At 44.2% G+C, this 71,510-nt stretch overlaps 2 protein-coding genes across 2 annotated transcripts in view; one reads left to right on the forward strand and one right to left on the reverse strand.

Annotated features, from left to right (window-relative positions):
* The first annotated feature begins 28,036 nt into the window (after positions 1-28,036).
* Rnf103 (ring finger protein 103) lies at positions 28,037-57,815 on the forward strand. The gene is made up of 4 exons (XM_004660510.2): positions 28,037-28,770; positions 31,918-32,057; positions 49,260-49,375; positions 55,796-57,815. Exons 1-4 carry the CDS (start codon positions 28,545-28,547, stop codon positions 57,372-57,374), a joined length of 2,061 nt encoding a protein of 686 aa, XP_004660567.1. The 5' UTR covers positions 28,037-28,544; the 3' UTR covers positions 57,375-57,815.
* Positions 57,816-70,494: 12,679 nt separating this feature from the next.
* The window catches only part of LOC101615842 (RNA-binding motif protein, X chromosome-like), a 1,861-nt gene continuing 845 nt past the window's right edge, over positions 70,495-71,510 (reverse strand). The window contains exon 1 of the mRNA XM_004660514.2: positions 70,495-71,510. This exon is cut by the window's right edge and continues 845 nt beyond it. Coding sequence (XP_004660571.1) covers positions 70,978-71,510 — 533 coding nt within the window. The 3' untranslated portion in view covers positions 70,495-70,977.

The following is a 71,510-nucleotide window of genomic DNA, read 5'->3' on the forward strand; positions in this document are numbered from 1 at the left end:
TAAATAAATCAAAAATGAACAAAAAATATTAAAAAAAAAAAAGACCTGAAACTAGGACAGTAGGAAAGGTGCCTTGAGAGTGAGACTCCACCCACTGAAGATTCAGAATGGAAAATGCGAAGAAGACTTTCATTTGAAAAGAGTAGGTCTGGCTCGAATAAGGTCTCCTAGGGAGCATTTCCCCCAACAGCCCCAGGGACATGCCAAAGCCATTGTAGCTATAGTCCAAGGGAGCTAGTTACTTTTCAAGCTGCCAGTAGAACTTGGTGTCATCCATGTATGTGATGTGGGCTGTGTGGACATGAAGACAGCAAGAGCTATGAGTTCATGGAGGAGTGCATCCAGCTTTTTTTTTTTTTTTTTTTTTTTTTCTGGTGTTTCAAGGTAGGGTCTCACTGTAGCTCAGGCTGACCTGGAATTCACTATGGAGTCTCATAGGGCTGCCTTGATCCTCCTACCTCTGCTTCCCAAGTGCTGGGATTAAAGGCGCGTGCCACCACACCCAACTCTGTTCTTCCCCTTTGGAAAGGGAGTGTTTACTGGATGTCATTGCTTTAAAAGTGGGTACTTTTCTGCTTGATATTACAGGAGCTCACTGTTAAGAGTTTGTCTTGATATCAAAATAAAAGAGACTGATTGAGAGGGGGAGGGGATATGATGGAGAATGGAGTTTCAAAGGGGAAAGTGGGGGGGAGGAAGGGTATTACCATGGGATATTTTTTATAATCATGGAAGTTGTTAATAAAAATTTGAAGAAAAAAAAGTTTGTCTTGAGCCTTAGAAGTTTTTTTGTTTGGTTGGTTTGGTTTTTAAAGGTAAGATCTCACTCTAGCTCACTCTGACCTGGATTTCACTCTGTAGTCTCACGGTGGCCTTAAACTTACAGTGATCCTCCTGCCTCTGCCTCCCAAGTGCTTGGACTAAAGGCATGCGCCACCACACCCGGCAGAAGTGGGTCACTTTGGAGAGTAGGCGTTTGAAGATTATAATCCAGCCTTTATCCTGATCCCACTCACTGCTTCCTGGTCTGCCATGATGTGAACAGCTGACCCACGGCACTTGTTCCCACTGCCGTAATACCCTGCTTAAACACATGGGCAAGCAATGCTAGACTGAAATTTCTGAACCCCTGAGTCAAAATAAAGTCTTCCTCTCTTTCATTGTTTATGTCAGATATTGTGGTCTCAAAAATGCAAAAGTAGGGCTGGAGAGATGGCTTAGTGGTTAAGGCACTTGCCTATGAAGTCTAAGGACCCAGGTTTGATTCCCCAGGATGCACATAAGACAGGTGCACAAGATGGTGCATGTGTCTAGAGGTCATTTGCAGCAGCTGGAGGCCCTGGCATGCCCATTCTCATTCTCTCTCTCTCAAATAAATAAATAAAAATAATTTGAAAAAAAAATAAAAATTTCAAAAATGCAAAAGTAATAATACATAGCCAGTCATGGTGGTGCACACTATTATCCCAGCACTCAGGAGGCAGAAGTAGTCTGATGGCCATGAGTTCCAGGTCAGCCTGAGCTAGAGTGAGAGCCTACTTCAAAAACCCAAACAAACAGCCAGGCATGGAGGTACGCGTCTTTAATCCCAGCACTCAGGAGACAGAGATAGGAGGATCACTGTGAGTTCAAGGCCAGACTATACAGGGAACTCCAGGTCAGCTTGGGCTAGAGTGAGACCCTACCTCACAAAGCCAAAATCAAACAAACAAAGGTCTACCAAGGGCCGGAGAGATGGCTTAGTGGTTAAGGCGCTTGCCTGAAAAGCCAAAGGACCTTGGTTCGATTCCCCAGGACCCACGTAAGCCATATGCACAAGGTGGCACATGCATCTGGAGTTCATTTGCAGTAGCTGGAGGCTCTGGTGCATCTGTTCTCTCTCTCCTCCTCTCTCTCTCAAATAAATGAAAATAAAAACTTTTTTTAAAAAGCAACCAAAAAATAAAAAAATGATACATGTGCCTGGTAACAAAGCTGAAAAATACATGAAATAATAAATGATAAGGTTATATAGGCAAATCCACAGTTGGGTCTGAGGGTTCAATGCTTTTTGCAGAAACCCATCAAGGACAATGCGGTTATGATGAATCTAGTACCCTTTCCTATCTAAAACTTCACTTTTTTTTTTTTTTTTTGAGGTAGGGTCTTGCTGTAGCCCAGGCAGACCTGGAACTCACCCTGTAGTCCCAAGCTGGCCTCAAAGTCATAGTAGTATTCCTATTTCTACCTCCCAAGTGCTGGGATTGAAGTTATATGCCACCATGCACAGCTTAAAATTTCACTTTCTATAGTTTCTGTTATACTTACTCGACTGTGTCCAAAGATGGCAGTTGGAAACTTCCAGATATAAATAATTTATATGTTTTAAATTGCACACTTTTCTGAGTAGACGTATAACAACACGTCACACCATCCTGTTCTATCCCACCTAAGACATGAATCACCCCTTGGTCCACAGTATCCACACTCTGTGCTACTCTGTTAATCATTTTGTAGTAGCCTTTTTGGTCATCACACTAACAGCACATATCAGACTAATCAGATGAATAATATGTATTATATATATAGTCAAAAGAGGCAATAGGGACTGGAGAGTTGGCTCAGCAGTTAAAGGTGCTTGCTTGTCAAACTTGATGGCCTTGCTTCCCCATCAAGCCAGATTCACAAAGTGGTACATGCATTTGGAGTTTGTTGCAGTGGAAGGAGGCCCTATCATACCCATATATTCTCTCTCTCTCTTAATCTCTCTCTCTCTCTCTCTCTCTCTCTCTCTAACTCTCCCTGAGAGAAAGGAATGGAGAAAAGAAGAAACAAAGAAAGAAATGAAAGAAAGAAAGAAAGAAAGAAAGTAAAAGAGAAGGAGGGAAGGAGAAAGGGAGGGAGGAAAGAAAGAACAAAGAAAGAAAAGGAAAGAAAGAGAAAGAAAACAAACCTGGGGCTGGGGAGATGGCACAGCCATTGAAGACACTTGCTTACGAAACCTATCAGCCTGGGTTCGATTCCCCAGTACCCATGTAAAGCCAGATGCACAAAGTTATGCATGCATCTGGAGTTCATTTATAGCAGAAAGAGGCCCTGCCACACCCATACTTAATCTCTCTCTCTGCCCCCTCTCAAATAATTTTTTTTCAAGGGCTGGAGACATGGCTTAGCGGTTGAGCGCTTGCCTGTGAAGCCTAAGGACCCCAGTTCGAGGCTCGGTTCCCCAGGTCCCACGTTAGCCAGATGCACAAGGGGGCGCACGCGTCTGGAGTTCGTTTGCAGAGGCTGGAAGCCCTGGCGTGCCCATTCTCTCTCTCTCCCTATATCTGTCTTTCTCTCTGTGTCTGTCGCTCTCAAATAAATAAATAAAAATTTAAAAAAAAAAAATTTTTTTTCAAGTTAGGGTGTCACCCTAGCCTAGGCTGGCCTGGAACTCACTTTGTAGTCCCAGGCTGGCCTCAAACTCACAGGGATCCTCCTACCTCTGCTTCCCAAGTGCTACAATTAAAAGTGTATGTATGTACCCATGGGCTGCAAGCCCACTGAGAAACCCTGCTGGAGCTGAGCTAATAACCTCCTCCATGTAGACCAGTTGACAGAAAGCTGGAAAAAGCCGTTCTGCATGCAGTTCAATTGGAGAGAGAGAAATCATCAGTAAAGATACTCAACAGTGGACACTGCAAGTCTTAAATTTTGCCAACCAGTCCAAATGAGCCAACAGGTGCAATAGTGGCACATCTGTCATGGTGGAAACCAATTGCCCTCTAATTGGACTGGAGGCCCGCTCCATGGGAGGGAATACATCCCTGATACTGAAAACTAAACAAGGGTAGTCATGAGCCCTAGGAGTGTAATGTCTGCTGCTGTCTGGGTAAATGTATATACTAGCTCATCAAACTGCCCATTAAGCACTTCTCTTAATGTTCATACCCATATATTAATGCTACTCTCACTTTTGGTAGAGAACCTTCTTTTTTCAGATGGCAATGACCTTGGGATGACTCAGAAGGCATCATGGTGCTGGGAAGAAGTGACATAGGAGTGCTCAGCACTGCAATATCTCTATCACACCTTCCAAGGCTCAGGGTCCATTCATTGTAGAAGAGATGGCTGAAAGAATGTAAGAGCCAAAGGAAGGGTAGGACTCCTTACAATGTGCTCCTGTGGACACAAAGTGGCCTGGATATCCATGACCTCACAGTGCCTGACACTACCTACGCAAGACCATCATAATAGGAGGAAAAGATGATGACATCAAAGTAAAAGAGACTGACTGAGAGGGAGAGGGGATATGATGGAGAATGGAGTTCCAAAGGGGAAAGTGGGGGAAGGAAGGTCATTACCATGGGATATTGTTTACAATCATGAAAGTTGTTAATAAAAATAAATAAATAATGTTAGTAAAATAAAAGTATATGTACCATGCCCAGGTATAGATAAAATATCTTTAAAAAGAAAGAGAAAATTATCCAGGCATGGTGGCACATGCCTTTAATCTCAGCACTCAGGAGGCAGAGGTAGGAGGATTGTCATAAATTCAAGGCCACCCTGAGAATACATAGTGAATTCCAGGTCAGTCTGGGCTAGAGAGAGACCCTTCCTCAAAAAACCAAAAGAGAGAGAGAGAGAGAGAGAGAGAGAGAGAGAGAGAGAGAATCAAAAGAAACAAGAGTAAAAGCATAATTCACAAACAGCATACAGAAAAATAACAGAAGATCAATGAAATCCAAAGCTAGTTAAAGAATAATGAATCACATGTTTGTTTATTTGCATGCACACATGAATACATGTGTGATGTGTCTCTCACTACTGCAAATGAACATCAGATATATGTGCCTATTTTTGTGTCCAGCTTATGTGGGTAGCTTGGGAATTGAACCCTCTGCCAGCAGACTTTGCAAGTAAGTACCTTTAGCCACTGAGCCATCTTGCTAGCCCCAATGAAGAACATTTTGGTGAAGCTATTGCCAAGCATGGCAGAAAGAAAAAAGATGCCGGACATCAGCGATAGAAGAGGTGGTGTCAGAAGATATTGCTCAACAGTTAGGCGCTTGCCTGCAAATCCTAAGGACCCTGATTTGAATCCCCAGAACCCACAAAAGCCAGATGCACAAGGTGGCACATGTGTTTGGAGTTCATTTACAGTGGCTAGAGGCCCTGGTGTGCTCATTCTCTCTCTGTGTATCCTTTTCTCTCTCTCAAATAAATAGATAAATATATAAAATGTTTTGAGAAAACACTTTAAAAAGTTGGTATCACTTCAGATGCCACAGGTATTAAAAGCATAATAAAAGAATATTATGAACAATTTTATGCCAATAATTTCAACAATTTAGATTAAACCATTTCCTTTAACTATACAAACTACCAAAACTTACTCAGGAAAAAGATAAAAGCTGAGTACACTTATATTTTCTGAGAATAAAATATTGTTCAGGGGTAGAGAGGTGGCTTAGCAGTTAAGGCACTTGCCCGAGAAACCTAAGGACTCAGGTTCAATTTCCCAGTACCCATGTAAGCCAGATGCACAAAGTGGCACTTGTGTCTGGAGCTCGATTTGCAGTGGCTAGGGGCTCTGACTTGCCCATTCTCTCTCTCTCTCTCTCTCTCTCTCATTAATAAATAAACTTTTTTAAAAAATCATTGTTCAGAGACTTCTTACAAATAAAACTCCAGGCCCAGATGGCTATGATAGGTGAATTCTACTAAATGTTTAAGGAAAAAACAAGTTTACACAAATTCTTCTAATAATATTAAAAAGAAAGGAATTTCTAATTACATCTCTAAGGCCAATATGACCCTCCAAGCAAAGTAAGACCACGAAGATTATGAGAAAAGAACACACAGGGCCTGGAGAGATGGCTCAGCAGTTAAGACACTTGCTTGCAAAGCCTGACAGCCTGGGTTGGATTTCTCAATAACTATAAAAAGCTAGATGCACAAAGTGACACATGTGTCTAGAGTTTGTTTGCAGTGGCAGGAGGCCCTGGAGTGTCTATTCTCTCTCTCTGTCTTTCTTTCTCTCATAAATAAATAATTTTTAAAAAAAAGAAAAGAAAAGAAAAAAGGGCTGGAGAGATTGCTTAGTGGTTAAGGCACTTGCCTGCAAAGCCAAAGGACCCAAGTTCGATTCCCCAGGACCCATATAAGCCAGATGCACAAGGTGACACATGTGTCTGGTGTTCATTTGCAGTGGCTGAGGGCCCTGGCATACCCATTCTCTCTCTATATATATATATAATAAATAAAATAAAATTGAAAAAAGAAAAGAACCTATAAACCAATATCATGGGGCTTGAGAGGTAGTCCAATGTAGTGCTTGCCTAGCACATGCAAGGTTTTGGGGTTCTATTTCCATCACTGCAAAATAATCACCTCCATAACTAATTCCAAATTTAACTCCATGATACATTAAAAGGAAAAGTTACTCATAAAATTCAGAGTTGGCTTGTCATTTGAAATCAAATCAATGTTGATCAACATATTAACAACTCAAACCAATACGATTTTCTCAATAGATGTTAAGAAAGCACACCACAAGGTCCATCACCTACTCATGAACATTCCCAGTCCACTGCAAGTAAAAGAAAACTTACCCAGTCCAATAAACAGCAAGTAAGAGACTTAGCGGTGACAGCCTAGATCTTGGGATCAAGAACAAGGCCAAGGTGGCTCCTCTTACTACTTCAACTCCATGCTGTACTGAGGGACCCCGCCACTATAATCAGGCACAAAAAAGAAATACAGAGATCTAGATAGAAGAAAGAAGTAAAACTGTTTACATTTACAGATGACATGAACATCTACATAGGAAATATGAATTCTAAAAGGGAAGCTGTTAGAAAAAATAATATTTTTGTTCATTTCTCAAAACAGGGTTTTGTTTTTTGTTTTTGTTTGTTCTGTTAGGTAACCCTGGCTGGTCTGGAACTCACTGTATAAACCAGGCTGTCTTCAAATTTGCAGAAATCCTCCCACTTCTGCCTTCCAAGTGCTGACTGCAGGCAGCTTAGAATTAATAAGTTAGGTTAGTAAAAATCCAGGTCTTCTTGGAAGACATCAATTTATAAAACTTCTGGAATGGCCAGACGTGGTGGTGCACGCCTTTAATCCCAGCACTCGGGAGGCAGAGGTAGGAGGATTGCTGTGAGTTCAAGGCCACTCTGAGACTCCATAGTGAATTCCAGGTCAGCCTGAGCTACAGTGAGACCCTACCTCGAAAAACCAAAAAAAAAAAAAAAAAAAGACTTCTGGAAGGAGAAAATCTGTGTTACCTTAGAATTAAGCAAATATTTTGTAAATGCCACAAAAAGTATAATCTTTAGAAGAATGAACTGGTTGATATTTTTAATATTTTATCTTTATTTATTTATTAGAGTGAAAGAGAGAATGGGTGCACCAGGGCCTCTAGCCACTGTAAATGAACTCCAGATATATGTGCCACCCTGTGTATCTGGCTTACATGGGTACTGGGGAGTCGAACCTAGGTCCTTAGGCTTCACAGGCAAGCGCCTTAACCGCTAAGCTTCTCTCCAACACAAACTGGTTAATTTTTAATTTAATCAGTATTAAAAATTCTCATTGAGGGCTGGAGAGATGGCTTAGCGGTTAAGCGCTTGCCTGTGAAGCCTAAGGACCCTGGTTCGAGGCTCGATTCCCCAGGACCCACGTTAGCCAGATGCACAAGGGGGTGCACGCATCTGGAGTTCGTCTGCAGTGGCTGGATCCCTGGCGTGCCCATTCTCTCTCTCTTTCTATCTGCCTCTTTCTCTCTCTATCACTCTCAAATAAATAAATAAAAATAATAAACAAAAAAATTTTTTTAAAAATTCTCATTGAAAGCTGGGCATAGTGGCACACGCCTTTAATCCCAGCACTCCGGAGGCAGAAGTAGGATTGCCATGAGTTCAAGGCTACCCTGAGACTCCATAGTGAATTCCAGGTAAGCCTGGACTAGAGTGAGACCCTACCTCAAAAAAAAAAAAAAAAATTCTCATTGGAAGACACTCTTAAGGTCATAAAATGACACAGAATGGAAGAAAATATCATATATATGTGTGTGTGTGTGTGTGTCCAGACTCTACACCCTTAAAATTCAACACTCAGCTAACAAACAAAGCAATAAAAATTTTTTTTAATTTTTTAAAAATTTACTTATTTGAGAGCAACAGACAGCGAGAGAAAGAGGCAGAGAGAGAGAGAGGGAGAGAGAATGGGCGCGCCAGGGCCTCCAGCCACTGCAAACGAACTCCAGACGCGTGCGCCCCCTTGTGCATCTGGCTAACGTGGGTCCTGGGGAATCGAGCCTCAAACCAGGGTCCTTAGGCTTCACAGGCAAGCGCTTAACCGCTAAGCCATCTCTCCAGCCCTAAAAATTATTTTTGTTTTAAATCACATACTAGTGGCTGGAGTGATGGCTTAGAGGTTAAGGCACTTGCCTACAAAGCCTAAGGACCCAGGTTCAGTTCCCCAGAACCCACGTGTGGCACATGCACAAGGTGATACATGGTCTGGAGTTTGTTTGCAGCCACTGACCCTGGCGTGCCCATTCTCTCTCTCTCTCTCTCTCTCTCTCTCTCTCTCTGCCTCTCCATCTCTCTCAAACAAATAACTAAAAATAAAATACACAAAATAATTTTTTTTAAAACATTAAAAGAAAATCACATACTAGGGACTGGAGAGACAGCTCAGGGCAAGAGTACTTTCTGCTCACACCAGAATACCCAAGTCTGAGCCCCAGATTCCATGTAAAAAGCTAGAATGCTGACACGGTGAGGCAAAAGGCGGAGGCAGGAGAATTTCCCCAAAGCTCGTTACAAGAGTAGCAAAGAATAACAGCAAAGCAAGAATGGAGAGAAAGAGAGAGAGAGAGACAGGGAGGGAGAACTCCTCCCTCAAACAAGGCAGAAGGGAGTGACCCAAAAGTTGTTCTCTGACCTTCAACTCAAGCACGCGCACGTGCACACAGACACACCCCTAAATTGAAAGGTGTAAACAATTTAAAATATATGAATGACAAATAAACATACCATAACTGCTTAACATCATGAATCATTAGGAAAATATAAGTTTAACCCACAATGAGATGACATATCTATTAACATGACTAAAATTAAAGAATTGACCATATCAGTTGTTGGCAAGGATAGGGAAGAACTAGAATGCTTTTGAACCTCTGTGACAATATGAATGTTATAACCAACTTGGAAAACAGTTTGGCAGTTAAAACATACCTATCCTTACCATTTCTACATGTTTACTCAAAATAAAAATAAATTTATAGCCATATGAAAACTGTGTACATGAAAGCTTTATTTGTAATAGCCAAAAAGTGGAAACAGTTCGATTGCCCATCAACAAGTGAATGGATAAACCATGCATATTCATTAATAGAAAACTACTTAGCAATAAAAAAGAATGGACTATTGATACATCAAACTAGTGTCAAGCCGGGCGTGGTGATGCACACCTTTAATCCCAGCACTCAGGCGGCAGAGGTAGGAGGATCACCATGAGTTCAAGGCCACCCTGAGACTACAGAGTGAATTCCAGGTCAGCCTGGGCTAGAGTGAGACCCTACCTTGAAAAAAAAATAAAAGAAAAACAATGTCAATGGGCTGGAGATATAGCTCAGAGGTTAAGGCGCTTGCCTGCAAAGCCTAATGATCTAGGTTCAATTCGTATGCAAAGTACCTATGCAAAGCCAGTTGCACAAAGTGGCACATGCAACAGGAGTTCGTTTGCAGTGGCTAGACGCCCTAGCATGCCTATTTTCTCCCTCTCTCTCTCTGCTTGAAAATAAATAAAAATGTTTTCAAAAATTAATGAATCTTAAAAAAAAAATTAATGAATCTTGAAATCATGATGCTGAGTGAAAGAAGCCAGCCAATAAAAGAGTATATAACTGGTCTGGTCTAGAGTGAGACCCTACCTCGAAAAACCAAAAAAAAAGTAAATAACTGACTGGGCGTGGTGGCGCACACCTTTAATCCCAGCACTTGGGAGGCAGAGGTAGGAGGATCACTGTGAGTTTGAGGCCACCCTGAGACTCCATAGTGAATTCCAGGTCAGCCTGGACTAGAGTGAGACCCTACCTCCAGAAACAAACAAAAGAGTAAGAGAAAACATTTGGTGGTGGTAGATATTTCAGTATCTCGAGAACAGTACTGATTTCATAGGCACATGTGTGTAAACTTGCCTATTCTAAAATGTGTAGTATTGGGCTGGAGAGATGGCTTAGCGGTTAAGCACTTGCCTGTGAAGCCTAAGGACCCCGGTTCGAGGTTCAGCTCCCCAGGTCCCACGTTAGCCAGATGCACAAGGGGGCGCACGCGTCTGGAGTTCGTTTGCAGAGGCTGGAAGCCCTGGCGCGCCCATTCTCTCTCTCTCCCTCTATCTGTCTTTCTCTCTATGTCTGTCGCTCTCAAATAAATAAATAAAAAATTAAAAAAAAAAAAGATGTGTGCCACCATGCCTGGTTCCTTTAAAAAAATAAAATAAAATGTGTAGTATTGTTATGTTTACATAAATATAAAGCTTATGTACACATAAACTTTACACTCTATATATACATGGATATGACTTTACTGAAATATAATCAATATATCATAAACTGGCTATGTTTATACACAGGATTTATATTCATTAACAAAATAGCAACTTATACTCAACAGGACTTCAAAGATTCAGCTGTTTTCTTATGATATGAAGGAATACAAACTAAATCACATTATCCAAGTTACCCCAAACCTTTTCCTACTAATTTTAGAAGTTAGTGCTTAAACCCTATGAAAATGGCTAGGAGAAAACTCCAAACGCATGTGTCACCTTTTGCATTTGGCTTACATGGGTCCTTTGGCTTTGCAGGAAAGCACCTTAACTACTAAGCCATCCCTCCAGCCCTGCGCCATTAAGTTTAATGTAATTCATAGAGGCTAACATTATTATTATTAAAGTCACAGAAGAAATATGTGAGTCATAGACTGGCTCCACAATGATACATTCCTTTTTGGAGATTGATTCTCTGCATAATCAAGAAATTACTTGTAATATCCTACTATATATATGTGTGTGTCTGTATACATACATACATACACACACACATACATACACACATATGTTGGTGTTTTGAGGTAGTTTTTCTTGCTCTAGCCCAGGCTGACCTGGAATTCACTCTGTAGTCTCAGGCTGGCCTCAAACTCACAGCAATCCTCCTACCTCTGCCTCCCAAGTGCTGGGATTAAAGGCTACCTTGCCTGGTTTTAAAATTTGTACGAACCAATTATCTTGGTGTTTGTGTGTATGGTATGTGTGTGTGTGTTTGGGGATGGTTGCAGGTGCATTTATGCCACAAACCCTCATGTGGAGGTCAGAGAACAGCCCCAAATGTCAGTCTTTGCCTTCCATTTATTTGAGGCAGAGTCTCTCTCTCTTTTTTTTTTTTTTACTCCTTTTTTTTTTTTTTTTTTTTTTTGAGGTAGGGTCTCACTCTAGCCCAGGCTGCCCTGGAATTCACTATGTAGTCTCAGGGTGGCCTCGAACTCACGGCGATCCTCCTACCTCTGCCTCGCAAGTGCTGGGATTAAAGGTGTGTGCCACCACGCCCGGCAGAGTCTCTCTCTCTCTTTTTTTTTTTTAAAAAAAGCATTTATTTTTATTTATTTATTAGAGACAGAGAAAGGGAGAGAGAGAGAGAATGGGCACGCCATGGCCCCCAGCTGCTACAAATGAACTCCAGACGCATGTTCCACCTTGTGCATCTGGCGTACGTGGGACCTGGAGAATGGAACCTGGGTCCTTGGGCTTCGCAGGCAAGCGCCTTAACAGCTAAGCCATCTTTCCAGTCCTGAGCCAGAGTCTCTTGTTCACTGCTACAAATGCCTGGCTGGCTGGCCTGCAAGCTGCAAGCATCCTCTGGCTCTGCCTTCCATCTCATTATAGGAGGGCTGGGATTACAGATGTTCACTACTGCATCTGGCTTTACATAAATTCTGGGAATCCACAAGGTCGTCATGCCTATGTAGCAAGCCCTTTACCCACTGAACCATCTTTCTAGCCCTAATGATTTCTTTTGTTTTGTTTTGTTTTTCAAGATAGAGTCAGTCAGTCTCACTCTAGCCCTGGTTTACCTGGAATTCACTATGTAGTCTCAGGGTGGCCTCAAACTCGTGGCAATCCTCCTACCTCTGCCTCCCGAGTGCCGGAACTAAAGGCATGCACCACCATGTCCGGTGCCCTAATGATTTTTAAAACTTGAATCAATTTTCTTTTATTCTGTTCTTAGCAGTCATTTTGTATAGCATACGAAAGAGGTATTGTTGGGCATGCTGGAGCACGCCTTTAACCCCAGCACTCGGGAGGCAGAGGTAGGAGGATCATTATGAGTTCGAGGCCACCCTGAGACTACATAGTGATAGTGAATTCCAGATCAGCCTGGGTTAGAGCAAGATCCTACCTTGGAAAAAGTAAATAAGTAAAAAAGAAAGAAAGAGGGCTGGGGGGATGGCTTAGCCGTTAAGGCATTTGCCTGCAAAGCCAAAGGACCCAGGTTCCATTCCCCAGGACCCATGTTAGCCAGATGCACCAGGGGGCGTATGCGTCTGGAGTTTGTCTGCATTGCTGGTGGCCCTGGAGTGCCCATTCTCTCTCTCTCCCCCCCCCCCTTTTTCTCTGTCAAATAAATAAATAAGCAAAAGGAAGGAAGGAAGGAAGGAGGTAATCATCTTTAATGTCCAAAACAAAGCTTGCATATTAGTATAGAACCAGGCTGGAGAGATGGCTTAGCATTTAAGGCACTTGACTGTAAGGCCTAAGGACCCAGGTTCAATTCTCCGGGTCCCATGTAAGCCAGACGCCCAAGGTGGCTCATGCATGTGGAATTTATTTGCACTGGCTAGAGGCCCTGGAGCACCCATTCTCTCTCTCTCTCTCAAGTAAAAATAAAATTTTAAAAATTAAGAAATTAGTATAGAACAAAAACTTCTTTTTCTAGCCATAGACAAATTGTGTTAGTATATGTCCTGGCCCATCCTAGCATGTACTACCTTGTACATCTGGCTTATGTGGACGCTGAGGATCAAACCTGGCTCCTTCGGCTTTGCAAACTAGTAACTCATCACTATCACTCTAGCCCCATTCTCTCTCTTTCTATCTGCCTCTCTCTCTGTGTTAAATAAACAAATAATAATATTTTTAAAAATATGCTTTAATGAACTTTTTTTTTTTTTTTTTTTGGTTTTTCGAGGTAGGGTCTCACTCTAGCTCAGGCTGACCTGGAACTCACTATGTAGTCTCAGGGTGGCCTCGAACTCACAGCAATCCTCCTACCTCTGCCTCCCAAGTGCTGGGATTAAAGGTGTGCGCCACCTCACCTGGCCTTGTTTTAACCAACCTTTTAATTGAAAGAAATATTGCTGTTTTAAGGGAAGGGAAATACAGCCTGAAAGGTGAATAAATATTGCTATTTTAAAAGTCTCTCTCTTTTCCATGCCAACAACTCTAATTTCTTTCATCTTGCCTTAAAAGATTTAATTTTCTCTCTGAAATTATATTCATCAGGTTTTTTGAGTCTTTCTAATTTTTTGTTGCCATGTGCTTGATTAAATTTAGCTTATTTTCTAAATTTATAGCAGCATAACAGGTTTGGAGTTTTGAAGAGGCTTTTCTGTTTTCTCTTTCAACGATACATTGAGCATTACAGCTTACTGAAAACATCCATTAGCCAGATTGACATTTAATAAAGTATGTTCCCTCTGTGTTGTCTTGTCTGAAAAATGGACTTTGCATACTCAATTTTTTTTTAAATTTTTTATTTATTCATTTGAGAGCGACAGACACAGAGAGAAAGACAGAGAGGGAGAGAGAGAGAGAAGCGCCAGGGCTTCCAGCCTCTGCAAACGAAGTCCAGATGCGTGCGCCCCTTGTGCATCTGGCTAACGTGGGACCTGGGGAACCGAGCCTCGAACCGGGGTCCTTAGGCTTCACAGGCAATTGCTTAACCGCTAAGCCATCTCTCCAGCCCTCAATTTTTTCCGTGTCATCACAGGGGCCGCTGAGCACCAGTTTGTGTGGGATGCAAATTAAGAGGCAGGCACCACTGGGTCCTTGGCTAGAGAGAGGGGCCCTGAACCTGAGAAGACGCTGGTTTGCACCGTCAGGAGCTGCCCTAGGAACAGCTCCATTAAGTAGTCCAAACCACAACATGACATGTCAAAAAGAGACCGCAAGGTAAGGAAAGGCTTTACTGTTTAGTGTTTCTTTTCTTAAAGATAATATTTTATTTAGTTATAAGATAGAGAGGCAGACAGAGAGAGTGGGTGAGTATGGGAACAGTGGGGCCACCAACCTCTGCAAATGAACTCCACCTTGTTCACCTGGCTTTATGTGGGCACTGGGGAATCTAAGCAGGTCATCAGGCTTTGCAAGCAAACACCTTTAACCACTGAGCCATCTCTCCCTAGCCCCCGTTTAGTGTTTCTAAAGGCAGTTCCCCACCACCTTTGAACAAAGGCCTGCATTTTCATTCTGTGGCCAGTGGACAGACCATGTGTCTTTACAGCCTCTGGCAATCAGAAGAGGGAAGTTTACTTCAGGAAGAGAAGTGGCTTATTTGCTTATTCCACCCTTGTTTACCTTTGCCTTAAAGTAGGAGCACCCCCCCCCACCCCGCCCTTTCTGTTCCTGGTGTTGGAAGAAGCCAGTCCTGGTGGCTTAAGTGCAGAGAAGCTGCCAACCCTGATGTGATTTCTTCACTAAGCATAGGACAGAGTGGTGGAAGAATGGGGTCAAAATTCGTGATTACTAAACACTGCAATTAACTGTTGCCTCCTATGACTGTTGTGGCTGTGTAATTTTCTGTTCTTGTAGTTTATTTTAATTTGTCCTTCATCTTCAGGGAAGACACAGAAAAAGTTAGGTGGCTGGCTGGCCAGAGAAAGGTTGTTGATGGACGACAATGCAAAGACTTAAATTTTAGGTTTTTTTTTTTTTTCTTTTTTCTTTTTTTGGTTTTTCGAGGTAGGGTCTCTCTCTGGTCCAGGCTGACCTGGAATTAACTGTGTAGTCTCAGGGTGGCCTGGAACTCAGGGAGATCCATCTACCTCTGCCTCCCGAGTGCTGGGACTAAAGGCATGTGCCACCACGCCCGGCCAAATTATAGTTTTCAAAAAGCCACTTTTGGGGCTTGAGAGATCGCTTAGTGGTTAAGGGGCTTGCTAGCAAAGCCTAAAGGCCCAGGTTCAATTTCCCAGGACCCAAGTAAAGCCAGATGCATAGACTGGTGCATGCATCTGGAATTTGTTTGCAGCAGCAGGAGGCCCTGGCACACCCCTTCACCCCAACCCCTCTCTCCTTACAAATAAATAAATAATATAAAACAAAAGAGCAGCTGGGCATGGGTGCACACACCTTTAATCCCAGCACTCAGCAGGCAGAGGTAGGAGGATTACTTTAAGTTCAAGGTCACCCTGAGACTATGTAGTTAATTCCAGGTTAGCCTGGGCTAAAATGAGACCCTACCTCAAAAAATCAAAAACAACAGCAAAGAGCAATAGCATTTAAGCAGGAGAGATGGCTCAATAGTTAGGATGCTTGCCTACAAAGCCTTAAGGACATGGGTGTGATTCCCCAGGACCCACATAAGCCAGTTGCACAGGTGACCCATGCATCTGGAATTCATTCCTTACAGTGGCTGGAAGACCTGGTATACCCATTCTCTGTCTCTCTCCTCTCAAGCTCTCTCTCTCGCTCTCTCTCTCTGTGTGTGTGTGTGTGTGTGTGTGTGTGTTTCGCTCTCTCAAATAAATAAAACATTTTAATATTTTTATTTTGTTTATTTATTTGACAGAGAAAGAGGTAGAGAGAAAGAATGGGTGCACCAGGGCCTCTAGCCACTGTAAAGAATGAACTTCAGATGCATGTACCATTGTGCATCTGGCTTACGTGGGTCCTGGGGAATTGAACCTGGATCCTTTGACTTTACTGGCAAGTGCCTTAACAGCTAAGCCATCTGTCCAGCCCAATAACATATGCTAAGAACTTTTTTTATTTACAGCTTCCATAATTACAGAAAATAAACCATGCTAATTACCTCCCCTCCCTGACTTTCCCCTTCACAAATCCAGTCTCTACCATGTTGAAAATGTTTTTAAGTCATTTTTTTGCAGGTACTTATCTGGTGAATGGCAGGCTTCCTTTTGTAAGCACTGGCTTGAGTGTCAAGTAGTCTTTGAATACTACCTTGAGGCATTGTTTGTTCCTTCAGTTAATGCCTTCAATATACTGGAAAAGGCAACTTGGTACTAGTCCTATGGCACTGCTCAGTCAGCAGGGTCATCAGCACATAGTAGGACCAGAGAGACAGTTCTCACGGTCACAGCAGGACGTGTGCCCAGGGGACTCATTCTGCACAGTTGGATTTTCTCACAGCAACAATAAACAGGACTAGGTAGCTACATGACAAATGGCTCAAGCTAAACTCTTCTTTTTTTTTTGGTTTTTCGAGGTAGGGTCTCACTCTGGTCCAGCCTGACCTGGAATTAACTCTGTCATCTAAGGGTGGCCTTGAACTCACAGCAATCCTCCTACCTCTGCCTCCCGAGTACTGGGATTAAAGGCGTGCACCACCATGCCCAGCTTAAACTCTTTTTTTTTTAATGACTACAAAAGTTATATTCAAATCAACTATAAATTATATAATTATACGCTGTCCAATAGTAAGCCTTCAAATGCACCTCAGCCAGACATGGTGACACATGCCTACGATTCCAGCACTTGGGAGGTGGAGGCAGGAGGATTGTAAATTGGAGGCTAGTCTGGGCTATGTATAATGAAAGGCTGTATAAAAGCAATTTATTATGGGCTGCAGAGATGGCTTCTAGAGGTTAGGCACTTACCTGCAAAGCCAAAGGACTCAGGTTCAATTCCCCAGGATCCAAGTAAGCCTGATGCACAAGGCGGTACACGTGTCTGGAGCTTGTTTGCATCAGCTGGAGGCTCTGTCATACCCATTCTCTCTGTCTCTCTCCCTCGTTCTCTCTCTCAAATAAATAAATAAAATATGTTTAATTATTTTTTTGAGGCAAGCCCAATAGACTGGCTTTTTTATGTGGGAGAGAGAAAGAGAGAGGGAGAGGATTGGTGCACCAGGGCCTCTAGCCACTGTAATTGAACTACAGATGCATATGCCATCTTGTGCACCTGGCTCATGTGGGACCTGGAGAGTTAAACATGGGTCCTTAGCCTTTGTAGGCAAGCACCTTAACCACTAAGCCATCTCTCCAGTCCCCAAATTAATGTATTTATTAAATGCTTCCTCCAGGGCTGGAAAGATGGCTTAGCAGTTATGGCATTTGCCTGCAACGCCTAAGGACCCTGGTTCTATTCCCCAGTGCCCATGTAAGCCAGATGCCCAAGGTGGCACATGTGTCTGGAGTTTGTTTGCAGTGGCTAGAAGCCCTGACACATCTATTCTCTCTCTTTCTATCTGTCTGTCTGTCTGTCTGTCTCTCAAATAAATAAATAAAAATAAAATAGATGAGCTGGGTGTGATGGCGCACGCCTTTAATCCCACCACTTGGGAGGCAGAGGTAGGAAGATCATCATGAGTTCAAGGCTACCCTGAGACTACATAGTGAATTCCAGGTCAGCCTGGACTAGAGTGAGACCCTGCCTTGAAAAACCAAAAAATAAAATTAAAACATTAAAATAAAATATATTTTTTAAAAACTTTCCACAGGAAATGGGAGGAAAATACAGGGTTGAATAGGTTCCAGGATTTAGTAGGTATATCCTTTGCCTGGAACCACCTTATAACAGGATATAGTTGGCAAAGGCCTTCAGGGTAGCCTGTTAGAGGGGGAGTTTCCTCTGTTCAAGGCTTCCCCATGTCTTTCCTTTTAGTATTAGTTACTAATTAAATTAACATTTATGACCTCTTACCTCTACCTCCAGAGTGCTGGGATTAAAGGCATGTGCCACCAACAGAAAAAACTTATTGAAGAACTTCCTAGAACTGAAGGTCGTAAGTGAGCACTTTATATTTTTGAGAGGGGTCTCACTATGTAGCCCAGGATGGTTTCAAACTCTTTTTTTTTTTCATGATTTTTAAAATTTCTATTCATTTACGAGAGAGAGAGACAGAGACAGATAGGTAGAGAGAGACAGACAGACAGACAGAATGGGCACGCCAGGGCCTCCAGCCACTGCGAACAAACTCCAGAGACATGTACCTCTTTGTGCATCTGGCTTACGTGGGTCCTGGGGAATCGAACCTGGGTTCTTTAGCTTTGCAGGCAAGTGCCTTAAGCACTAAGCCAGCTCTCCAGCCCTAGTTCTGAACTCGTCATGCCTTTGCCTCAACCTTCCTGAGTGCTAGGATTGCCTACAAATTGCCATATTGAGAGGTTCTCAACACAGTGAGGGGAAGGAATCTTACACTAAGCCACTTCATCAAAGTTCAGAACATCAAGGCTGAAGAGAAGGCATAAAGGGCTTACAGGCAGAACACACGCAGCCCTTTCAAAGGGCAGGCATCAGAAGGGCGCCAGCCTTTCAACAGCAACAACAGAGCCAGAAGATAGTGCATCAATGCTTTCAAACTTCTGAGGGGAAATGATTGCCAATTTAGAATTCTATACTTAGCTAAACTCATTCAAACATGAGAGGAACTGCAGCTAACACTCAAATGATTCAAGAAGAAAAGTATGCATATATAATCTAATCTAAATTCAAGATGCATTTCCTTTCAGCTGTTGGCTATGATGAAGCATACAAGAAAGACGTGAGTGTGAAAACAGACCAAAATGTTAGCAATGGCTGATGGGCATGAAGGAGGTTTCTGTTTTTTTAATAGTTTTGCAAGTCATTATCTCCTTTCTTTTTGTTTATTTTTATTTATTTGAGGGGTGGGGCAGATAGAGAAAGAGAGAGAGTGGCCAAGCCAGGGCTTCCAGCTGCTGCAAATGAGCTCCAAATAGGCGTGCCTCCTTGTGCATCTGCCTTACATGGGTTCTGGGGAATTGAACCTGGGTCCCTTGGCTTTGCAGGCAAGTGCTTTTTTAAAAGATAATTTTATTCACTTATTTGCAAGCAAAGAGAGAGACAGAGACATGCCAGCACCTCCAGCTGCTGCAAACGGACTGCAGATGCACATGCCACTTTGTGCATCTGGCTTTATGTGGATGCTGGGGAATCAAACTTGGGCCTTTAGGTTTTGCAGGCAAGCGTCTTAACTGCTGAGCCATCTCCCAGCCCAAATGTTTCTTAACTATGAAAAACTGAGGAAAGGGATGTTTTTGGACATGTATGATCACCCAAGTTTTCTTACGAAGTTTCTGTAGAACGGGATGTGTTTTCTGCACACAAGAAGTGAAAGAACAAAGTAGTATAGCCATGGAGTTGAGGAAACAAAGGACGCTTCAACAAGAGGGTGGGGACAAAGAATCCAGCATAGCAGTTGCCCTAAATCCTGGAATGACAGATGGAGAATGAGTCTGAGGAGTTATCAGGCCAACCTGGTAGAGCAGGAAAACCAAGGGGGAAAAAAAGTTTATTTGCAGTTAAATATGGAACCTATAGATCAGCTACTTAAAAGTTTTATAGCATAGAGAGTTTGGAAGTGAATAAGAGGCTGGCCATAGAAAATCAAACAAACCAAAGTTTGAATAAATTATTAACCCCAAGGGAAATGAATACTTAGACCAGAAAGGAAATATAAATTGTGTGGTTCAGCCATGAACAAGATTTATAAGAATATAAAAATTAACATATAGAATAATGGTGGAAATGGAGAGAGAAAAATGAGGTGAGAATGGAATATATAAAAAATATAATTCCTCATCTTCTATAGCAAGAAATTAATAGATAATTGGTAAATTGGATAAATCAAGAAAAGCAATAGAACACTATTCTTTGGAAATACAAAAGTAAACATGAAAAACAAATGCTAAAATAATTGTAGGCTGTAGTCTCAGGAATGGGAACCCAGGTTAGTGGAGACACGTGAGGGATGTGGTTTTCACAAGTAGGATTTTTCTAGAACAGTTCCAGCTTACCTTTGTCAGTTTTATTACCGTTGCCCCATTTACTCTCAAAATTGTGACAGTTTGGTTGTCCCTTGCCTTTGTAAACGATGTCTGTGTAATACATTGATAAAGATAAAATAAAAACAGAGGGAATCTTTGGACTACAAATAATGCTACCCTGTTTCATCGAGCTCAGGCCAAGGTCTCACTATGTAGCCCAGGTGGCTTCACATTTAAGCTCTTCTTGCCTCAACTTCTTAAGTTCTGACCCAGCAGGCCCATAGCATCACACTAGGCTTTCCTTGATTTTCCTGTTCCCTAAGCTAATTCCGCACTTCAACTGAAATATAACCAGTATGTCTGTCGTGAACATTGTTCCACTTAATACGTCATTGTTCCACTTAATATGTCAATCTTCGTGACAACTTAGAAGGGTAGACATCCTATCCCATTGTGCCTGCCTAACAAAGTGACACTAATCCTCACTGGACAGGTCCTCTAATTGTGGGTCTCATGCTCTTGTCCCGGTGACAATAAGCCATCCAACAAAGGAGCAGAATCTGAGATATAAAACCAAGAACTCAGATTAACAGCCTAGCTACTAGGAAAGCAGAGTATGGGGCTGGAGAGATTTCTCGGTGGTTAAGGCACTTGCCTGCAAAAGACTAATGACCTGATTCCATTCCCCAGTTCCCATGTAAATCCAGATGCACAGAATGGTGCATGCATCTGGAGTTCATTTGCAGTGGCTGGAGGCCCTGGTGCACCCATTCTCTCTACGTGTCTCTCTTGTACCTCTCTCTGTTTGCAAAAAATACATAAAAATATTTCTTATAAAAGAAAAGAAGGGCTGGAGAGATGGCTTAGCGGTTAAGCGCTTGCCTGTGAAGCCTAAGGACCCCAGTTCGAGGCTCGGTTCCCCAGGTCCCACGTTCGCCAGATGCACAAGGGGGCGCACACGTCTGGAGTTCATTTGCAGAGGTTGGAAGCCCTGGCGCGCCCATTCTCTCTCTCTCCCTCTGTCTTTCTCTCTGTGTCTGTCACTCTCAAATTAAATAAATAAAAAATTAAAAAAAAAAAAAGAAAAGAAGCTGGGTGTAGTAGCATACTCCTTTAAGCCCAGCTCTCAGGAGCCAAAGGTAGGAGGATCACTGTGAGTTCGAGGCCACCCTGAAACTACACAGTGAGTTCCAGGTTAGTCTGAGCTACAGTGAGACCCCTACCTCAAAAACAAAAAAAAAAAAAAAAGTAAAGCATAGTATGGAAAACTAACTAATTCCAGCATCATTTCTGGATTGAATGTGTCCCCTAAAGATCATGTGTTGAAAACGTTACTCCCAATGCAGCTGTGTTCAGAAGCGGGACTTTTTCACTGTTTGGTTTTGTGGTAGAGTATCTCCGTAGGTCAGGAATTCATGATGTAGCCTAGGACTAGCCTAGAACTCACTATGTACTTGCAGAACAGCCTAATGCTGGGATCACAGACAACACCATCACCATAGCTGGCTGAGAAATAAAAACTTTTTTCCAATTTATTTATTTATTTTTTAAAAAATATTTCTATTTATTTATTTGAGAGTGACAGACACAGAGAGAAAAACAGATAGAGGGAGAGAGAGAGAATGGGCGTGCCAGGGCTTCCAGAACTCCAGACGCGTGCGCCCCCTTGTGCATCTGGCTAACGTGGGACCTGGGGAACCGAGCCTCGAACCGGGGTCCTTAGGCTTCACAGGCAAGCGCTTAACCACTAAGCCATCTCTCCAGCCCTATTTATTTATTTATTTGTTAGCAAAGAGAGAGAGAGAGAGAGAGAGATGAGGGGGAGAGAGAATGGGTGTGCCAGGGCCTCTGGCCACTGCAAATGAACTCCAGACACATGTTCCACTTTATGCATCTGGCTTTACATAGGTACTAGGGAATTGAACCTGGGTTGTTCCTGCAGGTAAATGCCTTAACCACTCTCTACAGCCCCTAGAAACTTTTGTTTTGTTTAGTTTTTTCAAAGTTGGGTGTCTCTCTAGCCTAGGCTGACCTGGAACTCACTCTCAGGGTGGCCTTGGACTCATTGTGATCCTCTTGCCTCAGCTGCCCAAGTGCTGGGATTAAAGATATGTGCCACCATGCCAAACCCCCTAGCAACTTTTTCTTTTTGATCTTTTTGTGATTTTTTTTTTTCCAGTGCTAAGGACCAAACCCAGGGCCTTGTGCTTGCTAGGCAAGCACTCATCCACTGAGCTAAATCCCCAACCCACCAACGCACCCCCCAAAACTTTTAATAGAGTTTGTTATTTCTGAGTGAGTTTGTTATGAAATAGAGTCTCTCTCTCTCTCCCTCTTTCTCTCCTCCCTCTTTCATCAAGGGATGACACAGCAAGAAGTCTCTCTCACAATACTAGACTTCCCAGCCTCCAGAATTGTGAGCCAAATCAAATTCATTACAAATCACTTTGTTTGGGCTGGAGAGATGGATCAGCCATTAAAGCACCTGCAAAGCCTAATGACCTAGAGTTCAGTTCTCCAGTACCCACATAAGGCCAGGTACACAAAGTGGCACATGCATCTAGAGTTTGCAGTGGCTGGAGGCCCTGGAGTGCACATTCTCTCTCTCTCTCTTCTATGTCTCTATGCTTGCAAATAAATAAATAAAAATATTTTAGGGACTGGAGAGCTGGCTTAGCAGTTAAGGTGCTTGCCTGCAAAGCCAAAGAACCCAGGTTCAATTCCCCAGGACCCACGTAAACCAAATGCACAAGGTGGCGCATGCATCTGGAGTTTGCAGTGTCTGGAGGCCCTGGTGCACCCATGCTTGCTCGCTCTCTCTCTCTCCCTCTCTCTCTCTCTCTCTCTCTCTCTCTTTCTCTCTCTCTCTCTCTTTCTCTTTGTCCTCTCTCTCCCTCTCCCATAAATCAATAATAAAAATGTTTAAAAACATGTTAAGAAATCAGGGCTGGAGAGTTGGTTTAGTGGTTAAAGCACTTGCCTGCAAAGCCTAAAGACCCAAGTTCAATTTCCCAGTACCCATGTAAAGCCAGATGCACAAAGTGGTACATGCATCTGAAGTTCATTTGCAGCAGCTAGAGAGGCCTGGCACATCCCTATTCTCTCTCTTTCTGTTTATAAATAAATATTTTTTTAATCTTTAAAATTAAAAAAATCATTTTGTGGCATTCTGTTATGCCAGTACAACATGGGTTAAGTAAAACAGGTGCCCAGCTAGGCTTGGGGCAAACAAAAATCACCTTTATGGGAGGACAGCCTACCTTTCCCACTTCTATCACCCTTGGTATCTAGAGAATAAACAGACCCTGCTAAATCTTCAGACCTAAGAAGTTACCGTGGCTGTTTTCCAAAACACATCTTAAGATTACATAAGTAGTACAAAATTTGTAAAATATAGTTTTTATTTATTTGAGAGAAAGAAATAGGCAAGGAAAGAGAGAGAATGGACATGCCAGGGTCACCAGCCCCTGCAAATGAACTCCCAACGCATGCACTTCCCTGTGCATCTGGCTTACGTGGGTCCTAGGGAATCGAATCTGGGTTCTTTGACCTTTCAGGCAAGCTCCTTAACTGCTAAACCATCTCTCCAGGCCCAAAATTATTTTTTTTCTAAATTTGTTTTATTCATATACTCTGTGGGGGACAGGCACATGTGTCATGGCATGCATGTGGAGGTCAGAGCACAACTTCGATGTGTCTGTGTTCTGCCTTCTTTGAGACAGGGGCTCTTTCTGCAAAAGAGCATCAGAGTCGCTGGCCCGGGCACTTCGTATTCGAGCTCCTCCTCCTGTGGTTGTGGGCGCACTGGGATGGATCACAGATGCACGTGCTGCTGTGCGTCTAGCTTTACAGCGGGTGCTGAGGAACTAAACACAGGCTTTGCACACAAGAGTGTTTATCTGCTGAGCAGTCTCCAAAGGCCCCGAAACACAACTATTGAAGAAAAAGTAATAAAACCAGAGATAAAGAACAAATCATCTGAATCCCAGCACTATAAATATAAATCCAGTGGACAGTTGTAGGAATATATATATACAAAAATAAGAGCACATCAAACTTCTCAGTAATCTGCTTTTTCACTAAATTAACTAATTTTGCTCATGAGCCATGTCTATAACCACATGTCCATATTTTTCTTTTCAATAACTATAATAGTGTATCATTTGGCTTTTATTTGGGCAAGGGAGGGTTTCAAGGTAGGGTCTCACTCTAGCCCAGGCTGACCTGGAACTCAATTTGTAGTCCCAGGCTGATCTCAAGCTCACAGGAATCTTCCCATCTCTGCCTCCCAAGTGCTAGATTAAAGCTGTGTTCCACCATGCCCAGTCTAGTGTATCATTTGAATTATTATTATTATTATTTATTTGCAAACACAGAAAGAGCTAGAAGAGAGACAGAGAGAATGGGTGCACCAGGGCCTCCAGCCACTGTAAACAAACTCCAGATGCTTGCACCATTTTGTGCATCTGGCTTTACATGGGTACTGGGGAATTGAGCCCAGGTCATTAGACTTTGTAGGCAAGCACCTTAAACGCTGAGCTGTTTCTCCAGTTCCCAGGATTGCTATATCTTACATTAGCTCATTGTTGCTGAATATGATAGTTTTCTCGTTATGTTAACAAAATATCTGATGAAAACAACTAAAAGGCATAAACACTTATTTTGGCTCCTGGTTTGAGGAGATCCAGCCCACTGTGGTGGGGCAGGCACAGAGGTGAGAGCATGAGGTGGCGCCAGAAAGCAGAGGGAGACATGAAAGCTGGTGCTTAGCTGATTTCTCTGTTTTCCTCTTTTTTAAAAAAAACAATTTAGGGCTGGAGAGATGGCTTAGCAGTTAAGCGCTTGCCTGTGAAGCCTAAGGACCCCGGTTCGAGGCTCAGTTCCCCAGGTCCCACATTAGCCAGATGCACAAGGGGGTGCACGCGTCTGGAGTTCGTTTGCAGTGGCTGGAAGCCCTGGCGCGCCCATTCTCTCTCTCTCCCTCTATCTGTCTTTCTCTCTGTGTCTGTCGCTCTCAAATTAAAAAAAAAAAATTAACTTTTATTTATTTATTTCAGAGTGAGTGACAGAGAAAGAGGCAGAGAGAGAGAGAATGGGCACACGAGGGCCTTCAGCCACTCCAAACGAGCCAGCTGCGTGCACCAACTTGTGTATCTGGCTTATGTGTGTCCTGGGGAACTGAGCCTCAAACCAGGGTCCTTAGGCTTCACAGGCAAGAACTTAACTGCTAAGCCATCTCTCCAGCCCCTGCTTTCCTTTTTTATCCTGTCCAGGCCCTAACCCAACCCATGGGATAGTGCCACCCACATTCGGGTGGGTCTTCTTTCCTTAGTTAAGTCTCTCTGGGAAATGCTCTCCCAGTCATGCCCAGAGGAGCATCTCCTCAGTGATTCCAAACCCAGTCAAGTTAACACTGAACATTAACTATCACACGTGGGTTTTCTTTCTTTGTATTAACTCCACAGTTACAATAAAACTTTGCACACACATCTTTATATCCACGTCCAATGATTTCCTCAAGATACATTCCCTGAAGAGAGATGACTGTACCAAAGAGCATGTGTTTTAGGGAAGCTTCTATGCTTCGTTACAAATGGCCCTCTTGGGGCTGGAGTGATGGCTTAGCAATAAGATAGCAGAAACAAACAAGAAATGTAAGAGTTCTGTAATCTCTTTTTTGAGGTCCTTCCCACACTCTAGTTTTTTGTGTTTTTTTTTTTTCTCTCTTTTTTCCTAATCTGAACTCTGGCCAGGCTGGCTGCATCCTCATCAAAGTTCCCTGGTGTTAGTTTGGATGTATGTCCTCCAATAGACTCGGGTGTTTTATTAAAGCTTGAAAGTTGGACTTCCAACCCTCTGGCTGGAAGAGGTGTCACTGTGAGTGGATCCTGGGGTCTGGTCCTGAGGCGTGTTTGCAGGTGATCTGACTCCCCAGCCCAAAGGTATGCAGAGCAGTCTGTGCTCTGCCTGGGTCTCTGCTGTTCAGCTGCTTGCACGTGGTGCCAGCATGGTAGTTTCCCTCTGGTTGGGTCTGTGAAAAGGGGCCATCTTCTTCCTCCATAATGGCACTCCTCCTGTATCTGTAAGCTTGAAATAAATCCCTTCATCCCCTAACCTGTGACTTTCATCCCAGCAACATAAAATACAGCTGTGTACAACATCCTTTTACATTACTTGACTGTGGGTCAATCTCCTCTCAGACCAGCCTGCGACTACATAGTGAACTGAAGGCCAGCCTAGGCTAGAGCGAGACCCTACCTCAATTAAAAGAGAGAGAAAGAGAGACAGAGAATGGACACGCCAGGGCTTCTAGCCCCTGCAAATGAACTCCAGACACATGCACCACCTTGTATATCTGGCTTATGAGTGTACTGAGGAACTGAACTTGGGTCCTTTAGCTTCGCAGGCAAGTGCTTTAACTATTAAGCCATCTCTCCAGCACAAAGAAGCACTATTCTGAGGATAGATGCCGTCCATTTTTTATTCTCCAGGATTAAGTATCATGCTCTCTTCCTAAAACTTGCATCCCTAGTTTAGAGTAGATAAATACACTTGACATTTTCAGGAATCTATGCTTTTATACTGCAAAGACAAAAACAGGAGCGTATCATTCAAACAATGGCTAACATTCCCTTTGTAATTTCTGGGTTCTTTTGCCCTAATCAAGAGGATGGGCTGGTGGAAGCCAACCTCCCTCAGTTCATGAATCCATTTGTCCTTAGTACTGGCACAGAGATTGACCTACAGAGTATGTGCCAGTGGAGTCAAATAAATGCAGAACAAGGAATTATATGATTGACCTGCTGGAAGCGTCGTGGGCCACGTAGACCTTTGCACCTGGAGCTGTCAGCATGCAACAACCTTTGTCCAGAGAACTCAGGGCTTCCATGTCTGCATTTTTAAAAAATAACCCTGACTGAAGGGGTGGAAAGACTGTTAACAGTACAACTGGGCCTAGGTCTAATTCTGGTTTTGGTCAAATCTCTCCCAACACACGTGTGTACAAACCACGTTCTCATGTAAAGGTGGGGGATAAAAAGTTTCACGCCGGGCATGGGCATGGTGGCGCTCGCCTTTAATCCCAGCTCTCGGGAGGCGGAGGTAGGAGGATCGCCGTGAGCACCAGGCCACCCTGAGACCACAGAGTGAATTCCAGGTCAGTCTGGGCAACAGCGAGACCCTGCCTCGAAAAACAAAACAAAAAATAGAGAGAAAAAGAAAAAGTTTCACCTTCTACTGCTTCAAGCCAAACTGTGCTAGAGGTTTCCCAATTCATCAGGCCTCTTCTTAAACTAAACACGTGTTCCTATTTTTACTGATTTTTTTTAAAAAAGATAACTAGCTGCCCATATTTCCACACGTAAAAATGCACAAAGTGACAGTCCAAAATCCAATCCTCAGACCCAAACAAAAAATCACTTATTAAACATCTGCAGGGCAAGAGGGCAGGGAGGGGGTACGGGCGCAGCAACTCCCAAGGCGGCGCGGGCGAGGCGGGCGCAGGACACCGGCGGCTCCGGGAGGCCCAGCGCACCTCTGAGCCCCGCCCCCGCCCCTGCGGCCGCCCGCGAGGCCCCGCCCCCGGCCCCGCCCCACGCCGACGTCAGTTGTTATGTCTCGACTGGGGCCGTGGCTGCGGCGGATCCAGTGCTCCGGGGGCGACGGCCGCGGCCTGGGGAGGCGGCGGGGGCGTCTGGGACGGCGGCTCGGACTTGCGCCGCCCATCCGCCGGGGCCGGGCGCCGCGCGGTCAGGAGACGGGCTGACCACCCCCGCGGGGAGCCGTGTCGGGGCCTAATTTTTTGCTTTTATCTTTTTGTTTTTCCTCCAAGATTGTCACCGCGCGTTCCGGATTTCCCTCCGCGGAGACCGCGACGCCCCCTCCTGGGCCGTCCGCTCGCCCGAGAGACTCCGCCCGCGCGCCCGCCCGCGCGAGCCTGGAGCCGCCGCGCTGCTCGCCGTGCCTGCGCGGCCGGCGGGGCCTGGGCCCCGGGCTCCGGACACTGCGCTGCGGCGGCCGCCGGGCGCGCTGGGCCCCGGGCCTGGCTGCTCCGAGCGCCGCGCCCTCCTGACCCGCCGCCGTCGCCCCGAGCCCCGCTTCCTTTGTGGAGCTGAAGTATTGAGACCGGAGGGTCTCCTCCCTCCCCGGGAGCTGACGGTGCTGGAAGACCGACCCCGCCGCGCGCCTCGCCACATCCCCCCCGTGGGTTTGCCCCGCGCGCCCCATCCGTTCTCGGCCCCACGGATGGGGTTGTTTTTTTGAGCGTCTCCCCGGGACTGTGCTCATCTCTCGACGGAAAGGCCCTGCGCGAGGCTCTGCGCCCCGGGTCGCCCCGATCCACCTGCCTCGCCGCCCTGCTCCCCGCGGGGATGGCCCGCCGGTGACCGAGGCGCGCGGAAGCTGCCCTCGCAGGCTCACCCTGGACCGACCCTGCCCGGACCCCCGGCTGCCTGCGCTGCGCCCACCCGCTCCCCCCCGCTCGACCCTGTTCTCTTCCGTGTTCCGATCTCTCTGGCAGGAGAGGGAAGAAGTCAGGACGAGATGTGGCTGAAGCTCTTTTTCTTGCTCCTCTATTTCTTGGTCCTGTTCGTCCTGGCCAGGTTTTTCGAGGCCATTGTGTGGTATGAGACTGGCATCTTTGCTACCCAGCTCGTGGACCCGGTAGCACTGAGCTTCAAGAAGCTGAAGACCATCCTGGAGTGCCGCGGGCTGGGCTACTCCGGGCTGCCCGAGAAGAAGGATGTTCGCGAGCTGGTGGAAAAGTCAGGCGAGTGTCTGTCGCGCTCCCCTGGGGTCGTAGGGTCTTTTACCTGTTTGTCGTCCCCCGCCCCCAGAATGGGGCAGCCCCTCCTGGAACGGTTAAGCAGCCCACCTGGGAGAACTTGCCCAGGTCTTTGCCTAGATTTTTCTACAATAAAATGCAAGAATCCCAGTTTTGAGAAGGGCTGGGATTATTTGGAAGTGTATTGGCATGTTTTTAAGGTTGTTTTGAAATGGCAGTTTAAAGTGTAGCCTTTTAGCATCGTTTACTAAATTGAGTGATCCCCTCCTCTCAGAATTCGGGAACATCAACTGGGAAAGCATTACTTGCCAGTTTAATAAACAGAGGAAAAGGAAAAACTCTAAAACGTAGGCTGTAAATAGCAACGTTTGCCACTACCAGGAGGGTAAAACATCATTAGAATAATCAATATCAAGAAGACACGTGGACCTAATATTTAAATGTTAAATCATGAGTTTTTAAACATGGATAAGGTATATACACTGTGCAGCACTTGATGTTTATACTTTAAATACACTGAAATTTTTGTGTCATCTGCCTTGAATTCTTTCGTTTTTTGGAATCGTGAATGTGAACAACTTGGTACAGACATCGTTGTATCACTCTGGATGAGGAACAGAATTGAAACAGTTTAGAGAAGTGTTTGATGTCAATATTTTCAGTAACTGTTAATTTGGGTTAGGATTGAGTAAAGAATATGTTTTATTTTTTCCACTACTTGATAAAGTATAATTCTAGTTTAGATATACTTCCTGAAAGAATGCAAGCTGAGAAAGGCGGTCTCAGTCTCTGTAGGAAGCAGTTGAAACTGATAGTTATCTTTTTTATTTGAAGTATATGTCAGCTAAATCTTTGACAGAACATTTGTTCCCTTACTCAGTAGCCTGTAGCCATATAATGTGCAAGGATACAAACTCCACAGCAGTTTTTATACTATATAAAACTCATAGCTCACTACGGGGGTGAAGGAAAGGAACTCCCTGCAAAAGTGATACCTTGTTTTATACCGAAAATATGAAATTGTGTCTTAGTCTTTTCCTTGTTTGCTGACTGGTTTATGGTGATTGTTTCTTCCGCAAGGGGGAAATTGATTAAAATGAAAGATCCCTAATACATAAGTTCTTTTGGTTTAGAACTGAGAAGTGTCAGGGCCAGAGAATAGCTCAGAGGTCAAAGGCTCTTGCTTGAAAAGCTTAACAGCCTGGTTTCAATTCCCCAATACCCATGTAAAGCCAGGCGCACAAGGTGGCACATGCATATGGAATTTCTTTGCAGACCCTGGAGTGCCCTCCAGTCAGTCTGTCTCTGTCTGTCTGTCTGTCTCTCTCTCTCTCTCTTTCTGCTTGCAAATAAATAAGATAATATTTTTTTAAAGTGCCTCATCTGCCAAAGCTAAATAATTTTTCATAGTAAAATAATTTGATAACATGTTTTTTCTTTTGACCTTTATGCTATACATTAATCACCTTCCTTTGGGCTTAAAATACTTGCCATACTGAATGTATAAGGAAGTCACATGAAACATAAAGAATTTATACAGCATATAAAACTTTGATTCAGATCTTAGTTTAAAAAAAAAAAAAGGTCTTGCTGTGGCTGTTTTAATTATTTGTTGTGAATGGTTTTGTTCCTATCATGTCACAGTGCTTATCATTCAGAAGTGTGTAATGTTTAAGGCAAATAATGTGATATTCATGCTTTGCTTTCCTTTTTGTTTGATGATACAACTCTTAAGTTTATGCTGTAAACTAGTGAATGAATATGGAATTTGTTCTGATAGGGAAAATTCTGACCTTCAAATCATAAAATAAACTCTGGGTTTTTTGTTGTTGTTTTCAATTATTACTATTTTTTTGAGAGAGAGAGAGAATGGGTGTGCCAGGGCCTTTCAGCTGCTGTGAACAAACTCCAGATGCATGTGCCCCCTTGTGTGCATGTGCAACATTGCAGGCTGTCACTGTGCATCTGGCTATATGGGACCTGGAGATTTGAACATGTGTTCTTAGGTTTTGCAGGCAGATGCCTTGACTGCTAAGCCATCTCTCAAGCCCTGTTTTTGTTTTTTTCAAGGTAGGGTCTTAACTCTAGCCCATGCTGACCTGGAATTCACTCTGTAGTTCCAGGTTGGTCTTCACCTGGCAGTGATCCTCCTACCTCTGCCTCTTTTTTTTTCTTTCTTTTTGGTTTTTCGAGGTAGGGTCTCTGGTCCAGGCTGACCTGGAATTAACTATGTAGTCTCAGGGTGGCCTCAAACTCTTGGCAATCCTCCGACCTCTGCCTCTTGAGTGATGGGATTAAAGGCATGCACCACCATACCCAGATTCTGTTGTTATTTTAATAGGTTCTTTTAAGACAGAACATATCAACCAAACTGTTTAAAAATTATATATAGGCTATAGAGATTTCTCAGTGGTTAAGGCGCTTGCCTGCAAAGTCTAACAGCCTGGGTTTGGGAATTCCCCATTATCCATGTAAAAACCAGATACACAAAGTGTCTTATGCATCTGGAGTTTGTTTGCAATGGCTAGAGGCTCTACTGAGCCCATTCTTTCTGTCTCTATTACATCTGTCTTCTTCTCACAAATAAATAAATAAAATATTTTTAAAAAGTTACATATAACTTGGATATATTGTACATCACGTTAAGTGATTAATATTTTGATGTTTTCTTAGGCTAGTAAAAATTCAGTAATTTCCTGATACATGTGATGACCTCAGTAGGATTCTTAAGATCTGTTGTATAAGAGATACATTTTTGTCTGTTTTGTTTACTTATGCTTATCACATGGTAGGTTTTATTATTCCTTTTGTGTTCCAGCAAAAGCATAATAACATGATTCTAAATAATTTGAATTGGATTCTGTTTAGCATTCTTTTTTTTTTTTTTTTTTTTTTCTAGCCCAGGCTAACCTGGAACTCAATCTGTAGTTCCAGGCTGGCCTCAAACTCACCCTCCTACTTCTGCCTCCCAAATGCTGGGATTAAAGGTGTGTGCCACTATGCCTGGCCTAAATAATGGGATTTGTTTGCCTTTTTTTTTTTCAAGGTCTAAATGATAGAAAATGAAATTCATCATTGAAGTTGAGAACATAAGATTTTAAAAAATCTTACAAGTGTTATTTTTTCCTTCAGGTGACTTGATGGAAGGTGAGCTCTATTCTGCTCTCAAAGAAGAGGAGGCATCTGAATCTGTTTCCAGTACCAATTTCAGTGGTGAAATGCACTTCTATGAGCTTGTAGAAGATACGAAAGATGGAATCTGGCTTGTTCAGGTATTAGAAACAGTGGCAATACTGAGAATCGGGAAAGATTGTTTTTGTTTTTTGTTTTGTTTTGTTTTTAATTTTTATTTATTTATTTGAGAGCGACAGACACAGAGAGAAAGACAGATAGAGGGAGAGAGAGAATGGGTGCGCCAGGGCTTCCAGCCTCCGCAAACAAACTCCAGACGCGTGCGCCCCCTTGTGCATCTGGCTAACGTGGGACCTGGGGAACCGAGCCTTGAACCAGGGTCCTTAGGCTTCACAAGCAAGCGCTTAACCGCTAAGCCATCTCTCCAGCCCAAGGGAAAGATTGTTTTTAAGCTTATTTTATTTTACTTGTTTGAGAGAGAGAGAATGGGCACATCAGGGCCTTCAGGTGCTATAAACAAACTCCACACACATGGGCCCCCTTGTGCATCTGGCTTACATAGGTACTGGGGAACTGAATCTGGGTCCTTAGGCTTCATAGGCAAGTGCCTTAATCGCTAAGCCATCTCTCTAGCCCTAGAAAGATTATTTTTACTAAAATAGTAAGTAGTAGCATGTGCAGTTTTGTTGTGTCATGTTTTTTAGGCAAAACTCATTTCTCATACAATTTCTCTGGCTGAGTAAGATGAATAATAGAGCTGGAATGTAGCTCAATTGGTAGGATACATGAAGCCCTGGGTTTGATTCCCTAGCACCACATAAAGTGGGTGTGGTGTTGCACCCCTATAGTATCAGCACTCAGAAGGTTGGAGACAGAAGGATCAGAAGTTCAAGGTCCTCCTCACCTACTTAGTGAGGTCAAGGCCAGTTACAGATACTTGAGACCCTGTCTCAAAGCAAACAAACAAAATGCAAATTAAAGCGTGGAGAGGGAAGAATTGGGGAAAGGGAATTGATGTTTTGTTTTGCTTGAATCAGCAAAAAGAAATCCATAGAAACACATATACGCACACATATTCCTGTTAACTTAGCAGTGTGCACTATTTCCGTCAGTTTCTAGTAAGTCTGGCTTTAAGTTCAGTAGTCCAAATCATTTTTTTAATATAACAAAAGAACCCTAAAGCAAGAGTATAAGAATTTCTTAAATTAGCAAAGTAGCCAAATTTGTAGGTACAGGGGAGACGATGTGGACAGAGGTAGAAAGCACCTATTATTTTGCTTATGGTGATGAGATAATCTTTAAAAATTTTATTTTATTTATTTGAGAGAGAGAATGGGCATGCCAGGGCCTTCAGCCATGGCAAACAAACTCCAGATGCAGGCACCATCTTGTGCATCTGGCTTATGTAGGACCTGGGGAATTGAACCTGGGTCCTTTGGCTTTTCAAGCAAGCACCTTAACCACTAAGCTATTTCTTCAGCCTGATAATTTTTTTTTTTTTTTGGAGGTAGGGTCTCATTCTAGCACAGGCTAACCTGGAACTCACTCTGTAGTTCCAGGCTAGCCTCAAACTCAAAATGATCCTCCTACCTCTGCCTCCTGAGTACTGGGATTAAAAGCATGCACCACCATGCCCAGCAGAGTGCCTCTGGCTACTGCAGATGAACTCATCCGGCTTTATTTGTGTACTGGGGAATTGAACTCAGGTTGTTAGGCTTTGCAGGCAGGCATCTTAACTGCTGAGCCATCTCTCGAGCCTGAGATAATTTTTTATTTAAATATTTTTATTTGTTAGGAGGGAGAGAGTATGGGTATACCAGGCCTTTTTTCCACTGCAGATGAACTACAGACACTTGCATCAGTTTGTGCATCTGACTTTATGTGGGTACTATGGAATGGAATCTAAGCCAGTAGGCTTTGCATGCAAGTGCTTTAACCACTGACCCATCTTCCCAGCATGACAAGATTTTCGTTGTTGTTGTTGCTTGCTTGCTTATTTATTTATTTATTTTTGACTTTTCGAGGTAAGGTCTCACTCTAGCCCAAGCTGACCTGGAATTCACTCTGGAGTTGCAGGGTGGCCTCAAACTCAAAGTGATCCTCCTACCTCTGTCTCCTCAGTGTTGGGATTAAAGGCATGTGCTACCACATCTGGCTTTTTTTTTTTTTTTTTTTTTTTGGTTTTTCAAGGTAGGGTCTCCCTCTAGCTCAGGCTGACCTAGAATTCACTCTGTAGTCTCAGGGTAGCCTTGAACTCATGGCAATCCTCCTACCTCTGCCTCCCAAGTGCTGGGATTAAAGGCATGCGCCACCATGCCTGGCTCCAATTTTTTTAATGTTATTTGGTTAGTTAGTTATGAGAGATAGAAAGGGGCATGCTAGGACCTCTAGCCACTGCAAACGAACTCTAGACACATGTGCCACATAGTGCATCCGGCTTTACATGGGCACTGGAAAATCAAACCTAGGTTCTCAGGCTCCACAGGCAAGTGCCTCAACCTCTGAGTCATCTTTCCAGCCCTATTACTTACTTATTTATTTGCAAGCAAAGAGTGAAAGGGGGAGAGAGAATGGGCACACCAGGGCCTCTTGCCATTGCTGATGAACTCCATGCCCTACTTGGTGTATCTGGCTTATGTAGATACTGGGCAGTCAACCCCATGCTATCAGGCTTTGAATTTTCAAAGGAGAAAGTGTGTGTGTGGGGGGGGAATTAACATGGGATTCTTTTTATAATCATGGAAAATGCTAATAAAAATTAAAAAAAAAGAAAGTCCCCTTAACAGATGAGCCATCTCTCCAGCCCATGAGATAATTTTTTACCCTAGTTTTTGTGATACCAAACTGTGAAATTAAATTGTATTAGAATTTCAGAAGTATAGTCTTAAAATATTAATTAGAGCACTGTTACTTTGAACATGTAATATCCTAAATATTGGTTAAAACAAAGCTAGTTTTTACAAATGAGTGTTCATTTAAAGTAACCCTCCAGTAGAGCTGGGCGTGGTGGCGCACGCCTTTAATCCCAGCACTTGAGAGGTAGAGGTAGGTGGATCGCTGTGAGTTCGAGGCCAGCCTGAGACTACATAGTGAATTCCAGGTCAGCCTGGGCTAGAGTAAGACCCTACCTCAAAAAACAAAACAAAACAAAAAATAAAAAAAAAAAGTAACCCTCCAGTATATTAGCAGTATGAATGTGGCCAAATTTAAGAATGTAGTGTGGGGCACTGGAGAGATGACTTAGCATTAAGGTGCTTGCCTGCAAAGCCAAAGGACCCAGGTTTGATTCCCCAGGACCCACATATGCCAGATGCATAAGGTGACACATCCATCTGGAGTTTATTTACAGTGGCTGGAGGCCCTGGCACATCCATATTCTCCCCTCTCCCCCACTTTCTTTCTCTCTTCCAAGGAAATAAAAATAAACTATTAAGCGCTGTGTGGTGCCACATGCGTTTAATCCCAGTACTTGGGAGGTAGAGCTAAGAGGATCTCCATGAGTTCGAGGCCACTCTGAAACTACATAGTGAATTCCAGGTCAGCCTGAGCTAGAGTGAAACCCTACCTCAACCAAAATAAATATATTAATTAAATAATAAATAAAATGTTAAGTAAAAAAGGATGTAGTGTGTGAAGTTCAGCAGTCACCTCAGTAACCCTTTCCAATCCTTAAAAGCTTGGCGTTCCTGGCACTGGTCTGTAATAAAAGCCAGAACCAAATCCCAAAGCCTTGCATTCTTGCCCAGTGCTTTTGTTACTTTACACTGCAGCTGACAAATCTTGATTTACGGTATGAGCATTAAAATAGCTCCATCATATTTTTTTCTGCGGACAAAGACTGCAAAATGTGATTTGAAAATAACTTTAGGAGACCTTATTTGAAGGCCTGGCCTGTCACTGACTTACAACATGGTTGAGAATACATGGGTTTTCTGTTGTATCAGCCTTCAAGTACATGTACACTTAAAGAGGGTGGACTAACACGAGTCCTCAGCTAAAAGGTTAAGGTTTGGGAGGAATTATTCTAGCAATTTCATTGGATGATATCCATGACTTTTTCTTTATTGTCACCTATTGCATTTGACTGTTTACCTTGTAGATAACCAGCAAAGGTGGAACCTAAGAGGGTATGGGTACAGGCTGTATGTTAATTATTTAAGTTGTACTTATTTCTGTGTTAGTTAATATTGAAACATAAGCTATCAGAGTTGGGAATAGCCAGACATGATGGCACATGCCTTTAATCCCAGCATTTGGGAGGCAGAGGTAGGAGGATTTCTGTGAGTTCAAGGCCAGCTTGAGAATACAGAGTGAGTTCCAGGTCACCTAGGGCTAGAGTGAGACCCTATTTCAGGAAAAAAAGAAAAAAGTTGGGAATAGAACTCAGTAATAGAATGCTTGTCTAGTATTCATGAGCTCTGGGATTGATGTCCAGCACTGAAAGAAAAGATGCTGTTATTTTGTTAAAGCTTTAATGTTTAAGTAAATTATTCTATTTTTCCCTGGTTATATATTTCTAGTAGTCTGACCAAGGGAGATTTACTGGTTTTGATAATTTTGACTTATGATTATTGAATTGAGTAGCCAGTCCCACAGCTCCATGTTCAGACTGAATGCTTGTCACCTACTTAAGTGATAATCTGCAGATGAAAGAAGATGGTATGCACCTCTGAAGCATAGAAGCACCATTACAAAAGTCTGGAAATTATTTTGGTACCTAGGATTGTGTCTGTACACAATGAATACATTCTGGTTCACTAGTTTGTGCCATGTTCTTCATTTGCAAATGATCAACTACTTTTTCATGTTCTATTAAACACTCTTGATATGTGACAAAATGATCAGTCTAGTCAGAAATATGATTATTCTAGATGCTATTCTAGGACTTGGAGATAAACCAAGAATATACGTAGGGCTATGTCCTGTTCTCTCAGGCAGCTCACATTCTGTCTAGGAGAGTCAGACGCCAAATAAATAAATATTTAATATAGCACCAGTTAGTAGAAAGGACTAAGAAGAAAAAGAAGTAGGCTAAATAGAAGAGAATGGCAAGGGATTATCTTTCAAGGTGACATTTGAATGAAGTGAGAACATTAGTAAATGTTAACATAAACGGTAGTCTCTAGATTATTTTCTCTTGAAAAAAAAATATTTAATTTTTTTTTTTTTTTTTTTTTTTGAGGAAGGGTCTCACTCTGGCTCAGGCTGACCTGTAATTCACCCTGTAGTCTCAGGGTGGCCTCGAACTCATGGTGATCCTCCTACCTCTGCCTCCCAAGTGCTGGGATTAAAGGTGTGTACCGCCACACCGTTATGTTTTTCTTGGCGGGGGGGGAGGTGTTGAGGTAGGGTTTCCCTCTAGTCTAGGCTGACCTGGAATTCACTATGTAGTCTAAGGTAGCCTCGAACTCACAGCGATCCTCGTATCTCTGCCTCCTGAGTGCTGAGATTAAAGGCATGCACCACCATGCCTGGCTTGAAATATTTTTTAAATTTAATAAAATTTAATTTCTCAATTAGAGAGAGAGAATGGACACTCCAGAGCCTCTAGCCACTGCAACCAAACTCCAGACACATGCGCTACCATGTGCATCTGGCTTACGTGGGTTTAGGGGAGTAAAACCTGGGTCCTTAAGCGTCACAGGCAAATACCTTAACCACTGACCTGTCTCTTAAGCCCTAAAATATTTTTAAGCCTAATGTATTAACAGTTGGAAGACACCTCCTGGGTTGGAGAGATGGCTCAGCTGCTAAAGGCACTTGCTTGTAAAACCTAACAGCCCAGGTTTGATTCCTCAGTATCCAGATGCACTAAATAGCACATGCATCTGGAGTTTGTTTATAGTGGCAAGGGGTCCTGGTGTGCCCATACTCAAATCATTCTTCTGTATGTCTTTCTCAAATAAATAAATAAAAGTATTTTTACAATACCTTCTAAGAGCCAGGCATGGTGGCACACACCTTTAATTTCAGCACTTGGGAGACAGAGGTAGGAGGATTGCTGTGAGTTTGAGGCCACCCTGAGACTACATAGTGAATTCCAGGTTAGTCTCTCCGCTAGAGTGAAACCCTACCTTGAAAAACCAAAAAGGGGTGAGGGGGAAAACCTTCTAAGAAAGATGGCATGTATATGGTTTTCTGCATAAGGAAATAATGCCGTAGAACACCATTAATCATTCTAGTACTGCTGAAGGTTTGTACTGAGTGCCAGCATTTGGCTTGTGTTCATTGGGGCCAGTGGCTTACATGTGTCAAATGGCTTGTTTGCTGTGGGAGAACAATCTCTAGCAAGACGACTGAAAAGAGTGACATTGAAATCCTGTTCTTGGCAGTGTGAGCTGACCAACTAAGTCAATCAGCACAGGCACCTTCTTTTAAGCTCTGTACTTGGTGTTGTTTTTTCTTTTTTTGTTTGTTTGTTTGATTTTTGGCTTATTGAGGTAGGGTCTCGCTTTAGCCCAGGCTGACCTGTTATTCACTATGTAGTCTCAGGGTGGCCTCGAACTCCTAGCAGTCCTCCTACCTAGTGCTGGGATTAAAGGTGTGTACCGGTTGTTTTTGATTGATTTGTTTGGTCTTAAGGAAGATTTAAAATTGAAAACATCTGCTAAAAACAAATGTTCTCATGGTTGCTTGTTGTTCTTTAGCCCAAATCACACTAACCCAGTCTTCTGTTTAAACGACAACAAAAACACAATTTTCAACAACTTGAATTGTAGTTCTTTTCTACTTTTTGTTTTATTTTTGTTTGTTTTTCAGACGTAGGGTCCAGGCTAGCCTTGAATACACTGTGTAGTCTTAGGGTGGCCTCAAGCTCACAGGGATCCTCCTACCTCTGCCTCCAGAGTGCTGGGATTAAAGGTGTGCGCCACCACGCAACCTGTTGTTGTTTTTAAAGATTTTATTTATTTATTCATTTATTTATTTATTTGACAGAGAAAGGAGAGAGAGAATGGGCACACAGGGCCTCCAGCCACTGCAAATTAAACTCCAGATGCATGCACCCCCTTGTGCAGCTGGTTAATATGGGTCCTGGGGAATAGAACCTAGGTCCTTTGGCTTTGCAGGCAAATGCCTTAACTGCTAAGCCATTCCTCCAGCCCTCTGTTGTTGTTTTTATGAGACAAGACGGAGACTGTCTCACAGTCTAACACTGACTGTCCTCAAAGTCACGATAGTTCTCCTACTTCACCATTGTGAGTGCCAGGATTACAGGTATATGCTGCTACTCTCAGCTTTTGTTTTATAAACTTCTATTAGAACTGTTTCATAAAGAGCAATGCATAGCTTCTGGCCAGTTCTTTCTTCAACTTGTCAAGCTTTCTTTCCATGTCCTTCTAATATACTTCACAGTGGGTTGAATAGAATTGTACTAGTTACTTTTCTCATCACTATGACAAAATACCTGGCAAAAGCTATCGAAGGAAGGGGAGAAAGGTGGCTTATTCTGGATCAGAGTTTGAGAAGACTAACACATCAATGTGGAAAAGGCATGGTGGCAGGAATGTGAGGCAGATGGTCACTTTCTCTTTTTTTTTTTTAAAGATTTATTTATTTATTTATTTATTTATTTATTTATTTGAGAGCGACAGACACAGAGAGAAAGACACATAGAGGGAGAGAGAGAGAGAATGGGCGTGCCAGGGCTTCCAGCCTCTGCAAACTAAACTCCAGACGTGTGCGCCCCCTTGTGCATCTGGCTAATGTGGGACCTGGGGAACCGAGTCTCGAACCGGGGTCCTTAGGCTTTATAGGCAAGCGCTTAACCGCTAAGCCATCTCTCCAGCCCCACTTCCTCTTTTTTAACAAGGTAGCCTCTCACTGTAGCACAGGCTGACCTGGAATTCACTATGTAGTCTCAGGGTGGCCTCGAAATCACAGCGATCCTCCTACCTCTGCCTCCTGAGTGCTGGGATTAAAGGTGTGCACCACCATGCCGGGCCAGATGGTCACTTTCATCTGCAGCCAAGAAACAAATGGATGCTGGTGCAGTCAGGAGGCAGAGAGGATGCATGCTGGTACAGTCAGGAGGGAGAGAGGACCCACGCTGGTACAGTCAGGAGGCAGAGAAGATGCATGCTGGTGCAGTCAGGAGACAGAAAGGATGCATGCTGGTACAGTCAGGAGGCAGAGAGGACGCAGGCTGGTGCACTCAGGAGGCAGGGAGGACTCACGCTGGTGTAGTCAGGAGACAGAGAGGACCCACGGTGGTGCAGTCAGGAGACAGAGAGGACGCAGGCTGGTACAGTCAGGAGGGAGAGAGGACCCACGCTGGTACAGTCAGGAGGCAGAGAAGATGCATGCTGGTGCAGTCAGGAGACAGAAAGGACGCATGCTGGTACAGTCAGGAGGCAGAGAGGACGCAGGCTGGTGCACTCAGGAGGCAGGGAGGACTCACGCTGGTGTAGTCAGGAGACAGAGAGGACCCACGGTGGTGCAGTCAGGAGACAGAGAGGACGCAGGCTGGTGCAGCCAGGAGGCAGAGAGGGTGCAGGCTGGTACAGTCAGGTGGCAGAGAGGACGCAGGCTGGTGCAGTCAGGGGACAGAGGACCTACGCTGGTGCAGTCAGGAGACAGAGAGGACCCACGGTGGTGCAGTCAGGAGGCAGAGAGGACGCAGGCTGGTGCAGTCAGGAGGCAGAAAGGACGCACGCTGGTACAGTCAGGAGGCAGAGAGGACCCACGGTGGTGCAGTCAGGAGGCAGAGAGGACGTGGTACAGTCAGGAGGCAGAGAGGACGCAGGCTGGTGCAGTCAGGAGACAGAAAGGACGCACGCTGGTACAGTCAGGAGGCAGAGAGGACGCAGGCTGGTGCACTCAGGAGGCAGGGAGGACTCACGCTGGTGTAGTCAGGAGACAGAGAGGACCCACGGTGGTGCAGTCAGGGGGCAGAGAGGACGCAGGCTGGTGCAGTCAGGAGGCAGAAAGGACGCAGGCTAGTGCAGTCAGGAGGCAGAGAGGACCCACGGTGGTGCAGTCAGGAGGCAGAGAGGACGCAGGCTGGTGCAGTCAGGAGGCAGAGAGGACGCAGGCTAGTGCAGTCAGGAGGCAGAGAGGACCCACGGTGGTGCAGTCAGGAGGCAGAGAGGACGCAGGCTGGTGCAGTCAGGAGGCAGAGAGGACCCACGGTGGTGCAGTCAGGAGGCAGAGAGGACGCAGGCTGGTGCAGTCAGGAGGGAGAGAGGACCCACGCTGGTGCAGTCAGGAGACAGAGAGGACGCAGGCTGGTACAGTCAGGAGGGAGAGAGGACCCACGCTGGTACAGTCAGGAGGCAGAGAGGACGCAGGCTGGTGCACTCAGGAGGCAGGGAGGACTCACGCTGGTGTAGTCAGGAGACAGAGAGGACCCACGGTGGTGCAGTCAGGGGGCAGAGAGGACGCAGGCTGGTGCAGTCAGGAGGCAGAAAGGACGCAGGCTAGTGCAGTCAGGAGGCAGAGAGGACCCACGGTGGTGCAGTCAGGAGGCAGAGAGGACGCAGGCTGGTGCAGTCAGGAGGCAGAGAGGACGCAGGCTAGTGCAGTCAGGAGGCAGAGAGGACCCACGGTGGTGCAGTCAGGAGGCAGAGAGGACCCACGGTGGTGCAGTCAGGAGGCAGAGAGGACGCAGGCTGGTGCAGTCAGGAGGCAGAGAGGACGCAGGCTGGTGCAGTCAGGAGGCAGAGAGGACGCAGGCTGGTGCAGTCAGGAGGCAGAGAGGACGCAGGCTGGTGCAGTCAGGAGGCAGAGAGGACGCAGGCTGGTGCAGTCAGGAGGCAGAGAGGGCGCAGGCTGGTGCAGTCAGGAGGCAGAGAGGGCGCAGGCTGGTGCAGTCAGGAGGCAGAGAGGACCCACGGTGGTGCAGTCAGGAGGCAGAGAGGACGCAGGCTGGTGCAGTCAGGAGGCAGAGAGGACGCAGGCTGGTGCAGTCAGGAGGCAGAGAGGACCCACGGTGGTGCAGTCAGGAGGCAGAGAGGACCCACGGTGGTGCAGTCAGGAGGCAGAGAGGACGCAGGCTGGTGCAGTCAGGAGGCAGAGAGGGCGCAGGCTGGTGCAGTCAGGAGGCAGAGAGGACGCAGGCTGGTGCAGTCAGGGGGCAGAGAGGACGCAGGCTGGTGCAGTCAGGAGGCAGAAAGGACGCAGGCTGGTGCAGTCAGGTGGCAGAAAGGACGCACGCTGGTACAGTCAGGAGACAGAGAGGACCCACGGTGGTGCAGTCAGGAGGCAGAGAGGACGCAGGCTGGTGCAGTCAGGAGGCAGAGAGGGCGCAGGCTGGTGCAGTCAGGAGGCAGGGAGGACCCACGGTGGTGCAGTCAGGGGGCAGAGGGGACGCAGGGTGGTGCAGTCAGGAGGCAGAGAGGACGCAGGCTGGTGCAGTCAGGGGCCAGAGAGGATGCATGCTGGTACAGTCAGGAGGCAGAGAGGACCCACGGTGGTGCAGTCAGGGGGCAGAGAGGACGCAGGCTGGTGCAGTCAGGAGGCAGAGAAGACTCACGCTGGTGTAGTCAGGAGACAGAGAGGACCCACGGTGGTGCAGTCAGGGGGCAGAGAGGACGCAGGCTGGTGCAGTCAGGAGGCAGAGAAGACTCACGCTGGTGTAGTCAGGAGACAGAGAGGACCCACGGTGGTGCAGTCAGGAGGCAGAGAGGACGCAGGCTGGTGCAGCCAGGAGGCAGAGAGGGCACAGGCTGGTGCAGTCAGGTGGCAGAGAGGATGCAGGCTGGTACAGTCAGGAGGCAGAGAAGACTCACGCTGGTGTAGTCAGGAGACAGAGAGGACCCACGGTGGTGCAGTCAGGAGGCAGAGAGGACGCAGGCTGGTGCAGCCAGGAGGCAGAGAGGGCACAGGCTGGTGCAGTCAGGTGGCAGAGAGGACGCAGGCTGGTACAGTCAGGAGGCAGAGAAGACTCACGCTGGTGTAGTCAGGAGACAGAGAGGACCCACGGTGGTGCAGTCAGGAGGCAGAGAGGACGCAGGCTGGTGCAGCCAGGAGGCAGAGAGGGCACAGGCTGGTGCAGTCAGGTGGCAGAGAGGATGCAGGCTGGTGCAGTCAGGAGGCAGAGAGGACGCAGGCTGGTGCAGCCAGTAGGCAGAGAGGGCGCAGGCTGGTGCAGTCAGGTGGCAGAGAGGATGCAGGCTGGTGCAGTCAGGAGGCAGAGAGGACGCAGGCTGGTGCAGCCAGGAGGCAGAGAGGGCGCAGGCTGGTACAGTCAGGTGGCAGAGAGGATGCAGGCTGGTGCAGTCAGGGGGCAGAGAGGACGCACGCTGGTGCAGTCAGGAGGCAGAGAGAACCCACGGTGGTGCAGTCAGGAGGCAGAGAGGACGCAGGCTGGTGCAGTCAGGAGGCAGAGAAGACGCAGGCTGGTGCAGTCAGGAGGCAGAGAGGACGCACGCTGGTGCAGTCAGGAGGCAGAGAGGACCCACGGTGGTGCAGTCAGGAGGCAGAGAGGACGCAGGCTGGTGCAGTCAGGAGGCAGAGAGGACGCAGGCTGGTGCAGTCAGGAGGCAGAGAGGACGCAGGCTGGTGCAGTCAGGAGGCAGAGAGGACGCATGCTGGTGCAGTCAGGAGGCAGAGAGGACCCACGGTGGTGCAGTCAGGAGGCAGAGAGGACGCACACTGGTGCAGTCGGGGCAGAGAGGACGCAGGCTGGTGCAGTCAGGAGACAGAGAGGACGCAGGCTGGTGCAGTCAGGAGGCAGAGAGGACGCAGGCTGGTGCAGTCAGGGGGCAGAGAGGACGCAGGCTAGTGCAGTCAGGAGGCAGAGAGGGCGCAGGCTGGTGCAGTCAGGAGACAGAGAGGACGCAGGCTGGTGCAGTCAGGAGGCAGAGAGGACGCAGGCTGGTGCAGTCAGGAGGCAGAGAGGACGCAGGCTAGTGCAGTCAGGAGGCAGAGAGGACGCAGGCTGGTGCAGTCAGGAGACAGAGAGGGCGCAGGCTGGTGCAGTCAGGAGACAGAGAGGGCGCAGGCTGGTGCAGTCAGGAGGCAGAGAGGACCCACGGTGGTGCAGTCAGGAGGCAGAGAGGACGCAGGCTAGTGCAGTCAGGAGGCAGAGAGGACGCAGGCTGGTGCAGTCAGGAGGCAGAGAGGACGCAGGCTGGTGCAGTCAGGAGACAGAGAGGACCCACGGTGGTGCAGTCAGGAGGCAGAGAGGACGCAGGCTGGTGCAGTCAGGAGGCAGAGAGGACGCAGGCTGGTGCAGTCAGGAGGCAGAGAGGACGCAGGCTGGTGCAGTCAGGAGGCAGAGAGGACGCAGGCTGGTGCAGTCAGGAGACAGGGAGGACGCAGGCTGGTGCAGTCAGGAGGCAGGGAGGACCCACGGTGGTGCAGTCAGGAGGCAGAGAGGGCGCAGGCTGGTGCAGTCAGGAGGCAGGGAGGACCCACGGTGGTGCAGTCAGGGGGCAGAGAGGGCGCAGGCTGGTGCAGTCAGGGGGCAGAGAGGACGCAGGCTGGTGCAGTCAGGAGGCAGAGAGGACGCAGGCTGGTATATAGCTTATTCTCTTTTTTTATTCTGTCCTCGATCCCAGCCCACATGCCAAGCTTGATGGGTACATTCCTTTAATTCCTGCACTTGGGAAGCTGAAGTGGTAGGATTGCCATGAGTTTGAGACCAACCTGTACTATCTAGTGAGTTCCAAGTCAGTCTGGCTTAGAGTGAGACCCTTCCTCCAAAAATAACTTCCAATAATAATAATAATAGAATCCCTAGCCTGCACACAAGGTGGTATAGTCCACATTCATGGTGGATCTTCCTTGCTGAGTTAAACGTTTCCTGATACATCCTCATAGACATGTCCAGGAATGTGTTTCCATCAAATGGACAGTGCAGATTAACCAGCACAAGAACTATTTTTAAATTAATTTAAAGGTACAGAATACATGTGACATGTTTACGATTAATCCCCTATGCAAAGAAGCAAGTCCTCTTTTTCTCACAGTTGTCCCACGCTGAGTTTTTCTGCTTTGTCTCTAATCTAGATGCATAACTCTCATTTAGTATTTATTTTCAGTTTTTGTGAACTCTTTGGTTCTGCCACCAGCCAGGCTTCCTGGCACTACAAGTAGAAAACCATTATTTTCTTGACAGGCTTCTGGAATGGAAACGCTTACTTGCTGCTGTGTATGGGCTTTATGGGTTTGTCTTGCTCTTAATGTTTTGTCTGTGTTTATTTTTTTTCTTTTCTTTTTCTTTTTCTTTCTTTTTTTTTTTTTGTTGTTGTTGTTTGTTTGGTTTTTCAAGGTAGGGTCTCACTTTATCTGATGCTGACCTGGAATTCTCTATGTAGTCTCAGGGTGGCCTCGAACTCACAGTGATCCTCCTACCTCTACCACTCCTGGCTTTATTCTTTTTATTTCTTTTTGTTGTTGTTTGTTTATTATTTATTTATTTGAGAGCAACAGAGAGAGAAAGAGGCAGAGAGAGAGAGAGAGAGAATGGGCGCGCCAGTGCCTCCAGCCACTGCAAACAAACTCCAGATGCATGTGCCCCCTTGTGCATCTGGCTAACATAAGTCCTGGGGAATCAAGCCTCGAATCAGGGTCTTTAGGCTTCACAGGCAAGCGCTTAACTGCTAAGCCATCTCTCCAGCCCCGTGGCTTTATTCTTTTTAAAATATTTTTGACTTAACAGAAATAAATTTTTATGTTATTTTTATTTTTGTTTAGTTATTTATATGACAGAGTAAAGAGGGAGAGAAAAAGAGAGAATGGATGCACCAGGGCCTCCAGCCGCTGCAAACAAACTCCAGACGCATGCGCTACCTTGTGCATCTGGCTAACGTGGGCCCTGGGGAGTTGAACCTGGGTCCTTAGACTTTACAGGCAAGTGCCTTAACCACTAAGCCTTATCTCTAGCCCATGATTTATTTTTTTGTAATGGTTACTATTTTTTAATATTTTATTTTTATTTATTTGACAGAGAGAGAGAATGGGCATGCCAGGGCCTCCAGCCACTGCAGACGAACTCCAGACGTGTGTGCCCCCTTGTGCATCTGGCTAATGTGGGTCCTGGGGAATCAAACCTGGGTCCTTTGACTTTGCAGGCAAAGGCCTTAACCGCTAAGCAATCCCTCCAGCCCAGTGTTTACTACTCTTGAACAAAATATATTTTCTGTTAGTGAAAAGGTTTTATTTATTCATAAAGTAAGCCAGTGAGATTACTAAAACAAATGATAATAATTAGGGATGGGGAGATGGATCAGTGAACGGGATTTTTGTCAGATCCCCAGCACTCCCATGCTGGTGCACATTGCTCATCTGGTTTTGCATGGACACTGGGGAATTAAACCAGTTAACTAAAGGCTTTGCAAGCAAGTGCCTTTAACTGCTGAGCCATTTTCTCAACCAAAATTGTATTTTGTTGTTTTATTATTATTACCGTTTTTTGAGGTATAATCTCATTCTAGTCCAGGCTGACCTGGAATTCACTATGAAGTCTCAGGGTGGCCTTGAACTCCTGGTGATACTCCTACCTCTGCCTCCTGAGTGCTGGGATTAAAGGTATGTGCCACTACGTCTGGCTCTTATATGGGATTTTGACAGAGCAATTTTTAATTGCAAAAATAGTCTTTAATTCCAGCACTTGGGAGACAGATTGCTGTGAGTTTAAGGCCACCCTGAGACTCCATAGTGAATTCCAGGTCAGCCTGGGCTAGAGCGAGATACACTACCTCAGAAAAAAAACAGCAACAATACAGAGCTATAGGGGCCAGATAGATGGCTTAGTGGTTAAGGTGCTTGCCTGCATAGCTAAGGACCCATGTTTGACTCCCAGATCCCACATAAGCCAGATGCACAAGGTGGTGCATGCACAAGGATGTGTGTGTGCACAAGGTGGCACACACGTCTGGAGTTCAATTGCAGTGGCTGGAGGCCCTGGACCACCAATTCTCTCTCTTTCTCTCAAAAAATTTTTTTTAATATACCTGTAGAGCCATATAAAGTGATTTCATGCAGTGCCTAGATGAGTTATCATTTTTGTCCAGCTCTCAGTTAGGGTCCTTAAAACTCTTCAAAAGCAGCTGCTAGAAGAGCTTGCTAGTAAACAAGACCCTGGTGGAACAGTGTCAAGTACCCGTCAAGTACCTGCCTCAGCCATGTTCACACTCGTACTCACGCTGCTCTTGGCTGGGAGCTGGAGATGCCCGGGACCGCCCTCGCCCGCTCCTTCTCTTTCCCAGCAACGGATTCTTGTAAGTCTACAAGATACTTGTGCAATCAACAATTGATCCCAAAACTTAAGGCCATTTGTATATTGACAAAGACAACCTCTTGATGCAATGCATTATAAACACAGACTTGAAATGTCTGAGTTATTTATAGCCTCAAATAAGTAGGAAAAGAAAATTCTTTTCTGTTTTTATTTGCAAGCAGAGAGAATAGAGAATGGACATGCCAGGGCTGCTGCTTTTTCTTTCTTCTTCTTCAAGGCAGGGTCTCACTGTAGCCCAGGCTGACCTGGAGCTCACTCTGTAGTCCCAGGCTGGCTTTGAACTCAAAGTGATCCTCTCTCTGCCTCTGGAGTGCTGAGATTAAAGGTGTGTGCCACCATGCCCAGCCACATGCCAAGGTGTCTTGCCACCACAAGCAAACTCCAGATTCATGTGCCATTTTGTGTATCTGGCTTTATGTGAGTACTGAGATATCAACCCTTGTCTAACAAAAGCAAACCCCTTTAACTACTGAAATATCTCTCCAGTCCCCAGGGAAAAGAGAATTCTAAAAGAGAAAAGAAGAGTGTATGTGATCTAGTTACACAGCGATTTCTTTATCTGTTGGGAAATATAAATCTAAATCTAAATTCAAGATTTTGGGCTGGAGAGATGGCTTGGTGGTTAAGGCACTTGCCTGCAAAGCCAAAGGACCCAGGCTCAATTCCCCAGGACCCATGTAAGCCACATACACAAGGGGGCACATGTATCTAGAGTTTGTTTGCAGTGGCTAAAGGCTCTGGTGCGCCCATTCTTTCTCTACCTGCCTATTTTTCTGTCTCTCTCAAATACATAAAAATTAATTTTTTTAATTCAGTATTTCTTTGATTTTGTGGCCAAGAGAACTAGTATTGACTCTTTAGTAACAGAAAAAGAAAAGAAAGTCTGCATTTGGCTGGGGGTGTAACTTTGGTGTACAACATTTGCCTAACATATACAAGGTCCTGGGTTTCAGACCCAGAACACATCCACACAAGGACCAGGAAGCTTACCTTGCTTGCTCACCTTGACCCTCCAGGTAACTTTTGCAGTATACTTTTGCACTAGGAACAAAGGTAAAAACTAGACTCTTAACTGGGTAAATGTTCAGGGTGTGAACTTCCTCAAAAAGCTTTCATCTAAGTCCATGTCTTCAAATTGCCATCTCAGTATTTGAACTCTGGACTCCCTCAGTAGGACAACTTGTTTTCATTAAAAGTATTAAGGGCTGGAGCCGGGCGTGGTGACGCACGCCTTTAATCCCAGCACTAGGGAGGCAGAGGTAGGAGGATCGCCATGAGTTCAAGGCCACCCTGAGAGTACACAGTAAACTCCAGGACAACCTGGGCTAGAGTGAAACCCTGCCTTGAAAGAAACCAAAAATGTGAAATTAATTATAGTTATCCTTTCTGTTTGTTAGGGCCTTTCCTGTATGTTGAGGAAAAGGCCTCATCATAGTATTATTTTAATCAAAACATGTTTTAATTATTTATTTGTAAACAGGGAGAGACAGAGAAAAGAGAAACCAAGAGAGAGAATGTGTGTGCCAGGACATCTAGCCACTCAAACAAATTCCAAGTACATGTGCCACTTTCTGCGTCTGGTTTTACGTGGGATCTGGGGAATCAAACGGGTTATTAGGCTTTGCAGGCGAGCACCTTAACTGCTGTGAGCCATCTCTCCAACCCCTGGTAGCTTTTTTTGTTTGTTTTTTGTTTTTGTTTTTGTTTTTCGAGGTAGGGTTTCACTCCAGCCCATGCTAACCTGGAATTCCTTATGGAGTGTCAGGGTGGCCTCGAACTCAGGGTGATCCTCTTACCTCTGCCTCCTGGATGCTGGGATTTAAGGTGTGCGCCACCATGCCCGGCTCCAGCTGGTTTTTAATACTTTTAATACTTTTTTTAATACTTTAATACTTTTTTTTTTTTAATACTTTAATACTTTGGACTCCCATTCTGTGTAACTGCCGGCCATGGGGATTTAATGTTCTGTATTCAGTGTTTAAGGTTCTTTGAGTTGTTTCTTCTTTAAGAAGCACAGTGACATGAAAACACAGTAAAGGAGAACTAAGAATAGATTATTATTTTCAAAGAAACTGAAATAGTACTTAGATATAAATGATTGGTTTGAACATATTTTAGGTAATTAAAGTTTAATATTTTTTCCTCTCTTGGAAAATAGGTCATAGCAAATGACAGAAGTCCTTTGGTGGGTAAAATTCACTGGGAGAAAATGGTCAAAAAGGTGTCAAGATTTGGGATTCGTACAGGCACTTTCAACTGTTCCAGTGATCCCAGGTAAGTGGATTAGGCAATTCTTAAATGTGAGGCCTGACCAGAATCTTTCTTGCTTAATAAAGAAGCCTTCTTCAGCTAACAGCTAATGTTTACTGTGCTGTTACACTGATGCTTTTAACTTTTTCATAAACTGGCATCTTTTGACTTTCTGAGACTTCTCTCTCCCTCTCCCTTCCTCCCTCCCTCCCTCCCCCCCCCCCCCCCCCGTCTCCCTGTCTCTCTCTCTCTCTCTCTCTCTCTCTCTCTCTCTCACACACACACACACACACACACACACACACACACACACACGTATGCTTTCTCTCTTGTGTTCTTTCTTTTGTCAGTTAAGAGTGTCTTTTTTATTTGTTTTGTTGTTTTTAGAAGTAGGGTCCTGCTCTAGCTCAGGCTGACCTGGAATTTATGATGTAGTCTCAGGGTGACCTCAAACTCAGAGCACTCCTCCCACCTCTGCCTCCCAAGTATGGTGATGCATGCCTTTAATCCCAGCACTCAGTAGACAGAGGTAGGAAGATTGCCATGAGTTTGAGGTCACCCTAAGGCAACATCGTGAATTCCAGGTCTGCCTTGGGTAGAGAGTGAGACCCTACCTCACAAACAAACATGAAACAAACAAATAAGTTAGGCCTGGTAGCACACATCTTTAATCCCAGCACTGAGACTGAGGAAAGAGTGTCACCATGAGTTCGAGGCCAGCTTGGGCTACACAGTGAGTTCCAGGTTGGCTTTGGCTAAAGTAAGACTCTACCTTGGAAAAACAAACAAAAACAAAGTAAATTGAAATATTTAAAGAAGCCAGGCATGGTGGCATGTACCTTTATTTATCTAACTATATATATCTAATTCTAGACCCTACCTCAAAAAAAATACATATATATATACACACATATATATGTATACATATGTATAAGGAAAATAAATAGCCACCAAATTTTTAAAAATATGTGTATGTGCTTTTCATTTTTATTCATTAGTAGAGTTTAAAATTAATACAGTATGTGTTTTGGACATCTTTAAACCAGTATTTAAATAAAATGTACTAGTAGCCTGATGTTTATAAGTATTATTAGAGTTTTTTTTCCCAAACTTGGGAAATATGGTTTATTGTATGTATGTATGTATGTATGTATGTATGTATGTATGTATTTATTTATTTACTTATTTATTTTGATTTTTCAAGGTAGGGTCTCACTCTAGCCTAGGCTGACCTGAAATTCACTATGTTGTCTCAGGATGGCCTCAAATTCATATCTATCCTCCTACCTCAGCCTCCCAAGTGCTGAGATTAAAGGCATGCACCACCAAATTTACAATTTCTCATCTTTTTGCTTTTTATTTGTTTATTTGAGAGAGAAAGAAACAGATAGAGAAAATGGGCACACCAGGGCCTCTAGTTACTGCAAATGAACTCCAGACACATGTGCCCCCTTGTGCATCTGGCTGTATGTAGTTACTGGGGAATGGAGTGTGAGTTCTTAGGCTTCACAGGCAAGCACCTTAGCCACTGAGCCATCTCTGTAGCCTGGGAAATATAATTTAATTTGAAAGATACATGGTAACACATGGAATTTTCTTGGGTAGTTTTAACCTCTTTCTAGAATAATAAGTCTTAAAAATATCTTAACTCTCAAGCTGGGCATGGTGACACACACCTTTAATCGTAGCATTTGGGAGGCAGAGATAGGAGGATCGCTATGAGTTAGAGGCCACCTAGAGACTACATAGTGAATTCAGGGCAGCTTGGCCTACAGTGAAATACTACCTCAAAAAATCAAAAACAAAACAGGCTAGAGTGATGGCTTATTGGTTAAGGCACTTGCCTGTAAAGCCAAAGACCTAGGTTCCCCAGTACCCATGTAAACCGGATGCACAAGATGGCGCATGTATCTGAAGTTCGTTTGCAGTGGCTAGAGACTCTTGCAGGCCCATTCCCAATCAATCTCTCTCCCTCTGCCTCCCTCCCTCTCTCTCCCCCTCCCTCTCCCTCTTTCTCTCTCTGTCTTAAGCAAATGAATAAATAATATCTCTCTCTCTCTGCCCCTTTCTCTGTCTCAAATAAATAAATAAGTATATTTTTTAATTTTTTTGACAAGTCCCATAATTTGGGCTGGGTGTGGTGGTGCATGCCTTTAATCCCAGCACTTGGAAGGCAGAGATAGGAGGATGGCTGTGAGTTTGAGGCCACCTTGAGACTACAGAGTGAATTCCAGGTCAGCCTGAGACCCTACTTCGAAAAACAAAAAAAAAAAAAAAACCTTCTATAATTGTAGACCATTACCCATGGTAATACCCCCCTCCTACTTTCCAATTTGAAACTCCACTCCATCATATCCCCCCTCCATCAGTCTCTCTTTTATTTTGATGTCATCATCTTTTCCTCCTATTATGATGGTCTTGTGTAGGTAGTGTCAGGAGCTGTGAAGTCATGGATATCTAGGCCATTTTCTGTCCGGAGGAGCAGGTTACAAGGAGTCCTACCCTTCCTTTGGCTCTTACATTCTTTCCGCCACCTCTTCCACAATGGAGGACTCTGACCCTTGAAAGATATGATAGAGATATTTCAGTGCTGAGCACTCCTCTGTCACTTCTTCTCAGCACCAAGCACCATAGTACCTTCTGAGTCATCTCAGGGTCACTGCCATCTGAAGAGAGAAGCTTCTCTCTCTGTCTCAACTAACTAAATAAATAAATAAATAAAAGATTTTCTTACCTGAAGAAATGAATACACTAGAAACTTGCCTGTCCTACAAAATAAGGGTCTTCTCTCATAAGTTTGTCACTTTATTAGGACACAAATCAGAAGCCATAGGAGGAATAAAATAGGAAGAATAACCAGGAGTAAAAATGTGTCACCGTAGGTAGCATGCACAATTAGGACATCTAAGCTAGATGTAAGTAAGGTGATTATCTATGTGCAGTTGGCTTGATCCTTTTTCTTTTCTTTTCTTTTAAAAAATTTTTTATTTATTTATTTGAGAGTGACAGACACAGAGCAAATGACAGATAGAGGGAGAGATAGAGAATGGGCGGGCCTCCAGCCTCTGCAAACGAACTCCAGACGCGTGCGTCCCCTTGTGCATCTGGCTAACGTGGGACCTGGGGAACCAAGCCTCGAACCGGGGTCCTTAGGCTTCAGGCAAGCGCTTAACCGCTAAGCCATCTCTCCAGCCCACTTTTTCTTTTCTTATAAAAGAGAATTGGTAGCCAGGTGTGGTGGCACTCGGGAGACAGAGGTAGGAGGATCATCGTGAGTTCAAGGTCACCCTGAGACTACTTAGTGAATTCTAGGTCACCCTGGGCTAGAGTGAGACCCTACCTTGAAAAAAACAAAAGAAAAAAAAAGAATTGGCAGGCCAGGGCCTTAGCCACTGCTATTGAACTCCAGATGCTTGTGCCATCTAGTGGGCATGTGCAACCTTGTGCCTGCCTCACCTTTGTGCATCTGGCTAACATGGGATCTGGAGAGTCGAACATGGGTCCTTTGGCTTCACAGACAAGCACCTTAACAGCTATACCATCTCTCCAGCCCCCTTTTTCTTTTACAAGGGTGAAAATAGAACTCATATTATTAAATTATTTTCCATAGGATAAAGTGTTAAGGGATAGAAGATAATTTATTTTTAAGGAATGTCTCTTTTTTTAAACCGATTCAATTAAAACTGTGTTGATGGAACCCCAGTGTGGTGGCACATATGTTTGCTCCCAGCATTTAGGAGGCAGAAGAATGAGGATTGGTGTGAGTTCAAGGCCAGCCTAGGACTACAGTGTGAGTTCTAGGTCAACCTGGGCTAGAGTGAGACCATACTTAATTAAAAACCAAAAATAGAAAACTGTATTGATGTAAATGGAATCTGTCTTGTTAAGGGAATGAATCAACTCACCAAGAAGTTGAGTCAGGGTCAGTGATTCTGTCACTGAGAGAAAGTGTTTCCCAGTCTTACTTAACCTTGTTATTAAAATGCAACGTAAGGTTCATGTGTCTTAAATTGTATCACAAAGTTTCTTAGATAAAATTGGTTGTTTTATCTTAGTAAAACCATATGCAATATAATTAGACTTTTCTTCTGTGATTATCTGAATATGTAGTATGCTCATTTAACTTAATAAAATGTAAATGTATGCTCAGTAAAGTACAGCATCCATGATTTTACATCAATATTCTGAGTAGCAAAATAGGAAATCAAGCAGTATCCATTTACAAATCTATAACAAAATGTATCCACATGATAGATTTTTTTTTTATGCCTTTATAGATAAATTTTACATATCAAGCTGAGTGTGGTGGTGCACGCCTTTAATCCCAGCACTCGTGAGGCAGAGGTAGGAGGATCACAGTGAGCTCCAGGCCACCCTGAGACTACATAATGATTTCCAGGTCAGCCTGAGCTAGAGTGAGAGACCCTACCTTGAAAAACCAAAAAACAAAAAAAGTTAATTAATTTTTTTTATATATCAAGTCAGGTGTGGTGGTGCATGTCATTAACCGCAGCACTGGGGAAGCAGAGGTGGGAGGACCACTGATCACTTGGGAGGCAGAGGTAAGAGGATCACTGTGAGTTTGGAGGCCATCCTGGGACTACAGAGTGAGTTCCAGGTCAGCCTGGGCTAGAGTGCAACCCTACCTCAAAAAATACCCTAAATAAATAAATTTTACATATTATAAAATTCTATATGGTAGGTTTTAGGCAAAGAATATTTTTTAAATATTTTTATTTCTTTTTAAAGAGAGAGAGAAATGGAAATATAAGAATAGGGGCACCAGGGCCTTTTGCCACTGCAAACAAACTCCAGATGCATGTGCCACTTTGTGTATCTGACTTTACGTAGGTACAGGGGAGTCAAACCTCTGGGCCAGCCGACTTTGCAAGCAAGTGCCTTTGACCACGGAGCCATCTTCTCCAGCCCAGCATTACTTTTTTTTTTGAGGCAGGGTTTCAAGGTAGAGTCTTGCTCTAGTCTAGGCTGACCTGGGGTTCACTATGTAGATTTAGGGTGGCCTCAAACTCACAGCGAACCTCCTGCCTCTTCCTCCCAATTGCTGGGATTAAAGGATGTGTTACCATGCTCGACTTCAAAGAATACATTTTTAAAAGACAAGAAATTTTTCAGTTATAATCTCTCCATAGTAACATAGCAACTATTTTCATTTTTCAGTATCTTTTCATTACCTAAACTCTTCTGTATTTACTATTGTTAAATAAAGGCCATTATTGGACTAAATCTCTTAATCTGTATGCTTTCTATCTTTGTTTCATATGTACTAAATACTCTTAATGATCTTCATGGAAGAGAGAAAAGAGTTTAGGAAAATGTAGAGCTTGTGTTCTTTTTAGATTCGCTTCTGTAAAGATCGTTGGTAAACAGAACCTCTTGCACCACAGGTTTCAGGCCTGCGGCACAGGTGCTGGGTTGAGAAACTGTAAGGCAATTTGGCTTTTACCCTAAGGACTTGGGAGCAAATTAGACACTCAGCCTGTAAGCATATCTACTTCTTCACTCACTACATGTGTGCGCTCTAACCCTCCTTCAAAATAGTTCATTACACAAACCTTTGTTGAGATCTTCACCCGCTTAAATTCCCAATGACATTCTCTTTTTTTCAACTTTACATTATTTAATAATAAATGTATACCCTTTTTCGGGCTGGAGGGATGGCTTAGCGGTTAAGGCGTTTGCCTGCAAAGCCAAAGGACCGAGGTTCGATTCTCCAGGACCCACGTTAGCCAGATGCACAAGAGGGGGTGCACGTGTCTAGAGTTCGTTTGCAGTGGCTGGAGGCCCTGGCGTGCCCATTCTCTTTCTCCCTTTCTCTTCCTCTTTCTCTGTCAAATAAATAAATAAAAATAAATAAAATATTTAAAAAAAATAAATGTATACCCTTTTATATTTGTTTTGTCTCCTAACAGGACTTAAGTTTATTATGAGTAGAAATTATTTCCCCATTATCTGTTGGTTCTTTTTAATATATTTTATTTATTTATTTATTTATTTAAGAGAGAGAGAGCGAGAGAGGGAGAAAGGTAGAGGTAGAAGGAGAGAGAGAGAATGGGTGCACCAGAGCCTCCAGCCACTGCAAATGAACTCCAGATGCATGCACCTCCCTGTGCATCTGGCTTACATGGGCTCTAGGGAGGTTGAACCTAGGTCCTTAGGCTTCGCAGTCAAATGCCTTAACCATTAAACCATCTCTCTGGCCCATCTGTTGGATCTTAATGGCACAATAGAAGGTACATGAGACACTTAACAAGTCAGTGAAAGTACAATTTTTCTTCTTCAACAACTGCCAATTATTGGTTCTCTTTTTGATTATTTGAAGGTTATTTGGTCTGGGGAGAGGTTACCTTTCAGGTCCTAAAATCTCCCTGGGGGAAGACCACTTTGCCAGTAGCATAGCTACTTACTGGGTTTACTCTCTTACAGGTACTGCAGGCGAAGAGGCTGGGTGCGGTCCACACTCATTATGTCTGTCCCACAAACAAGTACATCTAAAGGGAAAGTCATGCTTAAGGAGTACAGTGGACGCAGGATCGAAGTAGAACACATTTTTAAATGGATAACTGCTCATGCAGCCTCTCGGATTAAAACTATATATAATGCTGAGCATTTGAAAGAAGAATGGAATAAAAGTGATCAGTACTGGGTAAAAATATACCTATTTGCAAACCTTGACCAACCGCCAGCTTTCTTCTCTGCACTAAGTATAAAATTTACTGGAAGAGTTGAGTTTATTTTTGTTAATGTGGAAAATTGGAACAACAAGAGTTATATGACAGATATTGGTGTATATAACATGCCATCATACATACTTAGAACTCCTGAAGGAATTTACAGATACGGAAACCACACAGGTGAATTTATATCGCTTCAAGCCATGGATTCATTTTTGCGCTCATTACAACCTGAAGTAAATGACCTGTTTGTTCTGAGCTTGGTTCTAGTTAATCTTATGGCCTGGATGGACTTATTCATTACACAGGGAGCTACCATCAAGCGGTTTGTGGTTCTCATAAGCACTTTAGGGACATATAATTCTCTGTTAATTATTTCCTGGCTCCCTGTGTTGGGCTTTTTACAGCTCCCTTACTTAGATAGTTTTTATGAATATAGTTTAAAATTGTTACGATATTCCAATACAACCACACTGGCATCATGGGTGAGAGCAGACTGGATGTTTTATTCTTCACACCCAGCCCTGTTTCTCAGTACGTACCTTGGACACGGTTTGCTAATTGATTACTTTGAGAAGAAGAGACGGCGCAGCAACAACAGTGATGAAGTTAATGCCAATAATTTGGAATGGTTATCAAGTCTGTGGGACTGGTACACCAGCTACCTCTTCCACCCGATTGCTTCTTTTCAGAACTTTCCTGTAGAGTCTGATTGGGATGAAGACCCTGACTTATTTTTGGAGCGGTTAGCTTTCCCTGACCTTTGGCTTCACCCTCTGATACCAACTGATTATATTAAAAACTTACCAATGTGGCGATTTAAATGTCTTGGGGTCCAGTCTGAAGAGGAAATGTCAGAGAGTTCTCAAGACACTGAAAATGACTCAGACAGTGAGAACACACTGGACACTTTTAGCAGTGAGAAGGATAGACTGGAAGACAGACAAAGCATAGTTCACAATTCTCCAGGAAGAGCAAGTCACTGTGATGCTGAGGCTTGCTCATGTGCCAATAAATCTTGTCAGACCAGCCCATTTCAAAGGAGGGGGACGTCATATGGATCATACAACACTAATGAAGACATGGAACCTGATTGGTTAACTTGGCCTGCTGACATGCTGCACTGTACTGAATGTGTTGTTTGCCTAGAGAATTTTGAAAATGGGTGCTTGCTAATGGGCTTGCCTTGTGGTCATGTGTTCCACCAGAATTGCATTGGGATGTGGTTGGCTGGGGGCCGACACTGTTGCCCTGTTTGCCGGTGGCCTTCTTATAAGAAAAAGCAGCCATATGCACAACACCAGCCCTCGTCAAATGATGTCCCATCTTAACCATGTGCAATTTGTCCTTTATAAGCCTTGAGTATCTTACAGCTTGCCTTTTTAATGTTAGTCACAATGTTTTTGTGGTTTGAAATTTAGTTTAATGTTAGTGCAGTGACAGGAAATACACATTATGCTAATGTTGATGACAGATTTTATTTGGCTGCCTTGTGTGTCAATTGAATGCATACTTAATTGTAAAAATGTTTATTTACAGCATTGGCAATTCAGAAGTTAATGTTTTTGTAAGCACAAAAGAAGTATGATAGAAATTTATCCTAGCAAGACTTTACAAGGCAGGATCAAATTCTAATGGAATTGAGCTGGTTTCTTATCCTAAATGTTTTCTCCCTTTTTACAATCTCTGTCCAGCCTCTTGGTTAAATAATGTATGCTCTGAGACATGAAATTAAAACAGACCTAATGAAATAAATTATTTTAAAACCAGAAGATTGCAAGTTTTCTAGTGTTGAATTGTGAGAAGGTGTCTGATTTCTATAGGTGTTTTGTATCTCATGGGTAGTTCAAACTTGATTATCAGCCCTGTGAGAAAAGGAAAAGTATGTTGCAGACACTGATCACAGGTGGTGGTAGTCCACCCCTGAGCTTGACTAGCTTCAGTGGGGGTTTCTAGAGAGCTTGTGTTTTGTTTTGTTTTTGTTTTTGGATTTTTTTTTTTTTTTTTTTTTTTTTTTTTTGAGGTAGGGTCTCACTCTAGCCCAGGCTGACCTGGAATTCACCGTGTAGTCTCAGGATGGCCTCGAACTCACAGTGATCCTCCTACACTGCCTCCCAAGTGCTGGGATTAAAGGCGTGCACCACGCCCAGCTTTTAATTCATTAATATTTAACACATTTACCAGGTATAGTGTCACATACCTTTAATCACAGCACATGCACAATGCCCTAGGTTCAATCCCCAGTAACACAAAATTGGGCTGAGGTAGGAGAATCACTATGAGTTCAAGACCAGCCTGAATTACAGAGTGAGTTCCAGGCCAGCCTGGGTTAGAGTGAGACCCTACCTTGAAAAAATAATGACACATTCATTTAAATAAAATCAATTTAAGCCGGGTACACGCCTTTAATCCCAGCATTCAGGAGGCAGAAGTAGGTGGATCGCTGGAAGTTGGAGGCCATCCTGAGACTACATAGTGAATTCCAGGTCAACCTGAACCATACTGAAACCCTACCTCAAAAATAAATAAATAAATAAATAAAATCAATATAGTATATTAGCCATACAACTCATGGTGATCCACCTACCTCTGCCTCCCGAGTGCTGGGATTAAAGGCGTGTGCACCACCACAACCAGCTTTTTTCATTTCAGTCTCAATGTTGCTGAGGAGCTAAGCGTGGTACAGGATACGTGATAGTGGTATAATAGTGGTGTCACTTTAATAATTCTTTTTTAAATTTATTTGCAGAGAGAGGGGCGGTGTTCCAGGGCCTCTAGCCATTGCAAATGAACTTCAGGTGCATGTGTCACGTTGTGCATCTGGATTTAAGTGGATACTGGGTAATCAAACCTGGGTCCTTAGGCTTTGCAGGCAAGTGCCTTAACCACTAAGCTATCTCTCCAGCCCTAATAATCTTTTTAAAAAATATTGTGCCTGGCACTAGGTGTGGTGGCACACACCTTTAATCCCAGCTCTCAGGAGGCAGAGATAGGAGGAGCCCATGAGTTCTAGGCTAGCCTGAGACTACATAGTGAATTCTATGTCAGTCTGGGATAGAGTAAGACCTACCTCAAAAAACTGTGTGTGTGTGTGTGTGTGTACATACACACATACATGCCTTAGTCACTGAGCCATCTCTCCAGCCCACAATTTGACCTTTTTTGTTGTTATTTTCATTTTTCAAGGTAGGGTCTTGCTCTAGCTTAGGCTGACCTGGAATTCATTCTGTATTCTCAGGGTGACCTCAAACTCTTGGCAATCTTATACCTCTGCCCTCTGAGTCCTGAGATTAAAGACGTGCACCACCAGGCCAGCCACAATTTGACTTTTTTTTTTTTTAATTATTTATTTATTTGAGAGAGAGAGACAGAGAAAGAGGCAGATAGAAGGAGAGAATGGGCCCGCCAGGGCCTCTAGCCACTGTAAACAAACTCCAGACACACGTGCCCCTGGTGCATTTGGCTTGCCAGGGTCCTTAGGCAGGCAAGTGCCTTAACCGCAAAGCCATTTCCCCAGCCAGACTTTATTTTGAAAAATTTTCAAGCTAGAGAAAAGTCAAGAATAGAGTACAGTATCTATTTCTTTTTAACCATATTCACATATTATTACATTGCCTTTAGCACCTCTCTGTACATTTTAATCTTTTTTTTCTGATCTTTTCAAAAATAAAACTTGAGTCATCACCATGCTTCAACCCTAAATATATCATGTATCTCCTGAGAATAAGGACTTTGTTTTACATAATCAGTGCACCATTATCACACCCAAGAAATTAATTCAACTATATTACATACACAATGCATGCTCCCCAAATGTCCTTTTATCTTTCTTTCTTTCTTTCTTTCTTTCTTTCTTTCTTTCTTTCTTTCTTTCTTTCTTTATTTATTTATTTATTTATTTATTTATTTATTTATTTTGAGGTAGGGTCTCACTCTAGACCAGGCTGACCTGTAATTCACTATGTTGTCTCAGGGTGGCCTGGAACTCACAGCGATCCACCCTCTTCTGCCTCCTGGGTGCTGGGATTAAAGGTATGCACCACCATGCCCAGCTTACCTTTAAGATATATATATTTCGTATTTATTTATTTATTTGACAGCACTTGGGAAAAGAGGCCATCCTTGGGAAAGAGGCAGACAGAGAGAATGGAAGTACCAGGGCCTATAGCCACTGCAAATGAACTCCAGACACATGTCCAACTTGTGCATCTGGCTTATGTGGGTACTGAGGAATCAAATGTACGTCCTTAGGCTTTGCAGGCAAGTGCCTTAACCACCAAGCCATTTCTCCAGCCCTCTTCTTTCTGTGTTTGTCTCACTTTTCTTGTGAGTGTAGAGAAGGCCCATGCATTGGGTTTAGTCTCTTTTCACCCTTTCCTCTAGAATACTTGCCTCCTCTCCCCCTCCTTGTGCTAAGCATTAAGCCTGGGGTCTCAGAGTGCGCTATGCAAGTGCTCAGAGCTACAAGTTAGCCCACTTTTTGAGACAGGCTGGCCTGGGGCTTACTCTAGCCCCTACGGCTTTGAACTCCATCCTCCTGCCTCAACCTGGAATAGCTAGGGTTTCAGAATTGTGCCACTGGGCCCAGCCTTTTGCTACTACTCTATATTTTTGGATCAATGCCAGCCTGCTGTCTAATTTTACAGTGTTCCCATTCTGGATTTGTCTCTTTCATGATTAGAGTCAAATGAAAGAATAATGCCCAGGTGTTACAATCTTGCCATGTGTGTGGCATAAGGATGTAGCGATGTCTGTTCAGTGTTGATAACACTAAAGTTGGCTAAAGTGGTACCTGTCAATGCAAAGATACTTTCTCAGGCTGAAGAGATGGTTCAGTAGTTAAGGCGCTTGCCTGCAAAACCTAAGGACCCATAGCAGACTCTCCAGATCCCACGGAAGCCAGACACAAAGGTGAGGCAAGGGTGCACATGCTCACTAGATGGTGCAAGCGTCTGGAGTTCGATTTCAGTGGTTGAGGCCCTGGCATGCCAATTCTCTCTCTCTCTCTCTCTCTCTCTCTCTCTCTATCTCCCTAAAAAGTAATAAAGGTACTTTCTCACTTACAACTAAGAAGGAATCTGTGAGACTATGGAATGTCCTGTTCCTCAACTCAACAGTTTTAACATCCATTATGTTTCTTTAAATTGGTTATTGAACAGTTGCAACTTGAAATTTTTCTAACTTTTGCAGCTGGAGTGTGCATGTATGCGTACATATGTGCAGAATTTTCTTCCATTTTTCACTTTTAGAATACCACTGGACTTGCAGAGTGTTTTTATGCTCTTTGTGCTATTATTTGTGGTACTCAAATGATGTGATATTTGGCATTGCGATATTTGATATTGATAACCTCTACACTAGCTCTTAGATTCCATTGATATCTCTCAATCTTGAAACACTTCCTCGCTTTTTATTTTTGTTTTATTGAGGCAGAGTTCCACAAAGGCCAGCCTGATCTAGAACCTAGTCTGTAACACAGGCTGGCCTTGAACTCAGGATCATCCTCCTATCTCAGCCTCCTGAGCACTGGGATTAAAGGTGTGAGCCAGGCTGGAGAGATGGCTTAACAATTAAGCACTTGCCTGTGAAGCCTAAGGACCCCGTTCATGGCTCAATTCCCCAGGATCCATGTACGCCAGATGCACAAGGGGCCACACACATCTGGAATTCATTTGCAGTGGCTGGAAGCCCTGGAGTGCCCACATTCTACCTGCCTATTTCTCTCTCTCTCTCTCAAATAAATAAATACATTTTTAAAAATTAATTCTCCTTCCCTCCCTCTCCTCCCTTCCCCTCCTTCTGGCTGCTTGCAAATAAGTAGATAAAAATATTTTAAAAAATACTTCATCTAGGGCTGGAGAGATGGCTTAGCGGTTAAGCGCTTGCCTGTGAAGCCTAAGGACCCCGGTTCGAGGCTCGGTTCCCCAGGTCCCACGTTAGCCAGATGCACAAGGGGGCGCACGCGTCTGGAGTTCGTTTGCAGAGGCTGGAAGCCCTGGCGCGCCCATTCTCTCTCTCTCTCCCTCTATCTGTCTTTCTCTCTGTGTCTGTCGCTCTCAAATAAATAAATAAATAAAATTATTTAAAAAAAAATACTTCATCTAGCTGGGCGTGGTGGCGCACGCCTTTAATCCCAGCACTTGGGAGGCAGAGGTAGGAGTATCACCATGAGTTCGAGGCCACCCTGAGACTCCATAGTGAATTCCAGGTCAGCCTGGGCTAGAGTGAGACCCTACCTCAAAAAAACAAAAAAAATACTTCATCTGAGCCGGGCGTGGTGGCGCACGCCTTAATCCCAGCACTCGGGAGGCAGAGGTAGGAGAATTGCCGTGAGTTCAAGGCCACCCTGAGACTACAGAGTTAATTCCAGGTCAGCCTGGACCAAACTGAGACCCTACCTCAAAAAAACAACAAAAAAAAAAATACCATGGAATATATTTTATAATCATGGAAAATGTTAATAAAAATTAAAAAAAAAGAAAAAAAAACAAAAAAAAAAACTTCATCTGAAGGGAAGGAAAAATGAAGATTTAATGAGAATATCAGCTTAAAAGATGAAATCACTTCTGAGAAGCTAATTGGAGTGAAGCTATGAATTACAGTTGGACCAGAGGACAGGTTTACTGCAGCTGAGGAAGGCAAAGGGAAGAGGGACGTCCAGAGAGAGTGCAAAGCAAGAGGTTGTGCTATGGCAAAGCTCATGTGGGCCAGTGATTTCCAAAGGGGGAGTGCATGTGAGGGAACCACTGAGGGAAATTTTACCCATTATTTATGTTTTTCTTATCCCTGACACATTTTTTGTTTAGGAAATGTTTTAAATTCTAATATAAAATATATTTGATACAACAAAAACAAATGATTTGCAAAAAAGGGAGCTTAAAAATGAGTGAAAAGAAAAGAGTATGGTCACACCAGGGCCTTCTGTGCCACAAATGTTCTCTGGGTGCATGCACCAGTTTGCATTTGGCTTTATGTGGGTACTGGGGTATTGAAACCAGGCTGGCAGGCTTTGCCAGCAAGTGCCTTTAACTGTGAGCCATCTCCTCAGGCCCTTTTTCTATACAACAGTGTGCCTTATTTTCAAATATAAGTAGAGAAACAGATGCTCCTCCTGTATGTACACTGGGTTATGTTTCAATAGCCACATGATAAATTGAAAGTATCTTAAATGGAAAAATGCATTTGATATACTTAAGCTATCAAGACAGTACGCTGTAGAAGAATGTTAGTTGTTTCAAGATCCCACAGTTGAAGGTCCCAGCTCAGTGCCACTGTTCATCGTTGTGAGAGTATCATACCATATGTTTCTGGGCGGGGAAGAGATACCTCTTCCTCGTTCATAGAATCAAGCGATCATGAACCCATCAGAAATAGGGAACGGCCGGGGAGGGGGCAGTTGGAGAGATAGCTTAGCGGTTAAGGCACTTGCTGGCAAAGCCTAAGGACCCAGTTTCAATTCCCTAGTACCCACATAAAGTCAGATGCACAAAGTGGTGCATGCATCTGGAGTTTGCAGTGGCTGGAGGCCCTGGCACACACTCTCTCTCAAATAAATAAGTAAATTATTTTTATTCTTTTTCTTTTTCTTGTTCTTTTTTTTTTTTTTTTTTTTGGATTTGTTTTTGTCCAAGGTAGGGCCTCACTAGCCCAGGATGACTTGGAATATACTATGGAGTCTCAGGGTGGCCTCAAACTCACAGTGATCCACCTACCTCTGGCTTCTGAGTTCTGGGATTAAAGGTGTGTGCCACCACGCCCAGTTCTGGATTTTTGAAGTAGTCTCACTCTAGCTCAGGTTGACATGGTGATCATCCTACCTCTGCCGCCCAAGTGCTGGGATTAAAGGTGTGTGCCACTATGCCCAGCCTAAGTAAGTAGAATACTAAAAACAAAGAAAAAAGAAAGAAGGGAGGGAGGAAGGGAAGAAGGGTAAGGGTAAGGGTCAGAGGAGAGGAGAGGAGAGAGAGAAGGGGAGGGGAGGGGAGGGAAGGGGAGGGGAGAGGAGAGAGAGAAGGGGAGGAGAGGGGAGTGGATAGAGGGGAGGAGGGGGAGGAGAGGGGAGGAGAGGGGAGGAGAGGAGAGGAGAGGAGAGGAGAGGAGAGGAGAGGAGAGGAGAGGAGAGGAGAGGAGAGGAGAGGAGAGGAGAGGAGAGGAGAGGAGAGGAGAGAAGAGGGGATGTAACTCAGTTGATTGTTTGCCCAGCATGCATAAAGCAAAGCCCTGGGTTCAGTTCCCATCAACCATATAAATAGCATAGTTTTTGTACACACCTGGAATCCTGGACAGATACCTAAAAGTTGTTCTGCAACCTCCACATGCATACTGTGGTATGTGCAAGCCCGCACTCACACACATGAACATACACACACAAAAATAAAAGATTAAAAAAATTTTTTTAAGGTAGGGTCTCGCTCTTGCCCAGGCTGACCTGGAATTCACTATGTAGTCTCAGACTGGCCTGGACCTCATGGTAATCCTCCTATCTCTGCCTCCCAACTGCTGAGATTAAAGGCATGCACCACCACACCTGGCAAAAAAGATTAAAAATCGGGCTGGAGCGGAAACCAACATCCCTCTAATTTGACTGGAGGCCTGCTCCATGGGAGGGATACATTCCTGATACTGAAAACTTATAACAGGGGTAGTCATGAGCCCTAGGTTTGTAACCTCTGCTACTGTCTGGCTAAATGTATATACTATACTCACGCTTCTCGTAATGTCCATACCCACATATTAATGCTACTCTCCCTTTTGGTTAGAGAAGCTTCTCTTTTCAGATGGCTGTGACCTTGGGATGACTCAGAAGGCACCATGGTGCTGAGAAGAAGTGACAGAGGAGTGCTCAGCACTGAACTATTTCTATCACACCTTCCAAGGCTCAGGGTCCATTGCAGAAGAGGTGGTGGACAGAATATAAGAGCCAAAGGAAGGGTAGAACTGCTTACAATGCGCTCCTCTAGACACAAAATGGCCTGGATATCCATGACCTCACAGTGCCTGACACTACCTACACCAGACCACCATAATAGGAAGAAAAGATCATGACATCAAAATAAAAGACTGATTGAGAGGAGGAGGGAATATGATGGAGAGTAGAGTTTCAAAGGGTGAAAGTGGGGGGAGGGAGGGCATTACCATGGGAAATTGTTTACAATTAGGGAAGTTGTCAATTAAAAAAATATTAATTAAGCTGGGCGTGGTGGCGCACACCTTTAATCCCAGCACTTGGGAGGCAGTGGTAGGAGGATCACTGTGAGTTCGAGGCCACCCTGAGACTACATAATTAATTCCAGGTCAGCCTGAACTAGAGTGAAACCCTACCTTAAAAAACAAACAAACAAAAAATAATAATTAAAAAATTCGGGCTGGAGAGATGGCTTAGCAGTTAAGGCTTTTGCCTTCAAAGACAAAGAACCCGGATTGGATTCCCCAGGACCCACGTAAGCCAGATGCACAAGGTGGCACATGAATCTGGAGTTCACAGTAGCTGAAGGCCCTGGCATGCCATTCTCTCTCTCTCTCTCTCATTTTTTATTTATTTATTAAAGAGAGATAGATACAGAAATAGGCAAGAAGAGAGAAAGAGAGACAGATGGGCACACCAGGCCTCCAGCCATTGCAAACAAACTCCAGATATGTGCGCCCCCTTGTGCCCCCTTGTGCACCTGGGTGCTTTGGGTTTGCAGGCAAGCACCGCTAAGCCGTCTCTCCAGCCCCTTCTCCTGCTCTCTCTTAATCTCTCCTTTTATCTCTCTCTCAAATAAATAAAATTTTAAAAGATTAAAAATCAATAAATTTTTCTTTTCTAAAAAATACATTATTTATTTGTTTGACAGAGAAGGGGGGGGAGAGAGAGAATGGGTGTACCAGGGCCTCCAGCCATGGCAGATGAACTTTAGACACGTGTGCCCCCCTTGTGCATCTGGCTAACGTGGGCCCTGGGGAATTGAACCTAGGTCCTTTGGCTTTGCAGGCAAATGCCTTAACTGCCAAGCCATCCCTGTAGCCCTAAAAATTAAAATTTTCTACCATTCCAGAGCACACTACATGTTGGAGACCACAAGCCCAGACAGTGCTAAATTTTTTCCATTCATAATTCCTTTCCCCCCCCCCAAAAGTGACCTCAGCTAAATAGATATACAAACATTTAGTGACAATAAATCATGAATTTATTTTCAGAAATCCTTTGGCATGAATATAATGTTATTATTCATTAAAGATTAAAGATTAAAGCAAATTTGCCTACTACTGGGATGTCATTATTTTCTTCCATTCTGAGGTTTCATTCTCACTCTGCAGCCTCAGGCTGACTATGAACTGTGATCTTTCTACCTCAGCATCTCCAGCAGTGGACTGCTAATGATTATTTTTACATAATTAAATCTTGGCTGGATGTTTGATACTGTAGGACAGAGCATCTTGAATATTTTTCAGAACTGATCTTTTTAATTGTTATAAATGTCAGTGCTGAGAACACTGCTTTGCATAAGTGAGTAGCAGAAGGATGTTTAGGGCCATTTTAAAAATTATTAGAAATTATGTCCTAATTCCAAGCCAAAATACCTTAACAGTTTTTCTAAATTTAATTTTATTTATTTGAAAGAGGCAGACATATATATATGTACAAATATATATATATATATATATATATATGTATATATATATATATATGATATATGGAGAGAGAGAGAGAGGGAGGGAGGGAGGGAGGGAGGGAGGGAGGGAGGGAGGGAGGGAGGGGAGATTGGGTGCCAGGTCCTCCAGACACTGCAAATGAACTCCAGACACAGCACCACTGCATGCATCTGGCTTACATGGTACTGGGGAATCAAACCTGGGTCCTCAGGCTTCACAGGCAAGTGCCTTAACCCCTAAGCCATTTCTCTGGCCCTTAACAGTTTTGTTTCTTTTTTTTTGTCAATTTTTTACATGTGTGCAATGCGATTTTGTTTTTTCTAGGCAAGGTCTCTAGTCTAGTCTAACCTGGAACTCCCTTTGTAGCCCAAGGCTGGCTTTGGGCTCACAGAGATCCTCCTACATTTTGCTTCCCAAATGCTGAGACTAAAGGTGTGCACCAACACACCCGTCCAAAAAAATTGTTACATGAGACGGGCATGGTGGCGCACGCCTTTAATCCCAGCACTTGGGAGACAGAGGTAGGAGAATCGCCATGAGCTTGAGGCCACTCTGAGACTACATAGTGAATTCCAGGTCTGCTTGAGAGAGAATGATACCCTACCTCGAAAAAATTGGGGAAAAAAAGCAGAAAAAAAAAAAAAGTTACATGAAAGTGGGTTTGATGGTTCATGCCTCCAGTCCCAGCATTAGAGAGGATGAGGTAGGAGGAACTCCATTGGTTCAAGGCCAGCCTGAGACTACAGAGTGAGTTCCAGGTTTGTCTGGGTTAGAGTGAGACCCTACCTTGAAAAAAAAAAAATCAAAAATTTCTAAAAAAAAAAAAACAAAACCAAAGACATACTAATTTGATCACTTACATTTTATTTGTGGAGGGCTGTTTGCAATGCTGACGATGGAACCCAAGGCCTTCATGTGGTCCGCAAGCATTCTTACCACAGAGGTACACACCCATCTCAGTAGGAAGACACTGAAAGCCTTTGTTTTCTGTAAACTGTTATGTTTCCGTAAGAGCAGAAAATTGCACTACAGAAAAACACTGCAATTTATAACATATAATAATCTGGAAACTGGGGGAAGGTGTTGCAAGCAGTACTGGTTGGCACTGCAGGGAGCGATGGCATCCACATGCAAAGTGCATGTTAGTTTCAGTGAAATCGTCCTCTACAACACTGGCAATGCTGCCAGAACCACCTCAGATTCATTACTCACTTGACTTTGAATTCATCTTTGCAAGTTCAGAAACTTCTTACTGTTGCCTACTTTTTCTAGACCCTCACATTCTTTTATTAATTTTTTTTTGTTTATTTTTATTTATTTGAGAACTACAGATAGAGAGAGAAAGAAAGAGAGAGAGACTGGGCAAGCCAGGGCCTCCAGCCACTGCAAATGAACTCCAGACACCTGCGCCCCCTTGTGCATCTGGCTAATGTGGAACCTGGGGAATCGAGCCTCCAACCAGGGTCCTTAGGCTTCACAGGCAAGCACTTAACCACTTCGCCATCTCTCCAGCCGAACCCTCACACTCTTTTACCAGACTCCAACACACACACATATGGGGTCACAACCGACAGTTTAAGAAGCTGAGAACTGGGGAAATTGCTCAGTCAGTAAAGCGCATGATGCACTAGCTATTGTGAGGACCTGAGTTCAGATTCTCAGCACACACAAAATTGCCAGGCATAGCTGGACGTGGTGGCACATGCCTCTAATCTCAGCAATGGGGAGGCAGAGGAAGGAGGATCAATGTCAGGTCACCCTGAGCCTACATAGTGAATTCCAGGTCAGCCTGGGCTAGAGTAAGACCCTACCCTGAAAAACAAAACAAACGAAAAGTGCCAGGCATGCCTGTCATGGTGGTGCACACTTATAATGCCAGAGCTCTTGGGGGTAAAGACATGCAGGTCTCCATGAAAAGCTGGACTTTAATTTTTTACTTATTTATTATTTTTTTTAAGAGGGAGACAGAAAGAGGCCAACAGAGTATGGTCATGTCAGGATTTCCTGCCATTGCAAATGAACTCCAGATGCAGGAGCCACTTTTTGTATATCTGGCTTTATGTGGGAACTGAGGAATTGAACCCAGGCCATCAGGCTTTGCAAGAAGTGCTTTTAACCACTGAGCCATCCCTGGAGCCCCAAACTGACTTCTGGATTCAGGGAGAAACCCTGTCTCAATAAATAAGGTGGACAGCAATTGAGGAAGACATCTGACATCAACCTCTGGTCTCCACACAGTGTACACATGTATGCACACTCACACTTGTGAAAACACACATACACACACACACACACAAGCAATGGCTCTCAAATCTTTTACCAGTCTTCCCCTTGTCTGCACAGTGCTGGTCACCTCAGGCCAAGCTTGGTTTTTCTCCACTAGGTGCTTCCTATCCCCTCTACCTGGTGGTGTTGCTCCCTCCTTCCTCTTTGGCTGACTAGCTAACACTTTCTCCCTAAATTCTCCATTTTCCTATATATCCTCTACTTTTTCACCAAGCTTATTAAAAAAAGGGGGGCTATTTAGGGCCTGGAGAGATGGCTCAGCAGTTATGGCACTTGCCTGCAAAGCCTGACGAGCCAGGTTTGATTCCCCAATACCTACCTAAAACCAGATGCAGAAAGTGGCACATGCATCTGGAGCTCATTTGCAGGAGCTGAAGGCCCTGGTGCTCCCATTCTGTGTCTCTTCTCTCTGCTTGCAAATAAAATATATGAGAAGGGACATCTAAGGCTGGAGAGATGGCTTAGCAGTTAAGGCACTGGCCTGCAAAGCCAAAAAGACCCTGGTTCAGTTCCCTAGGACCCACATAAGCCAGATGCACAAGGAGGCGCACACATCTGGAGTTTGTTTGCAGTGGCTGGAGGCTCTGGCATGCCCATTCTCTCTCTCTCTCAAATAAATAAAAATAAACTATTTTTAAAAATTAAAAAGAAGGGCCATCTATAGACAGTGTAATCTGGTGAATGTCATTGTTACTCAAATTATCAAACAGCATTGCCAACAACAGACACATGATGTATTCCCTTCTATGGCCCAGGTACCTTGTACACGCCTGTCAGCTGCACTCAACTAAAATTCTGCCTGTGTTTAGGAAGAGCTCTCTTGGTAGGATCTTTGCTTTATTCATCTAACTACCCACAAAATAGACATAATACATTGAAAATGTTCAACACGCACTAAAAGTACCACATTGAGGTCAGGAAAAATTGCCAGAGGTTCAGTTCTCTAGATAAGTTTGACTCATTCTGTAATAGTTAAGCACAGCAAATGATTCTGATTTTATCAGATTTTCCCGGAGGTGAAACTGAAGGAAATATTTTAAGTTGACAGACTCTAAGCCCAATTTCAACTGTATTTAAAATATTATCTTTTATTTATTTGAAATTGAGAAAGAGGGAGAGAGAATGGGTGTACTGGGGCCTCTAGTCACTGCAAATTAACTCCAAATGCATGCGCCACCTAATGTATCTGGCTTACCTAGGTACTGCGGAATCTAACCTGGGTCCTTTGGCTTCACAGGCAAGCACCTTAACCACTAAGCCATCTCTCTAGCTTTCTCAACTGTATTTTAAAGGAAAGTTTGATTTCTTAGAACAGCTTGTATTTAAATGAATCCTAAGTGCATGGGTTTTGTAGTTACTGAGCTCTATAATTAGCGGAAGTAGTGAAACGTGACTTGCCTAAAGAGGTTTCCTTATGTAGTAACTTTTTGTGTAAATTTGTTTATCTTCTAAGGTGGAAAAGGTCCCTGAGGGCAAGGATAATGCTATACCATATCAGACCCAATAGACACTCAGTAACTAAATGCTGGCTTGAATTTTAAGAATGTATTTTTATTTTACCTCTTACAAATTTTTCACTACACATCTAGTGAAAGTGAAAAAGATAAAAGATTATATTTTAGTGCACATTAGTAGTGACAATGTTTACGGCCTGCTCCAAGACAAAGATCTTAACTTTTTCACCACATTCACTTTTTTTTTTTTTTTTTTTTTTGCCTTTAGGACACTTTTACTTGGAAAATTACAACACTAGCACAAGTCAAGTCTTACACATTTAACATTTGCCTGCTGAAAGCAACTCTTAATATCAAATAAAAGTAAACATGTTTTACTTTTTTTTCCCTCACAAGAACATTAAAAAAAATATGAAGGGGAACTTAAACAGGAACAAAAATCTTAAAAAAAAGGTAACACAATTTCGTTGCCCATGGACATTATGAAGGAATAACTCCCACTCTTTCTCTTTTTTCTTCTGTTTCTCTGAATGGGGTTTTTTGGTCCAGAGTTTTCTTTCTAGTATCTGCTTCTGCCTCCCCCTCTATCGGAGCGGCTTCCTCCACGGCCACCGACTCTTGGTGCTCCGCGGCTGGAGCTGCTGTAGGAAGAATCACGTGGCGGAGGGTACCCCCTTTCCATGGAAGGCGGGAGCCCTCGTTCTTGTCGGCCGAAGCGGTCACGGCCACTGGAGTAGAGGTCGCTGCGGCTGCTGGAGTAACTGTCTCGGCTGCCGCCGTAGCCGTCGCGCGAGCTGCTGTAGTCGTCGTAGCGGCTGCTCCCCCCGTAGGACGGCGGCGGCCCGCGCGCCGGCGGGCCGCTGCGCGAGTTCCCGTAACTCTCGTAGGAATCTCGGTAGGAGCCGCCGCTCGGGTGGTCCGAGTAGTCACGATCCCGACCGTAGCCGTCGCGGTCACTGTAGCCTCTGGACGGGGGGTAGTCGTCGCGCGAGCTGGAGTGCCCGTAATCTCGGTAGGTGTAATCTCTGGGCGGCGGCGCGTAGTCTCGGGTGTCCCGAGAGCTTGGGTAATCTCTGCTGGAATAGCTGTCCT

This window comes from Jaculus jaculus, chromosome 6, assembly GCF_020740685.1.
Source record: "Jaculus jaculus isolate mJacJac1 chromosome 6, mJacJac1.mat.Y.cur, whole genome shotgun sequence".
Classification (NCBI taxonomy): Eukaryota; Metazoa; Chordata; class Mammalia; order Rodentia; family Dipodidae; genus Jaculus; species Jaculus jaculus.

Bases quoted from the DNA above. Each gene is read 5' to 3' on its own strand.
- Rnf103 (XM_004660510.2), top strand. From the start codon at position 28,545: ATGTGGCTGAAGCTCTTTTTCTTGCTCCTCTATTTCTTGGTCCTGTTC. The intron at 28,771-31,917 runs GCGAGTGTCTGT...TTTTTCCTTCAG, and splicing joins CGAGCTGGTGGAAAAGTCAG to GTGACTTGATGGAAGGTGAG. The intron at 32,058-49,259 runs GTATTAGAAACA...CTTGGAAAATAG, and splicing joins ATGGAATCTGGCTTGTTCAG to GTCATAGCAAATGACAGAAG.